The following is a 68,323-nucleotide window of genomic DNA, read 5'->3' as shown; positions in this document are numbered from 1 at the left end:
AGGTGGAGAATTTAATATTGCAAAAATGCTGCGGGAATGCAATAGTCCCTGCAGGAGCAGGCTGGGATGTTTCGGGAGTTGCTGCTCGGGCCGGTCATTGTGCAAAGAGATGCCCGTGTGGGGCGGCCCGGGGGGGTCCTTTGGGTGGTGGGGGCGATGGGGCAGCTGCCCCCCCCCCGGCATCCTGCAGCCCCCCATCTCCCAGGGGGGTCGGGGGCGATGGAGGGTGCAGGGCCCAGCAGGAGAGCAGCTCCCGACCCGGGACTGGGGTGATTGGTTGTTGTTTTGGGTTTTTTATTTATTTATTTATTTATTTTATTTAAAAAAAGCAAGCGGTGTGAAGCCGGTGGCCTTCCACTGAGCCCTGCAGGGAGGACATAGGAAGGAGGTGCTTTCACAGCTCTTGCCACACAGTTTTCCTTTGTAAGAAAAATGTAAAGTTGTTGTATAATTTATTCCTAATTTGGGTTTGCTGCAGTCATCTTTTCCAGCCAAGCAGAGAATTGTAAAAGTTTCCAATAGAAAGAGCCAAGGAGGTTTGATAATGCAAAATTGAAGCGAGTGATACCCACAGCCCGCTGCTGCTGGCCGGAGGGTCCCTGAGAGACCCACGGAGGGGCAGGGGCCGGGCAGGGGGGGCAGCCCCTTCCCGGGGTCCCCAGAAGGTCCCGGGGTGGGAGATCCTGACGGTGTGGAGCCGGTGCCGTGCAGGGACCGTGGTGGTGGCCCTGCAGCCCACCCTCCCCGGGGGCCGCTCGGCCCCCACGCTCCCCAGCTCTGGCCTTCTCCGGCCTTCCCAGTACCAGGAAAATGGGAAAATACAAGTAGCCAACCCACAAAACACGATCTCAATGAATGGCATCATTCTTGAATCCGTTTCCCGTCCATCTCACGCTCTGCAATGCCAGTGTCTGAGCTGGAATTCCTGACACAGATAAGTTTTCCAAGTTCAGCTGTTCAGGCTGAGGTTTTGCTTGGGAAGGGGTTTCAGCTCCAGGGTTTGCACCAGAGGTATCGTTCTTCAGGATGAATTAAGGGAGGCATAATCTGCATTTCAGGATCAGCTTTCATGTGTTGCACAGGAGGTTCCTCGTCAGCTTTCTAAAATACTGCCCCGAGCCCCAGCCAGCTGCCGGGCTGCAGAGCCCTCTCCCTGCTTTGAATCCTTTCCAAAGTTGTGCTGAGAATTTGCCAGAGATTAATTCTTTTTAATGCTGCTTGTCAGGGGGACAGTAATTGGGAGGGTTATTCTCTCCTGAAGCTGGTTCCCTGCAAGGCATCTCACCCCGTGGAGAGGGGAGAACCTGGGACCCCACAAAGCAGAGAGGGGATCTGAGAACCTGGGACCCCGTGAAGCAGAGAGGGGATCTGCTTTCTGCAGCCGTGGCTCAGGCTGTGGAAGGTAAAACCCTCCCTGGAGCTGGGAAAGCAGCAGTTTCATTCTGGCCCTTCCTCAGCAGGAACCAGCAGATGCCATCAGCATCGTGCCCATGGTGCTGGGCCACCTTACCCGGTGGACTTCCCAAGGCTCTGCAGTCAACAAAACACAGATCAAGTCAGACAGACACCACCGGGTACTCATTTTTACCTCCATCCCCTCTTTTAAATTGCCAAATGGGTCGGGTTTTCGTTAGTTTCAGCCCATAGAAAATAAGATTTCCCCAAGCACAGCAGCAGGTCCCTGTGGCCCATTTCTCACCTTCAGAGAGGGGTCTGCTCCGGACAAGTGGGACATGATGGTAGCTCTGAAGAAGTTGAATCGTTGCCCAAATGTGGCACACTTGGCTGTCATGACTAATAGGATATTATTCTGGAAGAGAAAAAAAAAAAAAAATAATGCGGAAGTCCATATTAATTAGGAGCTAAACACAGTTTGAGGCTATAAATCTGAACTCTCGTGACAGCAGATACATCCGAGAGACTTCAGAATTCATTGTAGTGGGGGAATTACTCACTGAGGAAGCCCACATCAGAGAGGCGAGCTGCAAATATGCAAATTTCTCCATTGAAATAAGAAAAGGGAAGGGGGAGCAGTTCCCGTTAGAGCACTAATTCATAAATACTACATGGAAACGGGGTACGTGGAGCTACTACGTGTTGCTGCCCATCGATCTCATCCCTGGGCTGAGGCTTTGGTGCTTCAAATTGAGTTTTTTTGCCCTGTTCTGGCTGCGAAGGGAGACACAGATTGTGAGACCCAGGTCCCACGTGACGCCGGCTGAACGCGTACCCTATGGACTTTGACCAAAGGCCCTGCACCCATTCAAAATACTACATTTTATGTAAAAAACGCTCTGTTTTTCTCCCCAGCTAGTAGCGGAGCAGATGTAAAGCGTAAATGGTAGGTTGGGTTTGCGTTGGGGTTTTTTTTGTTTTGTTTTTCTTTATTTTTTTTTTTAAACAAACCCCATCCCAGGTAGGTGGCAGGTTTTTGCAGGTACGAAGCGAAGCGGCGCGAGGCTGCCGGGGGTTGTGCAAGGAGCAGTTTGCCTCGTCAGCACCTCCTCAGCCTCTCCCGTGGCACCGGGCACCCGAGCAGAGCCGTGGCACGGCCAGCGAGGTGTGAGCCTGGCACGGCCTCGTGTGCCAGCCAACACGGCCAATTCCAGGTCAAGCTGTTGATTTATTTTATTTTTTTTGGAGACCACGTGGAGTTCCTATTCCGCGCCTGCCCGGCTATCCCGCTCCTCTGCTGGAGGTGCCTCCGTGCTCCCTGTGGGTTAAGATGGGTCAAACGTTTATAAAGAGGTTTAAAAGTCTTATGCAATGGCGTAATTAACCGGTATGGGAAAAGAAAGAAACCCGGCTAGTTGGGGTAGAAGGTATTAGGCTGGAAATGGTGCCAAATCACTGCTGTACACAGCTGGCAAGCGGGGACAGGGACACCCAACCCAGCCCCTCCAGCTACGGGGCCGAGTGGGGACGGAGCCCTCATCCTTCGCCCCCAAACCGGGGGTGAAAGAAGCAGATGGGATTTGCAGGGTGCCCTGTCCCCATGTCCCGACAGCCAGCGACACGCTGGAGAGGGCAGGAGCTCCCCGGCGCAGGGCCAGGGAGACACAACCATTTAACAAGCTCAAGCTATAGAAGCAATTATAGCAATTAAGGTGATAAGTTGCAGGGAAGAAGGAGCAAAGATCTGCCGTCTCCTCCCAGCTGAGGAAAGTTGAGGTTTCTCGCTGCCACACTAAGGGTTGCTCATTTGTTGCTTTAGTCACAAAAAAAAAAAAAAAAAAAAGTGGAGCTTCCTTTGGGGTGAATCCCCCCCCGTGGCACGCACACAAGCTAAGGTGAAGCAAATGATACTCAATTAAAACCACAGGAGTAATTTAGAGAGATGAGACACTTCATTCCTGCAAGAGCATTGGCATTAGTGGAGCACAATTACCTTCCAGGTCACATGGCAGGTTTGCACATTCTGTCTGCTCTGCTTGTGGATCCACAAGGTGACTAAAAAGTTGCCCTTTTTTCCCCAAACGCCACTTGCGGTTGCTTCACGCGTCTGTTTCTCTGGCTGCAAAGAGCCCTAACGGCACTGAGAGAAGCCTCTTGGAAACAGATTTTAAGAACACCACCTCTGAAAAAAGCTCAGATACCCATTTTAAGGCGGAAAAAGAAAAATAGCATGGGAGCTTGGATGGCACAGGAAGGGAACACACTCGCAGCCCTCCTCTGTGGATGCAGAGTGTCTGTCACCCCGATGATGGGCACAGTCATGATTCCCAGCCCTTTTCCAGGACATTCCCTGCCTTTGCCCCATGAACCTGCCCTTCGGATGCTCCTGTGCCCAAGGCAAAGCTCCGTGTCTCGGCTCCCCTGGGCTGCCCCGTGCTGGGACCGGGCAGGACACAGGAATTCAGTGTAAGGGAGAGGAGTGAAAAGCAGCGCCCACGGGTGTCCCTCACTGCGCCCACAGGTGTCCCTCACTGCGCCCACTCCCCTTTTTGGGGACGAGTTGGCAGCGTGTGGCCACCAGCAGCATCCTTAGAGAAAGTGTTGAGTCAGTCTCCGGTGGCCGGATAAGTTGCAGGACTGTTCTTTTAATTTTAGACATGGCCAGAGCTATAATTAAAAAAAGGAATGTTTCATTACCTGTGGAGTTACTCGGGTCCCTTCCGTGGGGCCTGGCTGGGAGCGGTTGGAGGGATGAGCCTTATCAGCTGGAGCGACGTGAGCAGGGAAGCAGAGCCAGGGCCCTGGAGCAGTGCCACGCTGGATCTTGTGCTCTGTGGTGGCAGAGTGGTGAAGGACACTCAGTGCAATTTCCATATCTACTCAGCGTGCAAAAAGATATATTTTTTTTAATTGCTTTTGTCTTCCAAATCCACAATACTCTGTATGTTGACAGGTGCAAATGGAAAAGCGCCTTCTGCTCAGTAATCCTGGCTCAGTAAAAGGCAATTTAGAGAGGAGAAGCCTGAGACTCTCACTTGTAGGATTTTCTTCTGCCTCAAAGCCAAAGTTAAAGCTATTCTTCTTCCTTTTAGCTAGAAATTCCAAGCACCCAGTTGATGTTTCAGAGGGTTCATCCCACCATGACAGTCTCTGAGGTGCTGAAGCGCTTCTGAGTCATCTTTACTTTGGAGGGGTTGCAGACAGATGCTGAGCATCCTTTGGGGAAGCTCCAAGAAGCCACTTGTGCATCTTGGTCTGCTGGGGCTGGACATGGCCCCGGATTTGCATCCCATAGCAAAGTAGGGGCCTGGGTTTGTATAAACATGGGGAGAGCAGTTTGGGGTAGGAATCACAGAATCATTCGGGTTGGAAAAGACCCTTGGGGTCGAGCCCAACCATCAACCCTACTCTACAAAGTTCTCCCCTACACCACATCCCCCAGCACCGCATCTAAATGACTCTTAAACCCATTGAGGGATGGTGACTCAACCACCTCCCTGGGCAGCCTGTTCCAGTGTCTGACCAGGAGCTGCCCAGTTTCTCCCCTGGTCCCTGGGTGCTGTGGGAGGGATGGTTGAGGCTCCTGAGGATGCTGCAAAGTGCAGAAGCCCAGGGAGCATCGTGCAAACAGCTGGAGGGAGCAGCCTCTGCAGCCCAGACAGAGTTTCATGTTTGTGAGAAAGATTGCACAGAAAGAAAGCATTTTTTTCCCCCCCTCCTCTTTGAGCAGGAGAACTTCACTGAGCACAGCTGATCCAGTTTCTTGCTGTTGCTGTTTTGTTACCCTACTTAGCCTGCAATTTTATAATCGAGGCTAGACTTTCCGAGCCTGCACCCGAGCAGATCAAAAATCATTAGAGGAGCTGAAGCCCAAGCAGCATCCACTTTGCCTGCACTCGGATGAAACCAGTGGAGAAAAAAAAAAGGCAGCACAAGTTGCAGATGAGATGCCAAAGATAAGGCAGCAACAGAAAATAGTACAGGAGTCAACACTTCACTGTGTCTGCAGCAAGAGGCCTTTAATGAAGGCTGAATCAGCACAGACTTGGAAGCTGCTTTTGAAGGAGAATCTTTTTCTAAACAAAAAATCTGTAATTGCACTCAATGAAACAGCGCTCATCAGCGCCAAATGGCCACAGAGCATCAGCTGCCTCTTCTGCCGTGGAAGTCCCAGGCAACACATTTTTGTGCTTATTTTTGTCCTGCAGCGGGGTCTGATCCCCAGGTTCCTCCTTCGTGTGTGTCCAGTGGGGTCTGACACTCGAGCAACAAGTTACATTTCAGAATTGCAGCTTCACTCCATGTTATCATTCCTCTTAAGAATGTTTATTGCTTCTCCAGTAGTTCAAGGTCAGATAGAAAAAATGACTCAAAAGTCTTTTGTTGTTCTGACAGCTCTAAAGTAATGGAAGTCCCCATCTGGCAGAGACAGACTTCCCAGAGAAGCAGCTCTAGAGAGGAGAGGGAGGGATGTTTAGAGGCGAAGGCAGCGGCGGTGGCCGGGTTCCTTCCCCTGGACTCGCTCCACGGTATCTGCTCCCATCAGCATCTCCTGCACAGGAGCCCCGCTGGACTTGCCTGCTCACACAAGTGCTTGCATGTAGCAGGGTGAAGCGTTTGCTGAAAAAAACAAAACAAAACCAAAAACCAGGGCAGGGGAGATGAGAAGGTCCTCCTGGCCCCGGCCGCAGAGGGTTTGTGCAGCGCCTGGTGCTGCCCTTGGCACCGGCTCCTCCGTCCCGGGGCACTGCTCCAGCCCTGGCAGCCCCGCAGAGGCACACTTTCCAGCTTTGATTTCAACACAGCTCTTTCTTCCTGGGGCTGCTTTAATTGCCTGCAATTAGGGTCTTCCAACGCTGCGAAAAGTATGAAGAAATAAAACCCAGCCGGGCTGTGTAAGGAGGGGAATTGATTTCTTCTTTCCGAGGGAGCTGGTGCTGCAGCCCCTGGGGGAGGCAGTGCCAGGGCTGTGGGCACAGCCTTTCTCTGTGCTGCTGCCCGGGGGATAAAGCACAGATTCCTGACATTTCTTGGTGCTTTATGCAAGGAGAGAAACACCTGTAGGAGCCGAGAAGAGCTGTCCCCCTTCTTCCACTTAGGAGGAAAAGGCAGGGACTTTACTTACCAGCATCAAAGCCTACTTTAGATGTAGCTTTGGGCAAAGGGGAGAACCCCAAATGGTTCTACATCATAAATCTCCATCTAAAGTAGATTTATTTAAGCCCTGAGCCTCAGCAGAAGCACAAGCCACACAGCCCAGGCTTTTGCCAGCCCTGAAGGTGCAATGGGTCACCCCAGCCCCTGCACAAGGTGACCGAGGGTCTGGCCGGCTGGGACTCTCTGCTGTCAGCGATCCCAGCGTGATTTCCCAACCCCAGGCAGGTTTTGGAGGCAGCAAGAGGGCAAGGGGAGAGTTTTCATCCTGAGCTTGGCCACGGCTGAAGTTTGGGACGTGGGGACTTAAAACCTGCCACCCCCGCCCCTTGCTCCCAACTGGGAGATGCTGGTGGTGAAGGCAGAAGCTCGCTCCCGAGCAGCCCGCAGCACTTAACCGTACTAATTAAATGTTTTCAAAAACCACAAGATTGACCTTCACTGCATGCCCACAGATTTTTCTCTCATTTAACAAGCACAGGGCTGACAGAGTAGCCTATTAAAGGAGAAGAAAGGCAATGCTCTGGAGACTGTTGTTTTTCAACCTGTTCCAAAGTGTTTTCTGCTTTTTAACTGTAAGAGATGGAAACCATAATCCCCTAATAACCTACCAGGAGGAACCAGGCTGGAGACAGGGAGTGCTTGGCTCAAATAAAGCCTAAAGTCTGATAAAATAGTGAACATACTTAAAACTGAAGTTTACCCAGAGATGTTTGCAGTAAGCCCCAACAGCCATTATATAGAGGTCCTTACACAAGCAGGGAGCCATCCTGTGTGGCAGAGCATTGTCCTTTGGGAGATACCCTCTAAAAAAAAAAAATAAAGGCAATTAACACAGACTGTGACTTCCTTACCTTTCCCAAGGACACCAGTAATTTGCTCATTGCTAATGAAACTTGCAAGGTCTCTACGGAGAACTTTGAATTTCTGCCAGGGAATCCGTTTTACAAATGAACTGGAAGGAGCAGCTTTGGTGCATGAGAGGACACAGGAAAGCAGCCCCCCCAATGGCAAAGCAGCCCCCCCATGATGGAAAGCAGCCCCCCAGACGGGGCAGCATCTGAACAGAGGGGACCAGAGCCCAAAATAGTCCCTGGCAGCTGGGGAGGGTGACCCAGGCGCTGTGTTCAGGGTGGTCAGTGGTGAGTTGTTGCTCTCTGGAGGCAGGAGAGGCTGAATTGGTGGCAGGCACCTTTTTGGCAGGGAGAGGGACCCCTGGGCTCACACCTCAGCAGGGTGACAGCCTGGGGACATGCCCTTGCTGGAAGCCACCGGAGCTGGGCAGCACAGCGAGCTGGCTTCCACGTTAGCACCACTTCAGTTTCATTCATGTCATCAGGCAGCTTCCTTCAGAGCTGAGCATGTGATCAGGTTTTCTTTTTTTTTTTCTTTTTATAATTTTTTTTTTTCTTCCCCTCAAAAACATTTGGTACTTCCCCCGCAAGAAATCAGGAGCTTTATGTCTGATAAGAGGCTGGAAGAGCTTCCTGCAGTAGGAGAGCATTCCTCCTCTGGCTCTTCCTGCCCCGACCCCAGAACAATGCCAGCGCTCCCAGCAGCAACAACCACTGACTGTACCTTCTCGCACGCTCATTTAGGGCCCATCCTGTGCAGGCATCTCCCCCGGCCAGCACCTCCTGCCATGGAAAGGGGAGAAAGGAGGGGAGGGCATTTTTTCTCCCAGGAGCTTGCTTTAAAAAGGCATCGCCACAGCTGAAAGGCAAGGAGCAATCTGGGAGATTGAATCAGAGCCGATGCTGAGCAGCTGTAGCCAAGCAGGGCCCTCCTTTGGACCAGTGGGCTCTGAGGAATTTTTTTCTTTCCCCTTAAAAGAGGCGCTAAATGATTATTTTTGATTTTTTTTTTTCATGCTTTGATCTTGAAACCCCTTGTGCACGTGCTGGAGCATAGGAGTCCTTGTGTGGGAGTCAGTTTTTTTTTTTCTTTTTATAATTTTTTTTTTTCTTCCCCTCAAAAACATTTGGTACTTCCCCCGCAAGAAATCAGGAGCTTTATGTCTGATAAGAGGCTGGAAGAGCTTCCTGCAGTAGGAGAGCATTCCTCCTCTGGCTCTTCCTGCCCCGACCCCAGAACAATGCCAGCGCTCCCAGCAGCAACAACCACTGACTGTACCTTCTCGCACGCTCATTTAGGGCCCATCCTGTGCAGGCATCTCCCCCAGCCAGCACCTCCTGCCATGGAAAGGGGAGAAAGGAGGGGAGGGCATTTTTTCTCCCAGGAGCTTGCTTTAAAAAGGCATCGCCACAGCTGAAAGGCAAGGAGCAATCTGGGAGATTGAATCAGAGCCGATGCTGAGCAGCTGTAGCCAAGCAGGGCCCTCCTTTGGACCAGTGGGCTCTGAGGAATTTTTTTCTTTCCCCTTAAAAGAGGCGCTAAATGATTATTTTTGATTTTTTTTTTTCATGCTTTGATCTTGAAACCCCTTGTGCACGTGCTGGAGCATAGGAGTCCTTGTGTGGGAGTCAGTGGGACTGGATGTGCTCGGGGCTGAGCACACACACGGCCAGGTACAAGGCTGGAGGTGGATGTTGTCCTGGTTGCTGAGTAGGATGGACGTTATGGATCCGTGTGGGTGATTTATGCTCCCCTGCTTCCTCTGGGTTTCCTTTTTTTTCCCATTTCTGCTTATCTGTTCTTGCGGCGTTTCTACGGCATCGTATTTGGGAGTGTGGATGTAGGGAGCTGAGGTGGATGTAGGGAGCTGGGGTGGATGTACAGAGCTGAGGTGACAGCCCTGCCCCTCGCACGGGGAGTTCTGTGGAGGCTTTGACAGAAGGGCTCATAAAGGAGGTTTTGTGTTTACAGCTCCTGATTTAGATGGCTGGGTGGAGAGGTGGAACCCGGCGGGGTTTCATCCACATGGACATATGTGGAGAGAAAAAAATCTGCCCAGTTGTGTCAGAGACACTTTACTGAGGGAAAAAAAAAAAGGACAAGACTTGCTGTCTTCTGCCACAGGACCATGCTGTCGTGCAGCTCTTCAGCGTGTTTTCCAAACGGAAATAAAATTGCGTGATAAAAAATGGGGAAAGATGTTTGGTCTTTACATACTGCTTGCTTTGCTTTGCTGTACGGTGTAGAAGCACGTGTGTGCTCTTAGCAGGTGTCTGGAGGGAGAGCTGGAAGTTCATTGCTCTCGGACCCCGGGCTAAGATCTGTTTGAACTTGGAAGAGGTTCCCTGGGAGCCCCGAGAGCCGCATCCCACAGCCCTTCACGTGCCGGGCTGGGAGCTCCCTGAGCCACCTCCTGTGCACAGAGGTGCACATTGCTGAGGTGGTCGCAGGACCCAGATGTCTGTGGTGGTGATTGGACCACTTGCTGGTGCTGCACTGGTGGTGGAGCAGCTCCAGTGCTCACCCGACTGCTGCCAGCGGGTTCTTGGGGTGGTACTGTGCTGCACTGGTGGTGGAGCAGCTCCAGTGCTCACCCAACTCTGCCACTGGCAGGTTCTTGGGGTGGTAGCTGTCGTTGTGGTTCTTCTCCGGGTGCCTCCTGTCCTGCTCTGGTGTTGGGGTGGTGCCTGAAGTCATGGTGATGGAGACCTGCGTGGGTGCTGGGGCTCTGAGGGGACATGGGTTTGACTTTCCTGGGGTTGCCCTTGGCTTCTCACGTATTTTTGAAGTAGGACCTACCCGCTTGCTGGGAGGCATTGCCAGCAGAGGGAGCATGAGGTGGTTCCTCCCATCTCCGCTGTCCAGAACTGTCAAATACCATCTTTCATAATTCAGGTACAAAAATAAGCAAATAAGCTCTTAAGTCAAAAAAAGGCTAGCAAAGGAGAGCTGTCTAATGGGGTAGCACAAAGGCAGATTGGTCAGTTTTGACCCTGTTGAAAACTTCATCACAATATTTGGCTGAACCTGTATGGAAGTTCCCCGTGACAAGATGTTCAGCAAGGACTCAGGTCCTCTGCTCCCCTGCCAGCGCCGTGGGGTTCTTCTCATGCAGGAAGACCTCTGGGTGAGATTGTTCAGCAAGGACTCAGGTCCTCTGCTCCCTGCCAGCGCCACAGGGTTCTTCTCATGCAGGAAGACCTCTGGGTGAGATTGGCACCAGATTGCTGACCAACTCCTGGGGTCGGCCCCGGCTGCGAGTGAAGGACGGAGCGTGAGCAGCATTGTGCTGGGAGGAGAACTAGGCGCTGATTTGAAATTCTTCTTGAGTGTTATTTGCACCATAGAAGAGGAAAGTTGTCCTAAAATTATCTTCAGTTCAACACTTTGAGTTGAAACAAACCGTTTCCAGCTGCTGAAGAGAACAGAGCAGCTTGGGGACCGAAGTCATTCAGTCTAGAGGTGTCTCGTGCACCTTTGGTACTATTTATTAAATCTCTGCAGCCTCGAGGTGCTGTTTGCCCCTGAGGAGAACAGTGGGTGCTAGACAGTGTGGAGTCACGTAGCCCTCCTGTTCGTCAGGGACCTTCTGCAGAGGGTGAGGACACTGGCACATTCCTCTATTTACGTGGATATTCCCATCTGGCTGTAAAAGTTATTGATACTCCAGAATTCGCAAAATGACCGAATCGATGGGCAGTTTTCTCTCTTTGGAACATAAACTGCCCGTTTTGTCCAAAGGTGGCTTCATTCCTGAGCAGAACATGATAAACCCAAGTTCTCTGTGCAGCGCGTCAGCAGAGGGAGATGGCTGAGAGCAGTGTGGGTTAAATGTCCAACATTTACAATATGCTGAGCAAATTAAATCTCTGCTTGGTAAAATGAGACTCCCGTGGCTGCCTGGAGCAGCCGGCGACAGCAACAAAGCCGTAGCTCGGGTTGCCCCGTGGTATCGACTGGATTTTATTCTGTCTGGGAGGGTGGTGACAGTGGGACGAGCATCCTGCAGCCACGCTGGGATCCTGCTCGGGGAGCAAAAGCATCTCTGCAGGGAAACGGGGCTGTGTTAACGTGTGGGGAGCAGCGGCTCAGAGCTGGAGATGGTGACCCCACAAAGGGCCAGTTTGCTGAGCTCCCCGGGGGAGACCTCCCTGGCCCATCACACCCTCCTGATGGAGCCAAGTCCTGCTTTTCCCGTGTCTGAGCCTCCTGGCTCCTTTCTGGTGGGACGAGCCTCAGCCCTTGCCCCATGTAGCTTTGCCAGTGGATGCTGTGGGGCAGCATCTCGGGTACATCTCGGGTGAGGAGACACCACCACTTGTGGAGGGACGGCCACCAGTGCCCGTGTGCCTGAGGGGGGATGTCCATTCTGGTGGGTACAGCTGGGAAACGGGCTGAGACCTGCCACTGGGTGCCCAGGGGACAGACACTTGCTGCAGCTATTGCAGACTGGCACAGCCTCAGTGTGTGTGTTCCTGCTCAGCCTGGCACTTACTCCAGCCTCGGTAGGAACGTGCACAGCGGGTGAGCACGTGCTTAAATGTAAGCACCACCAAGACATGAAAACCTTCGTAGTGGGAGCCACAAGCCTGAATTGAGCTTTTGAGTCTGGAGCACAGCAGAAATCAGCGAGCGGGTGGGAGTGTCACCTTCGTTTTCCAAAGCAATTTGCATTCCCCCGGGCTGGCAGCACGGCTGAGGCTTCCCCTGGCTCGGGAAGCGGGTACCAGTGCTGCCGGGGACCCCTCACCCCTCGGCAGCCACAGAGGGGTGAAGCCCTTCTGTTTTTTTCAGGAGAAATGAAGCTCTGCTGCAGGGTCCTTGCTCCGCCAGCGATGCTTCTTTAAAAATCACTGTACAGGGAGAAAGTCCCAGCTGCACTGAGTGCAGTTAGAAAACCTGAAAAGCACAATTGAGACTGGAGGGAGAGGAGCTGGGTGCTCCTCCAGTGTGTCCCGTGTTCCAGGGAGCAGAGGGCTTGGGAAGAGCAGAAGTGTGTGTAGCTGGTGGATTTAGGGCAAATCCTACTCCCACGGTGGCTGAGGCAGACGGGGCACCTGCTTTGATGCTGGATGAGGGAGACGCGCTGCCGGCCACGGGGTGTTCTGTGGGGAGATGCCCAGAGCCCCGGGGCTGCCTCTGGTCACTCACTGTGGCCTTTTGGGGTGAAACCTTGGTGGATAAGGGGACGTGAAAAAAAAACAAACGGAGGAATTAGAGCAACCTGGTCCAATGGGAGGTGGTTGGAGCTGGATGATCTTTAAGGTCCCTTCCAACTCTAACCATTTGGTGATTCTGCCGGGGGTGATGCCCAGCCCCTGCTCCGTGGGGCTGCATCGCGTGGCAGCACCCACCTGCCCAGCCCTTGGGAGGCATTTTTGGGTGCTGCTGCTGCCCCGGGGGGCAGAGCCCACCCTGCAGGGAGCACGAAGCTTGGCCAAAGGGCTGGGGAAAGCCTTGCACGCCCCGATGCAGGAACATTTGGGAAGCACTTCGCCCTCCTGCCTGCAGCTCGGTCGGGAGGTGTCCGTGCTCCTGCCCACGCGTCCCCCCGGGCAGGGAGGGCAGCCCCATCGCCTCGGCCCCGCCGGCAGGTGCTCCTGGGCAGGGAGAAAACAGAAGGGAAGGTAGCGGCGATGAAGGCAGCAGCGTCCTCCAAATCCTCCTGCACAAAAGCCCTTTTGTTCCCCGGGTGAATTCCAAGAGCTTTTCTCCGGTTTTGATTCCAGCAAACTCCCACTGCAAGCAGACAGCCGAGGGTTTGAAAACAAAGCAGCAACTAAACCAAAAGTCCCTCATAAAAAAAAAAAAAAAAATTCCCCACGAGGGCTGGTGGAGGCTCTTGACAAACAGCTTCCCCGGCCCTGCAATTCCTGTGGATTTCCTAATTGGAGATAAGCAGCAGAGACAGCAGGCTCTGGGATGGGGAGGCAGCGGACCTTGGCAGGGTGAAATACAGGCGTGATTTATGGGGTCCTGGTGACGGGGGGGAGGGACTGCCCCCGCCGCTCGCCTCCCCACGGCTCCACTGCTGGGATTTCTCATGGTAATGGGGACGAGGGGAGAGGCCACGAGGCCCCCGACGGCCTCTCTTGCTCCGTGGAGTCTCTGCCACCATCGCGTCTTTCCCAGAGCAACGGGAGGAGGCAGCTGCCCCAGCGGCGAGAGGGACGTGACCCCCCGCTCCAGCGACCGCCAGCAGCAGCAAACAAAGTCCTTTCTGGCATGGCTTTGAGACTTCAGGAAGATCTCCCTGACCTTTTGGCTCTTGCAGCCTCACGTCGGGGAAGCCATGAGCCATTTGCAGGGTTTGGGATGGCGTTTGGGATGGCGTGATGGGAGGAGAGGAGCGGGGGGGGGTTTTCTCTCTGCGTGAGGAGGACGGGCTCCGGAGCACCCGTGAAATTAAGTTGATGGATGGAAAAACAGTTAGACAAGGCGAGGTGAGAAGAAGGAAGAGGCTTTGGTCCCCATAGGATTTCCACCAGACTGTTGGAGATGGGACAGAGTGCAGGCAACTGTTGAATTTTGCATTTTGTGGATGAATGTGTGTGCGTCCACGCCCATCTCTGAAGGATCCAGCATGTGTGGAGCATCAAGACACAGGCGGCTCCAGCCTTGGCATGGACAGGACTTTCCTTGCAGTTAAAAGGTGTCACAGGGTTCTCACAAGCCTGGTGGGGGTTGGTGCTGCTCTCCCATCCTTGGCTTCACCCATCTCAGTGGGTTTGGGCTATTTCTCTCAGGTGCCAAGGGGATGGTGGTGGAGCCTGTGCTGCTTTTTGGGCAACGTGGCAGCATCCTTTGGCAGCTGCCAACATCCTCATCCATTGGCAGCATCCTTCAGCAGCTGCCAACGTCCTCATCCGTTGCTCTGGTGGGTGTGAGTCAGAGCCCAAAGCAATGGAGATGTTTTTTTCTTAGTTGGTGATTGCAGCACACCTGGGCACGAGGCAGAGAGGGGACACACACACAAACAAGGCTTGTGCAACTTGGGGAGTTGGACTCGATCATCCTTATGGATCCCTTCCAACTTGAGATATTTGATGATTCTACGATTAATTTGCCCGTGGCCATGGATGGGGCTGTCAGAGCTGAAACTGGAGTGCGCACATCCCGGTGCCCACCCTTCCACCTTCCTCCTTTCTCCATCCAGTGGGTCACAAGGCAGCACCGGTCCCTGGCAGAGCCCAGAGCTGGGCTGAATGGGCAGAAAACAACAGATTCCCACTTTGCTGCCTGCCTGGGTGATCCCAGCAGCGAGAGGGAAGGTGCTGATCCCTGGAGAGATGTGCGGGGTCACCTCGGGGCGGCCCCAGCCCCAGCCCGGGTGGAATTTCCTGACGGCAGATGCTCCCGGCTCCGCTGCATCCAGGGCTTTTCCTGCTCCGTGGTGTTGCCACCCTTTGCAGGGAGGTGCTGGTGGTTGGGAGGAGCCGTGCCCTTTCCCCCGGGCCATCGCAGCTGGAGCAGCTGGATGCACACGCCAGATGGGTTCAGCCAAAGTGTTGTAACAGGGTTTTTAGTGCTGAAGCCTCTCCTGCCCTGTGCTGGAAGCCGTCGGCAGCAAAGTGCTCCTATCTACCATCTCCCACTGCCATTAGCACCTGAAGGATGATGGATTTAGGGCTGTTTTTGCATTGCATCTGCTTTCTGAAGAAGCGTTGGCTAATCCAGAGGCTGCCTCAGCAGGGCAGGGTGTCAGTGGAAGGCTCCGTCTTGCCGTGTCACGTCTGCAGATGCCAGCGTGGTCCTGGCACCAGCTCCACAGGAACGTGATGGGTGGCCCCACGCTTTGCCTGCACTTCCTCGCTGAGGGTGGGAGCGATGCTGTGTCTGGGCTGGGAGGGACATTATCTGGAAAAGCTGTTCATTGTCACCTCCCCGTCTCCTCTGAACATCAGAAGGGAGCATGTGGCTGGTCTTTGTTGGTCTGTGAGCACGAAAATTGTCATGGAAGGCTCTGTTTCTTCTCCTGTTGGGGTTCCTGCAGGCAAACCCTGGAGCTGGTTGCAGGGGACACATCGGGGCAGAGCCCAGTTGGGAGGTAAAGTCCAGATCCAGGCAATGGAAGGTCCAAGCCAGTATTGGAGCCCATGGAACAGCTCAGTGAGGTGACAGCAACTTCTGTGGGACACAAAAGATCATCCTGAATCCTCATGAACCCTCATTTGCTCTTCCCTGTGTTGTATTAAACCTCCATCAGATGGCCAGTCTTCCTCCCAGAACTGATGTTGGTGTCCCGCAAAAGAAGGTTGCTCCAGCTCACAGTTATCCCAGTGCTCCCTGGGGGCTCCTGTGGACTAGAGCTGCATGGGAGGCAGTTTGCTTTGGTGGAGGATTACAGGAGGGTACAGAATTGGCCAAAAAGCTGTATCAGCTCCCTGTCCCCTTCCCAGAGTCCCTGCAGCCCCATGTTGGGTGCACGTCTTCGTGCAGGATCTCGTGTCTAATCTCTGTCAAAGTGTCTCTTCCGCTTCACTCTCAGAAGGTCTTAACTCTTCTAAAATGTAGAGATGCACTCTTATCAGAGTGACAAACAAACTCTCATAACCAAAATGTGCAGATAGATAAGAAGAAATTGCATCCCTCTGGTTTCTCTATTGACACAACCAGCCCAGCTGCCTGCAGCCCTTCTGCAGGGCGCCTTCGGAGGGGAATGGACAGAGTCAGAGAGATTAGGCTGAATCAGGAAATTACCTTCAAAATTGAATTACTGAAATACAGAGCTTATTGAAAGGCAGGCGAATAGGTTCTGATATTTGCACAGTTTGGTGACATTTCTGTATGTCTCTGCACTGTGGGGTGCAGAGATTAGGCTGCTGGAGCCCTCTCTGCAGAGCTTTCTGCTTCGCCTTCCTCCAGCCGTTTGTTCTTGTGCCACTCAAGAGCTTCACCACCAAACCCTCTCCTGCTGGAGGCTGGTCTTGAGGGGTTCTGCCTTGCAGTGGGGCTGAAGATGTTTGTCTCCCTGGTGTCTGTGCCTCAGTGGAGCTGCCCTACCTCTGCTGCTGACAGTAGGACACGGCAGAGACAGGCCCCGGGACACAGGTCACCCTGGTGTGATCCCAGCAGATGTTGCTCAACTTCTGTCCCATGGGTTCACCTCGGTCACTCCTTGCAAAAGCCCCGCTGGTTTGGTTTGGGGCTTCTTCAAATTTTGGGGTTTATTGCAGGTTGGAGGGTTGAGTCAGAGGAGTGAGGTGAGCCTGGCCACAGAGACCTTGGGGCAGGATGGGCAATGACATCTCCAGCCCTGTGTGTGGGTGCTGGCGGGATCGGCCAGGACACGGTCACCGGGTGAACCGTGCCCAGGCTGTGGTGTGCCACGTCTGATCCTGTACTTTGACTGCCTTTGTGGCAAAATTCAGGGGTTTTCACGCAGCCAAAGCCTGTGGAGGAGGCAGTGGTGATGCAGGAGGTGCTGTGGTCATGGTTGTGGAGATGCCACAACAACCCTTGGGAAGGCATGGGGAACAAACATGGTTAGGTGCAGCTGATATGGGAAAAGCAGATCATTTGGCTTTCAATACCTCTGCAGAAATCAGACAAAAATCCTTAGGAAAGACAGGAATAGTAAATGAGCCAATTTTATCTCTTAAAAAAAGTGGGAGAAAGAGGCATTTCCCGCCTGTGAAATTTTACCAGCAAATTACATGCTAAAGAGTGTTATTTGAAAGAAAGTGTTGCTACACAGCTATTGAACACAGCTTTAATAATAAATTGTGGTGAAGACAGAACTGGTTAATATCCTTTGAAGGAAATAGGAGCTTTTTGTGGCAAGAAACCATTTACTTTGGATTATATCATAAAAAGTCTTTGCAGTGAAAAGTCTGGAGACTGGGGCGTGGGATTTTCCTTCAGAAGTAAAAGTTTATTTTCTGTTACAGCGTATGTGGGCAGTGAATTCCTGTCTTCCCTTTTTCTTTATTATTCTCTGTTGTGCTTCTTACCCCCGTGCTGCAAAACTTTGAAGTTTCCTTTTTCAATATTGATATTTAACGCTGCCCTCATCGCGAGGGGCGAAGCGACATTCATCTCTCTGGAGGCTCTGTCAGTGCTGGTGGGAAGAGGTTAACAAGCCCCTTGGATGGTGTATTTTTCTCCCCTCCCTCAGGAATCGGGTTTAAGACCTTCACAGGGAAGTATTTAATGTGTTTTCATTAAGTTGGGTTTTCTTTTTCCTATTAAGAGTTTTGCTTTCAGGCCTCACTTTGTGCTCAGCATCGACTTTCTTGGGCTGTGCCCACGCAGAGGGCACCCCGGGCTGGTAGCTGGGCACAGCAGGTTGCTGTGATGTTGCATCTACATCTTGTGCTGATGCTGTCCTGAGCCGTGTGCTTGCCAAGAAATCAGTGTTTTTTCAAAGCTGGCAGCTTCTCCAGCACCAGTCAGTTCAATATCTGCTGTGGGGTAATCGCTTTGCTAAAAGAACATAGCTTTAAGCTTGTGCTCAACGTTACAGATGCCCGGGCTGTTTTGCCCAGTCTGGGTTCTGGAGGTGGCTCTCAGCATCGCTCCAAACCGCTCTGCTTTTTCCCCTCAATTATTCTTAAAACCTGGCTTTTCAGTCAAGTGCTTGTGGAAGTGTCCGTGTGGAAAATTGCAGGGAGAGCTCTCAAATGAGCTTTAGCTTGAAGGCTCAAAGACCAGAAAACACCAATGGTTGTTTACACAGGAAAATGATGACTTTTTGGGTGCTGGGGAGCAGATGTATGGTCCCATCTGGTGACCAACCAGGACTTTTGCAGAAGGAGCCACGTTTAGGCTTCACGCTTTGTATGGTGGCTCACTGGGGCTTTCCTTATCGCAAATCCCAAGGGATTGCAGTGAATCCCCGTGGCAGATGCTCAGGCCCTGGCTGGTTTGTGCCTCGGGATCGAACCTCGTGCTGTTATTTTGGTGCCTGAGACACCCGGGGCTTCTGCAGAGCTTGGACCTGGATGCCTGGTGTCTGCCACGGGTTGCTTTTGTGCTTCCGTCTGCCTCCGAGCTGGGGACTTCTTTATTTCCTCCCCTGTTTTTATCAGATTTGCAATCTCCAAAAGCTCCGTTTCTCGCTCAGATGGGGCTGAAATTGGCCGGTGGATTTAAACTTCCCACAAGGGACACGGACTGTCAGATCCACACACGCGGTGATTTTCTTCAGGAAACAAAGCTAAAAATAATAATGATTCATAAAAACACTGTGAAAAATACTGGTTTTCTGGTGGATGGAACAGGTAACGTCCAATTTTGTGTGTTTTTAAGCTGCCTCCACAATTTGAGCTCCTGGACAGATGACTTTCTCTCCAAACTGCAATTTCTTGCAGCGTCGTCTTTCAAAGCCCGTGTCTGCTGTGGTGAACTGGGGGGGGTTTATTTTGAGAGAGAGACTTGCTCGGCAGTTATTATTGAAGAGAACTGACTTGGGACTTCCGATTATTTTTTTTCCTTGAAAAAAAAAGCTCTCTAAGCATCACTGTTTGCCTTTGGGGAGAAACTCAAGTGACCTGGACCTGTGCATTTCGGAGCAGCTGCAGAGCCTCAGCTGAGCCCCCCGCCATGGGTCTGGGGAGCAAGGGGGGGACCCCAATTCCTGCCACCCTGCTGGTGGGGGCTCTGCAGGGCAGTGCTGACCCCTGCTCTGTGCTCCTGGGTTCAAGGCAGCACCTCGTCCAGGATTGCTGTTGCCTCCTGCGAGCTGCTGGCCCCAGAAGGCTGGGAGAGACAAGCATTGTGCATGTTGTAACAAAAGGAGCTCCAAAACTTGCCCCCTTGACCCAAAACTTCGAGAGGCATGAAATTGCCTGATGGCAGCCCAAGAGTTTAAATGACCCCGTGGTTGGAGGTGACCACGTTCCCTCTGTGCACCGGGAGCTCATCCCAATGGAGCTGCAGGTGCCGGTCCCGGCCGTGGTGATTTCCAGCCACAATCCCTTCTCCATGACCGTCACGAAATCCAGGTTTTTCTCCTCGCTGCTGTCACTCCTTCCTCCTTTCTTGAAAAGAAAACCCCGAAGAAGAACGTGTCTGTGTCTTGGCAACTCCAACAGGCGAACAGATTGCGCTTCGAAAAAATGGCAAAGTTTCAAAATATTGTATTCTCTGAAGAAGAGACAAGGAAAATAAACTCCCCAAAGTGCAGATTTGATTTCACCAGAAGGCGGAAGGCTTTTAATATTTATTTGGGTTTGGCATTTTTGCTACCTAGTTCTTCTGCTGACACCACTCGTGAACCACGATAAGATTAAATGCTGTACAACCTGTTCTGGTTCACCTTCAAATGAGGTTAATTTCCAGTAGGTTCATTTTTGCCTTCCCGGAGCTGCCCGAGCGCAGGGTCCTGGGCTTCAGGTGCAGCACGTGGGGTTGTGCAGGCAAATCCAGGAGGGGAAAAAAAGAAAAAAGGGAAAGGGCAGAGCAAATTTGTGCTTGTTTCCCTTTTGGTTTTGGTTGTTGGGCGAGTGTGGATGGATGGTGGGTGTGTAGAGCTGTGCCAGGGGGGCTGGGGAGTGTTAATGGGAAGAGTTCAGTTCTGGAGCTGAAGAGGCAGTTCCTGACTGATCACTGGGATGGCAAACTCAGAGATTGCCAGAGAAACAGGGCTTTTGTTTGCCTGTATTTTTGAGATTCCTTTTTTGTCTAAAACATGACAACATCAAGAGCACTGTTACCCATCCTTTTTTGTCTAAAACATGACAATATCAAGAGCACTGTTACCCATTTAGCATCCTGTTGGATCCCATGTGCACTTGGCACAGCTTGGGCAAGAAATGGTTTCTAGAGCATCTTGCAAGCAGGGCTTGCTTCTCAGTTGTGCCTTCTAGAGGCTTTTGTAGTATGACCAAGAAAATTAGAAGGAGAAGGGTCAAAGAACAGCTCTGCTATCTGTAGAAATTCCTCCGCCTGTTTTTACAATGATTTTTACTTCCTTACAGACTAGCTGTTACCTCTTGGGAAAACTGAGAGCCATTCTTCATGCTTCTGAGTGACCTTGCTGCTTTTATTTTGCCTTTTCTGTGTTAGACTGGAAGCTCCTTGAGGCAGAGAATTGGCTTTTTTTTTTTTCTTTTTCTTTTTCCCTTTTGTGGATTTGCAGCTCTGTAGATTTCCAGTAACAATAGGCAGTGTGCACAGTGGTTTCCCATCAGTGCTTTTCCCACGAGGTGTCACAGCCTGTCCCATCCTGGAATGACTCTTGCCAGAAGGAGCAAGCAGGATCCTGTCTTTTGGAGCAGGCAAGGGAAAAAAAAAAATAAAAAGATTGGCAATCTGAATTTAGTAATTGCTTCAAAAAGGTAATTTTCAGTTCTGGGTGCCTGCACTTTGATGTAGCACCCCTCTGGCACTGACACCCGTTGACATGAGTGTGTGTCAGGAGGGAAAACAAACTCCAACATGTAGAGGTAAAGTTTGAAAGAAAGCGTTGGGAATCGAGAGTAAAAGTCATGCTTAAAAGAAAGACAGTAATTGATATAAATTGTTAGGTTAAAAATGTTTCACGCCTAAATTAGATGCTTGTGCCGTTTTGGGGGAGCAGGGATTTTATTACAGGGCCAAACAGCCAGATGTTTACCTTGGGGTTTTGGTGACATGACTTATGTTTTCAGGTTATTTTATCCATGAATTCAAAAGCCCGTGCTGAAATGTGGCTGTATGTGTTTAGTCATAAAAAGGTTCTTGTATTTCTCTAGTCTGCCTGGCTCTTGTGTCTGCCGGCTTGGACCCCCTTTACAGGAGAGCCTGCATTTGAACTGCTTCAGAGCTTGAGCTCCATCCAGCTCAGAAAAGCTTGGCTGGTCAGTGTGAACAGAAACAAACGGCTTTGAAGCCTGCAAACTTCATTCTGCTGTATTTTTTTTTTTGCTGGGTTTGCACAACTTTAACGATCAAGAGGTGAAACATCCATTTAAACAGAATCAGAATCTGGTTTCGGTCTTTCGGATCCAATTGTAAAAAGACTTTTCTTCCTGCCAGGGTTCGCAGCTCTGTGCCTGGAACGGTTTAAAAATCTAAGAAACATTTTAAGGGATTGTACGTGGGTAGGGCTGATGAAGGAGAAATACCTTTCTCTTTGCATTTTCACATGGCCTGCCTTTGCCAGAGCTCTTGCCTGTTTTCTGTACCACGTTGGCAGCCAGAGCTTGCAGGTCTAAATGAAGCGTTACTGAACAAAGGCACTTTCTGTTTTGAACTCTGTGCCCTGAGTCTACACCACCAGCCTGGCCCGGCATTTATGTTAAATAAGGTCAACAAATATAGGCAAGCTGTGTTTTGCAAATTAGAACAAAACAAAACAACAACAACAACAACAACAAAAAAGCCTTTCTTTAATTCTGCCCTCTTTCTTGTTTCTCAGGCAAGAAGAGAAACCCTGGGCTGAAAATTCCTAAAGAAGCATTTGAGCAACCACAGACAAGCTCCACGTAAGTCTGCAAACACTAAGGGAGAATGAAAAGAAAACCACCAACCCCAGCTGCCTCCCAGCCTTTGCCACGGCCGGGTCACGGCCAGCACCCGGGGCTCCTGTGTGTGGGTCTGGGGTAAGGGCAGGAACACGAGGGACAGGGACAAAACCCCCAGGTTAATGCCAGCACCATTACAGGAGGTTAATAACACCCCTTGTGTTTCTCTTGTAGCCCCAGGGACGAGCAGGGGGGCTCAGCCCATCACCCTCTGCCCATCACCGCCCCTGGTCCATGTCTCACGTCTTCACGATGTGCCCAGGAAAAGGGAAAAGCAGATTGGGGACCCGATTTTACCCCATGTGGCACTTCTGCCACCCCGTTTGAGGAGCGTGTGTTTGGTCAAAGCATAAAAATGCATCCCCTTCCCTGCAGACTCGGCCTCGCAAAGGGAAACCCTGGGTTTTTAAGGCAGTTTGTGTAACTCCAGCCTGCTTGGCTTTCTTTGCTTCCTTGAGGACTGACTTTTATTAGGCTGTTAACCCGTGCTGTGTGACTTGGGTAATCATTTACAGCGCTGTGAGGCCTTTATGCACATTTAATCCCTTTTTCATACGGGCTGGCCAGGATTTGGTGCTCGCCACCTGGCTTGCCTTCTGCAATGGGTCTCTCTGGGTTCCTGCACAGGGACATTGGGTGTGAGAAATGCCAACTCCTGCAGCGTCCTTCCTCACCCCTTTTTGGGGTGACTTTGTGGATCTTGGCTATATCTATTGATCCTACAAGGCCACGAGGCTGGTCAGGGCTGCTGGCCTGGGGTTGTGAGAGGATGGTCTGGGGGACCAAGGGGTTGTATTTAGTCATTTAGGGAAAATTGGTATTTATGGAGAACATTTCACATCTTTTCTCTTTTCTCTCCTGCAGGCCACCCAGAGATCTTGACTCCAAAGCCTGCATCTCTATTGGCGAGGAGGTAAGTCATGGTGAGAAGACCTCTTGGGCCAGGCGACCATCCTGGGCTGGTTGCTGTGGTGCTGGCAGCTTGTCCAGGAGGGCTGCTCCTGGTATTGATTAACTTCAGCCCCCCAAAAGAAGGGCAGACTAATAAAAAACAGCTAGTAAAAAAAAATGCAGCCCATTTTGCTTGAAATGGAAGACAGTTGCTGGATGAGTAAGAGCTAAGAAGAGCCAGCCTGGGAGCTTGTGTGAGCCTCGACAGCCACCTCCACCTCCAGCCAGAGAGAGCTGAGTAGCATCTGGTGTTTGTGCTTCTCCAACACGGGCTGTGTGGGATGATGGCCCCATGGCCAGCTGCAGTGTCACCTACTGCCTGTCACCGCTCTGATGAACGTGCCCCACACGCTCACTCTTTGCATCCCATCACACCTGGGTCCCCTTTGTGTTTTCCACCTTGGAAACTCCTTCCTTGCCTCAATATGAGTGCAGCTGATCCCCCGGAAATAAGGATTATAAAACAAGGGGATTGCTAGCAGCAGGTTTTACTCTCCTTTGCAGCTCCTTTGCTGATTTAAAGCCTTCATCCGAAACATTTCCCTTTGCTCATATTGAAGGCCATCTCATCTGGAGTCTAACTCAGGGTAGATCCTCCTGTCCTGGAAGCAAATCCTTCTGACAGCATGGAAACCAGTCCACCTGATGTTCTCAAAAACATAGCAGGGGAAAAACAAAACCGAGGACAGCTATTTTGATAGGAGAAAATGGCCCAGCAGCATTCATAAAAGCACTTTAAAGCTGGGTATTAAATTTATTAGGTGCAAAAGATAGGTCTTGGTGTCAGCAAATTAATTTATGAAGTGAAACGCTAATCCAATAGTGTTTTATAATGTCTATCTTTGGATGGTTTTCTTGCATTTTGTATTTTGTATTTTCCCTGGCATGGAGCGGGGGCTGGAAGGTGGAAAGAGTCTGGGATGCCTTTGGAGTGAAATGGTGCAGCACCGCGGCAGGAAAAACGCCTGCTGCTGGAGCAAGCGCCCGCTCCAGGAAAATAATTTCTCCCCTGCCATCCCAGGGGTGAAGAAAAGCTCAAACGCTCCCAAAAAGGCCCCATGCACAGAGGCAGAGAACTCATAGAATCACAGAATCATATGGGGTTGGAAGGGACCTCTGGAGATCATCAAGTCCAACCTCCCCCACCGAAGTGGGTCTACCTAGAGCAGGTTGCACAGGATCTTGTCGAGGCAGTTTTTGAATGCCTCCAGAGAAGGGGACTCTACCCCCTCTCTGGGCAGCCTGTTCTGATTTTCCCCCTTGCAATCTCACTTTTGTCTCCTGTCTGTTTGCCATTATTCGGTGCAAAGAGAAATGCACTTGTAGAACCCAGAGCTCGGTGTTTTTTGAGGCTGGAGATGGGTGGCTGTCTCAGAGGGACTTGCATTTCCATGGAGCTGTTACCCGTCTGTCCAGCCGCGTTCCTGTAGGACGTGCTCCCTCTTCCACCAACCAGCCTTTCTACACTCCCCCCATCCCTGGGGAAAGCCACTTTCCCTCCTCTCCTTTTTAACTTCCCCGCTACATTTAAGAGCGGCCTTGAGAGAGTCCAAGTGCTTTTCTGGAGAGGGTCCTGTTGAACAGTCGGAGCAGTGTCAGTCGGATGCTTAAATCCCTGCCGTGGAGCACAAAAATGTTAGTCAGGGCTCCTTTTGCAGGCGACGGAGCTGGGAGGGAGCGCCGGGGCGCACAGTAGGGCAGTGTACAGGCCCTGCGTGCCATGGCATCCCCAGCCAGCACTTTTCAGGCTGCAGGTTTTTCTTTTTTTTTTTTCTTTTTTTCTGCTGCGCCGGCAAAAAGCGGTGTGGGATTATGCGCCGTGAATCAGTTCATTATAACCCGCTTCTTTCTGGAGGATGATTGACTGATGTGGTTGTGCCTTCAGCAAACAGAATGGCTGGTTTTAGTAGAGAAGGGCGTATTTTAAACATCCAAAAATAATAATAAGCAAAAAATAGAGCCTGCTGCACAATATCACGGCAGAGGGGAGAAGGGCAGGTTAGAATGCAGGGTTCCAAACAAAGTCATCCTTTGTGTGAGGCCAGGAGAAAAGAGATCTCGAATGCTAGACAAAATAAATCCTCCGTGGTATGAAAACGGGGCACACTCAGCTGGTAGTTGGCCCATCCACAGGTCTGGAGAAATGAGCTTTTACAGGCCTTAAAAAACCCTGGAGATATTTCCGTGATTGTTTGTGGGAGGAGAGGGATGGAAGGGGAAAAAAAAAAAAAAGACTGAAGGTGATTCCTACGGGAGAAGCTGCCGAGGCATTTTCCATCCCAGCCCTGAGAGGATGGAGAAGCTGAAAGTGGCAGTGGCTAAAGGTGGATGGAGGGACAGGCGGGTGTGGGTGGTCCTGGGGACAGCATCCCACCGAAGGAGTGGTCCTTCCTGCGCCCGCGCTCAGGATGCTCATCAGGATGCTCATCAGGATGCTCCCTGCTCCTGCCGTGATGAGGCACGTTGTTTTCAGAACTCTGCTAATTACCACACAGGAGTTAATCCTCCTGACAGCCCCCGAGGACTGTGATATTTTTTCTAGATTATTTTTTTCCAGCTTTTTCTACCCCAGCAGGGAGGGGGATGCACGGAGGTGAATTGATTTGCCAAGCAGGGCTGGGTTTTAGGGGAGCTTTGCTCCTCGCAGAGCACGTACGCGCAGCCTTCGCCCTGATGGTTCTTCTCCCCCCGCAGAACTTTGAGGTGAAAGCCGATGACCTGGAGCCCATCTCCGAGCTGGGACGAGGTGCGTACGGGGTGGTGGAGAAGATGCGGCACATGCCTAGCGGGCAGATCATGGCAGTGAAGGTAGAGTGAGCCTCCCGAGGTGTTTCTGTCTGTGTCATTCTCATCTCGCTTGCTCTGACGCGTGCCTTTCCTGGGACCCGCTCCTTTCCTCACGGAATCCTCTTTCTATACACAGGCCAAAGAGTGCCGAGGCAGATTTTTGGGCCATTTAACCATGGAAAGGGGTTTGTTTTAAAAGTACGATGCTCGGTGTGTTTCCAGCATCGTGGTGCACACAAACATGTTGTTCATCTATGTCTGCAATATTCCTGTTTTCGCTAGGATTTTACAAGCTATTTGCCATCATTTTTTAAATACATGTATTTTTTTCTAATGTACATAGACCCTTGGACTCAGGGCCCTGCGCACTAATTGTAATTGCAGAGAAGAGTGTACTGTAAATTTAATTGCCTAAGAGAATTTTCTTCGGCTGGGACTTTTTTAGTCTTTTTGGAACAGGATATTTTTGTTGGGATTTTCACTTTGTCTGCTACACTGGGGTCTTGATTCATGGCAGGCTTGTAGGTGCTATTATGAAAAGTTTTCATAACAACACTTTAGACTTGTAAGCTTGCAGCTTGGGGAAGTAGTCATGGGAAAAGTTGTATTTTGGGAAGGACCAATTTTTGCTTGGCTGAATTTTAGCTCAAGTTTCCTTTCAGAGTAAGAAAAAAATAAAAAAAAAAAAGATGCCGAGCTGGAAGCTCTGAGCAAACTGAAGGACAATTCTTAGCTCCTCAGCTGTGGATAGACTTTGCTGGGGATGCTCGGAGGTTTCTCATGGCTTCTGTGCGCTGCATTTGCTCTTCGTGTTTGCTCTGACGTTCAGCAAACTGCAGAAGACCTCTCTGATGGAAGATCTGCAGGGGGTTCTAACAGGAACATTCAGGCTATTACTTGCATCTGCCATGCTGAACAGTTTAATTCTGTCACATTACTGACCTCGAGTGGCTTTGGCAAAGGAGCCTGTGGCAAGTCCTCTGCAGCAGCAGCAGCAGCAGCGTGGTACGGAGGTGCTGACAGCCAATGCTAAAATGCTTTGTCTTCCAGCGGATCCGAGCCACAGTGAACAGTCAGGAGCAGAAGAGGTTATTGATGGATCTGGATATCTCCATGAGGACGGTAGATTGCCCCTTCACTGTCACCTTTTATGGGGCACTTTTCCGAGAGGTATGGCATCCTGGAGATCAGGTGCAGTGTCCCCCTGGGAGACTGGGTCCTCTCCCAGGCTTTGAATTCTCATGCCTAGACTCCTTCCAAGAGCCAAGGGTTTAATCTCCATCGTACCATGGAGACTTGGTACGATATGGATTTGCTCAATCCCAGCCTAAGGATCCATCACGTACGGTTCCCTCTTGGTGAGCAAGGAGAGATGTGGTCCTACGTGAGGAGGGACCAAGGGCAGCCAAGCCCCAGTGCCAGGAATGTCCGAGGCCCCTGGGCTGAGATGTTGGGGCTTGGTGGTGGGTCTGAGTGATGGGGACAACCAACTCACAGCCTGATCCCTTAGTGTTAATATTGTCCTGACTTGCAATGAGAAAGCCACATGGAGGAAAAATGTGGAAAGCTCTGAAGAACAAGATTTATTGAAGAGTTTTAAGCGTTGCTCTGCAGAGCTGAACTTTTCCTGGCTGAGCATTTGCAGTGACCTGAGCACGTAGGGAACCTCATCCCCGATAACTTTCAGGACTCCTAAATCACTGGGACTCTGCTTTGGGAAAAGACAGCAGAAAATACACCCTAAATGGTAGTGGACAGCACTTCATTCCAGCTGGGGAGGAGGGAAAGAGAAGGCCCAGTACAGCTTTGTTGGATGACTTTTAAAAGACAGGGAAAAGGCAAACAGGCCAGCAAAAGGCAAGTGCCAAAGACCTTTGCGCGTGAAAGGAAAGGATGCTTCGTTCCAGTGGGCAGATATTTGCTTTCTTTGTCCTCCAGGGAGATGTCTGGATTTGTATGGAGCTGATGGATACCTCACTGGACAAGTTCTACAAACACGTCATTGACAAAGGCCTGACGATTCCTGAGGATATCTTAGGAAAAATAGCTGTCTCTGTGAGTATTAGCAGGGTGAGGAGGGACAGGAAAGGGTGTTTCTCTTCTAAACCAAGGCCTGCATGGCCCAGTGACCCTGCTGTATTGGCACCAGGAAGAGCATGGTCCATGGGCCAGCCCATGTGAGCATTCTTAGCTGGCTTCCAGTGTCTGGTCTGACAGGATGTTATTTATAAGGCATAAGTGTCTGTACACGTAGTTGGGAGGTTGCACAGCGTTAGATGTGGGGAGGGCCCTGCAGCTCCTTTGCTTTCTCATGAGTGTCCTGGTGCCCCTGAGAGATCCCTGGGTGCCCGCTGTCACCTCCGAAAGCTGTGAGGGTGCAGGACTTGTGGGAGATGTAGTTCCTGGTCTCCTGGTGGAGAGGAGGCCCAAGGAGGTCTCCAAGAAGATCTGGTGAGGATGGGGCTGGTGGAGATAGCATTTCCAGATAGCATACCAGGTAGCATTTCTTCCTCACCACGGTGTTGCCAGCTGTAATTCACTCTAGATTTATCGTTTCAGATTGTAAAAGCACTGGAACATCTACACAGTAAGCTCTCCGTGATCCACAGAGGTGAGTGCCAGGCACACAGCCACAACCGTGCCGGTGTCTGTCTGCCCTGTGACACACACTCTCAGTGCAGGGCTCCCAAAATACCTGAGATAAAACGGGTCTTTAGCAGCAAAAAGTATTCCCCAGCATCTCATGACTAGCAAAGCCCAGTCAGAGGAAATGTCTGCTGGTCCCAGCGTTTCCCCAAGGGGCAGAAGGCAGCTCCAGCCTGATGGTGCTGGCAAAGAAACCCCGGTTTTCCTCCTGGGTTGCATTTCCCTAGTGCACAGTCTGAATCCATGGTCTGCTTCCACACCTCTGCAAAATTCAAACAGACTTTTCCTGCTGACCCTGGTGGGCTTTGGATCAGGCTTTGGGGAGGCTTCTCCCCAGGCTTGGTGGCTCCACATTGATGTGGAGTGAGAGGCGTCTCCGTGCCAGCGTGATGCCTCATGCAGTGATCTAACCATCCCCTTCTGCGAGCTACCCGGAGCTCTGGTGGGGCAGAGTAGTGTTATACCTAAAATAGCCTTGAGTGAAGTAATAAAATACCCTCCTTAAACTCTTCTGACATGTTCCCCTCTGGAGCATCTCAAAGATGCCATGAACACGCTTAGGAAGAAACAAATTTGCAGTGTTGCTGCTTGACACCCTTATTTTTCAAGGACTGTTTTCAGTTTTGTGGTGAGGAGGAAAAAGCCCTCTCTGGAGTGTGTGAGAGCTGGGGAAAGGAGCATCTGAAGCGAGCGGGGCTCAGCTCTAGCAGGCAGTCACATCTTGTACATTCTGCTTGTGGCTGGGGGTTGAGTTTCTGCCTTCTGTATCATTGACAGTAGGTGGAAAATGCTGCTCGGCTTCTGGATTTCTGTTTACTTGTTTGATTTCCACTGAAAATTGTCTCATTTCAGCGTAGTAACAGATGGGTGAGGATCTCAGATACCTGAAGCTTTTGATTGCAAAGTGCTGATTAGAGACCAGATGTTAAGGCACTGTAAACCACCCAACCCTAATAAGCAGGACTCAAAAGCAGCTTCTGGCCTCCTTTGGATGGTGTTTCAGCTCTCCTATTTAATAGTTTATCACGTGTAGACAGAGGACCTTCTTGCAGAAGAGACCTCTTATTTCTGGCTGGCAACAGGGAAGGGGATGCTGCATTTTGAGGATCAGTGCTGGGACAAGGGAGAAGGGGGTAGCCTGCGCTACCTATACTGGGTTGAGGTTCCACCTGCGGTCACCTCCACGCTCTCATGGCTACCACTTACTGGCTCCTTTCTGTGCCTTGATTTCCCTTTCTGATGGTGATTATAACTGCCTTCATGAGCATGATGCAAGTGTGAGTGCTCCAAGGATTAGAAGGCCGTGATGGGAAGCAGATAAATCTGGCAGTAATAAATAGATGAGACACTGGCCTGATTTCCATAAGGTGTGGAGCACCCACACGCCTGCTGCTGTTTGTGTTGCCTTCAAGCTTGCTGTCCTTAAAATTAGAGGGCAATTCTGAAATCTTGATCCTTGTCTCAGTTTACGGCTCCCTCCTTCCCCTGCAACCCCTGCTCCTCTTCACCCTTGTCCACCCCTCATCCTTTCCCCACGGGTTTTCCCTTGTGCTGGCATGAGACCAGCTCCAGCTGGGGACTTCCCAGAGCTCCAGCCCCTTTGCAGACATCCTCTGGAGGTGTCTCCAGCCCTGCTGAGCTGTTCCCTTGGGAGAGCTCTGATGTTCGTGGCCATCCCCTGCTCGATAGGATGCGATGGCTACATGCAGGGTTACCTCCCTCACCCCCCCACAAAAAGTCTGGAAGTGAAGGGACACTTGTGGGACGTATGACAGGCCCATGAGAGGTCACCTGAGCTTGTGTAGCTGCAGCCAGGCGGGTTTCTGGCGTGCACAGGGCACAGGGATCTGCATGGGCAGCTCTGGTGCCCTCTGCTGATACAAACCTCTTTGGCTTCTTTCTTTTTTTTGGCTTCTTTTTTTTTTTTTGGCTTGGCACAGCCACCTACTCCTGACAGTGACTGTGGTATGTGTTCCTTCTTGCAGATGTAAAGCCCTCTAACGTGTTGATCAATACGCAGGGGCAGGTGAAAATGTGCGATTTTGGAATTAGCGGTTACCTCGTTGACTCGGTTGCTAAAACCATGGATGCAGGATGCAAACCCTACATGGCTGTAAGTTGAGCCGGGGAGAAGCTGTGTGTGAAAGCTGCTGGTGGGACAGCCAGAGGAACATGAGCCTGGGCATCGGGTCATCCCGGAGAGGGACGGATCAGCCTCTGGCATGTGTCCTGGGGACTCGTTTTGGAAGACGGATCCAAAGTTCCTTGTAAAGGGGCAGAGAAGGGAGATGGATCTCATGGGTCAGATCAGATCTCCTGGGCACAGCTTCTTGCTGCCTTATCACCTCCCTGTGACCTTGGGGGAGGCTCTGCAATTGCTCCGTCTTGCATTTTTGCTGTTTGCCCTGTGGGGACAATAGTACTTTCCATCTGGGAGGAAAACAGTCCTCAGGTGTCCCCCAGGGTCCTTCAGACTCCTGTTCAGGTTTTGCTCTCTGTGGAGCACTTGCACAGGGTGAAAATGGTCCTGGAGATTTGGGGCTTGTCACCCTCTATGTGCCAGATGTGCTGGGTCGGCTCCACCACTGCAGTCCCTACCATCTGCTTCTGGTGACCTTCACTGCTTGCCTTTACTGGCAAGGGTGTGGGACCAGATCTGGCCCCATGACAACCAAGGGAGCAAGCTGGTGGCATGGGCTAAGTGGTCCTGGCCTGCCACCATGAAAGACCCCACTGAGGTCGGTGAGCCCTGGGTGCGGACATCGTGCTGGGGTCATCCCTGTTCCTCAGCCACATTTTGTCTCTGTTCACAGCCGGAAAGAATTAACCCGGAGCTGAACCAGAAGGGGTACAGCGTCAAATCCGACATCTGGAGCCTGGGGATCACAATGGTAGGGTGACCTGGGGGCTCGCAGTGATGCTGGGAGGCTTGAGGGTTGCTCGTGGATTCATTTTCCTCCCCATAGCCCCCCTGACACGGGTGGCACTGGTTCCCTTAGAAGGTGGCAGGGTGGGAATGGGAATAGAGGTGCGGGAGTAGCGAGGAGCGTGCCACAGGGCTGAAGGGAAGGAGGATGGAGATGCTTTGTCAGGTCCTTGCTGTCCTTGGAGGCGGTGGCGGGGTCCCCACCCGGGTGGGGACCACCCCGCTGCGGTGGCCGTGGGCTGCCGGGAGATGGCAGCATGGGCTAAGGCGAGGGCGTCCGGCGCCGCACAGCTGTCGCCTTGGAGCAGGTTGGATTTCAAGCACACAAAAAAAATAAATAAAACGCACAGCTGTCGCCTTGGAGCAGGTTGGATTTCAAGCACACAAAAAAATAAATAAATAAATGCTCCCAGCAATCAGCAATTAGCAAAGTCCCCCTCAGAAGAGGAGGGATGGGTGATGCCTCCCACGCAGCGTTCAGGGGGAACCCATCTGCTCCCGGAGTTGTTTTATAGTGCAGTTACCCTTTGCAACGTGTTTTTTAACTTGTAACTTTCCCAAGCACGGACACGAGGGTACGGAGCATTGAATATGGAGATGGCCGTGTCTCCTCAGGCCTGTCCCTTTTGCTGGGGGAGGTTAAACAAGACATTGGGGCCAGGAAATGCCACTTATTTGTGCGGGCTTCAAAAAACAGATCCCTGGGTGGGCAGAGAGGAATCTGAAATGTGTGGGGCGGGAGGGTGAGCCGTGGGGTGTCTGCCCCCCATGCCTGAGGCGTGGGCTCTGTCTCCCCAGATCGAGCTGGCCATCCTGCGCTTTCCCTACGACTCCTGGGGGACGCCCTTCCAGCAGCTCAAGCAGGTGGTGGAGGAGCCGTCGCCACAGCTCCCGGCAGAGAAGTTCTCAGCAGAGTTCGTCGATTTTACCTCGCAATGGTAAAATATCCCCATGGCCCTGCTCCCCCTGGTCCCCTCACCCCGCCATGCTGCGGGCAGGCTGAGGAGGGCAGGTGCCGGCCGCCTCCAGCGTCCCCATCCCCACGGGTGCAGGGGTACAACCCAAATTCTCTGGAGTACAACCCAAATTTTTGAACACAACAGTACCTTTTTGGGTTTTCATGGCCTCACTGAGCCGTGAGGGCCGGGCTGGGGCCTGGCGCTGTGCAGACAAGGCGCACCCTTTGTCAGAGCAGCGGTGATGGTGGTCATGAGGAGTCTTCCCTGCCCGCGGTGGCGAGGAACAGGCTTGTTCACTTTGCAGGGGACACTCAGGAGGAAAGGATTTAGGAGGCTTTCTCCATCCCCACATCAGCAGCACAGGGTGTCTGTGGCCGGGCCGGCATGGCGGGCAGGTGCGGGCAGGAGGGTCCTCCAACATCCCCTCATGGCTGCCTCCTCCTGCCTCCCGCTCCCTGAGGGGCACAGCTCTGAGGGCAGGGGGCTGCAGCGTTCACCCCGCCATGGCCCCCCTGGGCGGCCGTCCCACTTACCAGGGCTCTCCGGCTGCTGGGACTCGGAGCTGGAAGCAGCGGGAGAGTTTGGCTGTGGCGTAGGAAAAGGGTTGGAGCAGATGCGCGCTGTCTGGAGGCTGCGAGAGCTGCATGAAAGCCCAGGCTCTCCCCGCGCCCGAGGAGACTCGCAGCTGCCCTCGGCGTATGGTTCAAAGAGAGCTGGCGGCCGCCCCGCGGCTCCTGACTGCTGCTCCCTCCAGCTTCCCTGGAAACCGCCTGGGAGGCTTTTTTTTTTTTTTTTTTTTTTTAGCAGTTGACAACTGCCCAGCAAAAGCAGCCTATGTTTGCAGTCACTATTTTAGGCTACATCACATGTCAATTACATAAACTTGTTTTACTGCTCTTGAACTGGTTCGAACAACCTGGGAAAGAGATTAGGGCAGTCCCTCCCAGCCGGCCATCCGCATGCGACGGCAGGACCCGTCCCCCATTGTGGGGTTTTTTTTTTTTTTTTTTTTTTATTTTCCAGGCGCTTCAGTGCCATCCGCCGCTTGCCAACTTGGCAGGTGGCTGGTGGGTTTGCCTGGTGGCCAAGAAAGGACGGCAGATCGACAAATACAGAAATGTGAGACTGTTCCCGAGCTGCCAGCGTCGGGGCCTGGAGCCCGGCCGGCTCTGTTGTGACCCAGGAAGGGGATTATCAGCCACTCCTGCCCGGGGACTTTAAGTACCGACATTCACATTATTCGGAGTCTTGTTCAAACATGTTTTCGAGGTCTGTGTGATTCAGCTGCACGCCTCTCCACCGACCCGCGCTGGGGAATACCTGCCCGTGCCCACACTGCTCTGTGTCTGTCAGAGGTGGGAGCTGCCTTGGAAAAACCCTCTCACGAAATGCCCACCGTTTTTGCAAGGCCCACGCTGAGAATTTGGGCCGGCTGCCTTTCTCCCATGCTGCTGGCTCACTCCTTCTTGTTGCAAAGTTGCCTGCTGGTGCCAGGCAGGCTGTTGTTCCCCACTGAACATTTTGCTTTTGCGAGCATGGTGCCTTGCAGCTGTAGCTGTGGGCTGATTTGGGAGTAAGATATCCACAGCCATTCGTGGTGGTTGCAGTGAGAAGAATGACCCCACTGAGCAGCACTCATGTTTTTAAAACTCATGCTTTTTGGAGCATGTGGCGGTTCCTCTCTTTGCAAATCCTATCCACCAGGCTCACTGAAGGTTCTTCAATGCCGGTGGAGTGGCCTGGACTTGGGAAAGGGAGCTTTGGCTGCAGATTGCTCTAGTTTTATGTTGTTGGAGTCTGAGAATTTCTTCTGACACCGAACCAGGGCACATCAGCTCAGTGTATTGAGATTGGCCTGGCTTAGGGTTGTCTCAGATTCAGGAGGTCGCAGAGTGAGTGAATCACACCATCTGCTGCCTGGGGCAGCCAAATCTGATTACCTGTAGCCACTGCAGGCAAGTTCCTGGGATGTCTGAGTCAGGATTAGATCCAAATACGGCTCTTCATTCCTGAATATTTACATTGATTTTGGTAACTTGTCACCAGATTTCCTGGTATTAGTAACCTGGGAACAAGGTTTTTGTTTGTAGAGAGTCTAAATTAGGAGGATTATACCCAAATCCTGCTTCTGGACACACCTAACCTTCAGATTCACCTTAGCATCTCGGCTTGGGCCGCTTTTGAGCTCAGAGGATGTGACACGTCCCGTACCTTCAGTTCGGCAATATTGGCACGTATCGTTACTAGGTTCCTCTCTGTTCATTCACAACATGACACTAAACATGAGCCCGCTACACACAGCAAGCAGGAAATATCTATTCAGTGTGTGTCCTCCGCTTCCTCTGGGCTCCGGCAAATCCCAGCAGAGGAGCGACTTATCATCACCGAGGTTCTCACTTTTGTTTTGCTCAGTGTGACACCTTTTCCCCACCACCGACGTGTACGTGTGTGAAGATCTTTTCAAGTTGCTCCAAGTGTCTTTCCCCTAAATACACTGTCAGGAAGTGAGTAGAGATTACGTCCTGTCTTTTAAAAGCTATTTTCTGCTGGAGGGAAACCAAAATAACTTCCAGCTACAACCCTCCAGAGCCATCTGTTGTAGGAGGGGAGAAAAAAAGGATGTCCCATGTAACCGTCCCTGCTGATAACAGCACGGTGATAAACAAATAGTTGTACACGTGCTTCAGAACCACTTGGTCACCGCTCCCAATCAGAGGTTGGAGGCTGATTCCACTCCCTTGGTCACTGGCCTACTGGGTAGTGCCCCAAAAAACAGTTGTGCCTGGCCCCCAGCAACAGGCAGGGTGTTGACTGGTATATATGGTGTCTCCGGATCTCTTGTTTGACCTTGACTGGGCTCACTGGGCTCGTGTACCCAGCACTGTGTACCGTTGGTGGCCCATCTGCAGCCTGTGTTGGTTGTAGGTGTCCTCAAGGCCCGAGCTATTCATTTAACATACAGATGAGTTGTTGAATTTACTCTACAGGGACTTGGAACCTTGCTTTTGTCATGGTATAATTTTATAGCCTTGCTTAGTTGCATAAATAATGTAACTTTTAATATTTTTTCTTCTTTTTTTTTTCCATTAAAGCTTGAAGAAGAATTCCAAAGAACGGCCAACGTACCCGGAGCTTATGGTGAGTGTGCCTGCATTAAGCAGTGTACTGGTTCAGAGCTGAGATGGATTACAGTGAGGTGCTGAGGACAGGGTTTCCAGTAGTGCCCGGTGATGTGGCATACTTAGCATCTCTGTTTTCATAACACATGTGAGAATCATGGCTCTTCAGGGTTTTGGAGGGGTGACTGCAAATCAGAGATGCTCTTTGAAATGTCCTTCAGGTGCTATTCCAGTCAGATCAAGGAGAAAATCATGGAAAAGCAGTTAACAAATTTGCTAAGGGAGAAGAGTGAGGCTGTGAAGAGTCAGTTAGTGAGGATAAAATCCCCTTCTTGGGTTTGTGTGATGGCTTCAGACACCTATGTGAAGTGCATGCTCCACAGGTGCTCCACTTGGGCTGCAGGAGCTGAGGGGTCTGCAAGGCTTTACTGTCGTGGTGCCTTGGAGAGAAGACTCTTTGGACAGAGTAATTTCTGGATGTTAGGGGCAGAGACGAGTCTGTGAGTAATAATTCCGGTTATTGAATTTCATCTGCTGCTTAGAGACTGTTTGCTGTGAGCACGTCTAGGACAGAGGAATAACTAAGGAAGAAGGTGCTGATGAAGGCTGACGAGGAGGGAAGCGCAGGGCAGCGCGGGGCTTTGAGGGCAGATGCACTTAACGGGTGATGAACTCCCAGCAGGGCAGACACTGGTGTTACTCAGCCAGAGCTCTGGGCTGGAGCTGGCAAGAACAGGGTGAGATTTTTCTGCTAGGGCTCCACAGCTTCGTGGCCTCTCTCTCTTCTGACTTTCTGATGTTGGTCCTGGTGCTCCTAATGGTCAGCAAAAAGCAGGCGAGCTTAGGAAGTCAGCGTCTAGTCCCTTTGTCACTCTCACCTGATCACAGCTTGCTAAAGGCAGGAAGGTGCCTAACTTTGTCATTTCTGAAGCTCCTGACCCAAATGCTTGCCTGCCCCTACATTCCCACCCCTGTCAGTGCCACTGGCAAGATCTTCTGGGTTAAGAGTGGGAACTGCTGGAGAATTTCCTCAGGTGTTGGTGTCTCCTGCCCCATAACTTGTAGGAGATAATGCACCATGTCATCCAGGGGGTCACCTTCATTGCTACCTCACCCTGCCTGCTCTGAAGTGTTAGGACCTCTGTGGTGTGAAGGTGCCAGGGTTTTCAGGTGCTTTCTGACTGCAAGACGTGCTGGAAATCCAGGTATCTTTTGAACCTGAGTTGTTAGCAATGAATAATTCCTGTGGCAGTTTTTGCTGGGCCCTGTAATGCAATTAGACTATATATAGATCTGATTTACACACAGTTTGCCCAAATACTGGTTTCAAACAAAGGGAGGCCTGAGGTTTATGGCTTCCCCCCCTCCCCCCTTTTTTTTTATTATTGAGTAAATACATATATATTTTAAGCAAATTTCTAAAGTTTGCCAAATGGCCTTTTATCAAAAAGGTTCACCAGAGCAGCTCCGTCTGTTGCAGCATTAATACCCATTGGCAAGCGAGTGCATTTCTATTGAATTAGGTTCTTGGATCACCTCTCCGGAGTATCTCAATGCTGTGGTATTTTATGGCTGACATGAATGTTGTGAGGTCCTGTGGTTGAGGGTTGCTGTTTTGTTGGGGTTTTTTTTTTCCCTCCTCTCTCTCTCATGGCATTAAGTTGCGGTACTGGATTGGACTTGTCATTTCGACCAAGACTGCTCCCTTGCTTTCCTGTGGAATTGAGGTTTCTCATGGAAAATATGACTCTGGGCTATCTTGAGCATCAGGAAAACTGATACGGATGCTTAATTTCGTTTTAAAACCCACTTCCCCAGGTGAAGTGGAGCATGAAACTACTGCAGGACTGGTGGTCTGCACATTGCATGGAGCACATCCCGCCTGGCACGGGGTGCTTTGTGCTATAACCAGGCTCAGTCGTTGCAAAAGGGCTGGGTGTGGTGACAGACAGGGCTGGAGGCCACCCTTGCCACCCGTGTCACGCTTGCGGGTGCTTCCAGGCGGCGGGAGCTCTGCTTTGGGTGTGATTGAGCTGGGATGTGAAGGCAGCAGCATCACGCTGGGATAATAACACAGCAGGCCATTTGGGCCACCTCACCGAGAGTTATTCAGGACGCTTCGATTCCCGTGACTGTCTGACCCAGGGAGACCTTAAGTTATGGCTGGATCCTTGCCTTAGCCCATTTCAGCTCTGTTTCCCACATAATTGTGCTTCCTCTTCCTTGCGAGCGTGTCTTTGGGTCGCTTCCCGGCTGCTCGGAGCTGCCTCTTTATATTCACTGGATAACTTTCTGCTCAAGCCCACCTTGGAAAGTCTTTTTTTTTTGCTCTTCTTCTCCCTCCACTTGGCCACTGCCATAGAAGATCACTGAAACAAACAATGCTCAGGGACTGAGGTGAGGGGCAGCTTTGAAAAACCCTGGAAACCCCAAATTCTCTTTAAAAATCTGGCTTCAAATGAGAGGGTTGGGAATCAAACCAAGCTCCTCCTGCGTATGGGAGGCACAGGAGCGTGTAGCACAGAGTGGAGGTGACCTGTGAGCCCCGCAGGACCCCAGCTGCCTTTTGGTCCTCTCTGACACACTCCATGCAAATAAATACAATGAGCTGCCAGGACTGTGGGTGTCAAACAGTGTTTGGTGATTTCAGGTGGAAGTTGGCTGATCTCAGCTGATGTTTTCATCCCCCGGTAGCAAACTGAGTCACTGGTTCTAGCAGAGAGGGGCTTTACTCTTGCTGTCAGGGGGCATTTGGTTGTGGTTTTTTTTTTTCTCCTTACACATATTTTTCCGTTTGTGCTGAAATGTAGGCAAGATTTTCTGGCAGGATGTCTTCCCATGTTGGTCACGATTAAGTAGTTAAACATACAGCTGCGGATGGCTTTCCAGCCGGGATGGCTTTCCTCTTTGCAGTGGTTTGGGGTAAAGTAGCCATCTCCTGCTGGGACTGTGAGCAATTGCAGGGAAGAAATGAGACTCAAAAGTCACCAGAGGGTAAATACACAGATAGAGCAGGAAGCTGAGGGAAAACGCACCGCAGTCAGCCTTCCTGCAAGGTTTTCCTTGCTGCCGTAGGAGCGCTGGGGTGGGTAACCACGGGCTCAGGAGGAGCACGTCTCCTCCCAGGGCAGCGTGTGCCGAAGGGCACGACGTCCTAGAGATGGAGGTGATGTGTTTTAATACTTCCCCTTGCTTTGAGAGCAGCCCAGCTTGGCCCTCCCAGCCAGGGCAGGCGTTAGAGGCAATCCACGAGGGCAGCACAAATCTGTAGCCTCCAAGAAGTGACCCCTCGGGCTCAGCTGCAAAACGTGGGGAGCCCAATGTTATAATACATCGAGTACTGTGTCCAGTTTTGGGCCCCCGACCATAAAAAAGACATTGAGGTGCTGGAGCGGGTCCAGAGAAGGGCGACAAAGATGGTGAGGGGTCTGGAGAATAAGTCTTGTGAGGAGAGGCTGAGGGAGCTGGGGGTGTTCAGCCTGGAGAAGAGGAGGCTGAGGGGAGACCTTATTGCTCTCCACAACTCCCTGAAAGGAGGGTGTAGAGAGATGGGGGTTGGTCTCTTTTCTCAAGTCACAGGCGACAGGACAAGAGGAAATGGCCTCAAGTTGCGCCAGGGGAGGTTCAGGCTGGATATTAGGAAAAATTTTTTCACTGAAAGGGTTCTCAGGCATTGGAATGGGCTGCCCAGGGAGGTGGTTGAGGCCCCATCCCTGGAGGTGTTCAAAAGACGGGTTGATGTAGTGCTGGGAGGTATGGTTTAGTGATGATGTTCCTTGTTTGTTGTGTGGGTGTCTATTTTTGTCAGTTAGGTTGATGGTTGGACAAGATGATCTTTAAGGTCCCTTCCAACCTAGAAGATTCTGTGATTCTGTGATACTAGCGACAAAATCTTTCTCACTGTCTAGAAGATTGTCTGAAAAGGTTTTCAGTTTGGTCCCCAGCGTCATGAATAATAAATTTTTCTACTTGTTCTCTCTTTTCTTTCCCAGCAACATCCTTTCTTCACCCTGCACGAATCCAAAGAGACAGACGTCGCCTCTTTTGTCAAACTCATCCTGGGAGACTGAGAACTGGACTTGTAAATGAATTGCCCTTCTGTGGACTGGTGGGTGCCGGGGAGGGGCGCGTGGCAGGACTTGTCATGAAAGCACCAACAGAAAGTCGCCGTGTTTTGTTTTGTTTTGTTTTTATTCTGAGAAACCCCCACCTCGCCGAAGTTTTTCAAAGGGTTCTTTGGTATCCATAGTGACATAGAACGAGCTGGTTAGTGAAATGAATTTTAATAAGGTTGGTAACCTTAAAACAAAAACAAAACAAAAAAAAATTTTAAAAGAGTGATTTACATATTTAATGACAGTCGAAGTCCCTCTTCCTAACTTTATCCTCATCCCCCTTCCCTTCCCCCTGAACCACAATTTGCTTTGTCATGGTAATAGGTGCTATGGTAGTCATGAAGTTGTATGTAGATTTATATTTTGTCCCTTCCATTATTTTAATATTTATGTTAAGTGCTTGATGGAATAGATTTCTGTTTTATATGAGGATGAATGCGTGGTGACGATGGTGTTGCTAAATGAGGCCACAGCAAGCAATAGTCGTCAGGGCTTTGCTGGGGAAAAGGTGTCAAAGGAAAAGAGAAAGAAGAGAAGAAGTGTCTGTGTTGTGGAAAATATTTAATGTGCATCATAAAAAGAATTTATAAACAAGGATCTCAGCTCAGCTACTCCAGCTGCTTTCGCAGCCTGTGAGGAAGCATCACTGTAAGGGAGGGAGGTCACCTCTTCTCCGGACACCGCACTTCGAGTCTGGCCTGTGGCCTGCGGGCACTGCCAGCTCCTGCCTGGGGACAGCCCCTGCCCTGTGTCCCACCGACTTACTCTGCTGGATCGGGCGGGTAATGAGTTCTGGAGCGGGAACAGATTGCTGGTTTAGTGTCTGGGACAAAAGCCCCCAAGGGAACTAGATTGTCAGAGAAGTTGCACAAAGCTCACGAGGAGGCTGCGGGGGTCGGTCCCCGCCAGCCCAGCAGCACCACAGCGTCTGGGGCTCCCTTGGGCTGGGGATGAACTGCTTTGGGCCTAAAAGGGAGTTCCTCTTTCCTCTCCTCCAGATGAGAAAGGATAACAGTCTGCATAGCACGACATGGGGGAAAAAAGGGGCTATCTCAGTGTGAGTTTCCAGGGCAGTGATCCCTGTGTGTGTGCCCACAGAGGGGAGTGCTGCAGAGAGCTCCCCTGAGCCCCTGCCGGGATGCGGTTTGGGCCGTGTCCAGCTCTGGTCGGGATGCCAAAGGCAGCCAGGAGCACTGGGCTGCGGCGTGGGCTGCAGGTGTCCCCCACAGGACCTGCAGCAGGGAAACCACAGCCCACCCAAACCTGGAACTCGTTGCTGTTGGCCAGTTCCTCAGAGAAAAGCTGCTAGCCAAGGGCAGGGGTGCGGGAGCTGTCAGGGCGGGAGGGGAGGACGGCAGATCACGCTGCTTTTAGGTAACATGGTTACTGTCTAAAGAAAAGGGAGACCGTGCCCTGCAAGGTGTTGCTGTGAGTCTGGAGCAAGGCCACAGGCTCCAGGTTGATGCTGGTTTGACTGAGCCAAACCTGTGTAGCTGCCTCGCTTGGCTGTGGGGTCCTCTGCCTTTGCTCCTTCCCCCGGCCCTGCAAAGGAGAATGCCTGTGTGTGTGGCTGTGCCAGAGCATGCACACATGCCCCGTGCCCCTCCACATGCTTCTCTTCCCCATCCATCGCATCGCTTTGACTCTTGGAGTCAAATCCCAGCGAGAAGCAGGCCTTGCTCTGCAATATTTAAGTTGTGCAGTGTGTCATTCAGCCTGGGATCCATCCTTTTCTCTCCCGGTTGAGTGGCTGCAGTCTTTGTTGGTGCCTGTTGGGCTTCTGGACTGGCCTGAGTGTCTGTTTGGAAAGCGACCCCTTGGAAGGGCTGGTGGGGAGGACAGTATTTGGAACAGGGGATCCCCAGTGGTGGTACCTCCTGTGCTAGGGACATGCGGACCACTTCAAAGAGGTGCATGTAGAAACCAGCAGTGCCTGAGCTGCCACCGTCACCGTCCCCGCCGTGGCTGGCAGTGCCCGCAGAGGTGGCTGTGGAGCCCCAAATTATGTAGCTCTGCCTTGGGGCCAGGACCGAAGGAGATTAGAGAAGCATTGCTCATGGGGATTTGTTGGACCCTGTGTCTCTCAGCTGCAGAGTGGGGTGGCTTGAGGAAGGCTTTGCAGGGCTTTCCTGGCTGCGAAGAGCTCATGGGTCGTGCAGACTTTGGGGCAGAGTATCCCCTTCCTCAGCCCATGTTCCACAAGCCTCTGCCCAGCCCTCGGTAACAATAACTCCATGTTCTGCTTGTGTCGAGGGGAGCCTTTCAGGTTACATTTTGTTGCGGATGAAACACAAGGATGTTTTACTTCGCAGTGTAATTTTAAGAGGCCTCACATGGCTCATAATCTGCCCTCTCATATTCCATGGTGTATGTGTGCGTTTTCTCTCTCTCACTTTCTCAGAGTCGCAGAGCTGTTTTGATTGATTGTCCTCAGCTGCAGCTAAAAGTCCAGCCAGCCAGTTTATAGACTTGGTTCCAGCATCAATTCTCGCTTTGAAAAACATGACATTTAAAACCACCCTTTGGTTTTCCTACATATGGATCTGATGCTTTTGTTAAAGATTGGTTTTGCTGCTTTTCTCCTGGAATATAAGTCTCATTTGGACACCGCATCTCCTTGACCTCAGAGCACCTTTATTTCAGTGCCATTGTAATTGACAGGTTGAATTTATGAGATACTGTCAAAGTTCAGTATTAATAGCAGATATTAATGTCACCAGCGTTTTCCAATAGAAAATTAATGTCAGTGTTGTCTGCAGCTAGTAGCCCTCTAAAATGATTCCTACATGCCTCGACACTACATGCTGAGTGCTTTCTTTTATGCTTTTTGCTCTTGGAGTGCTTGGGCCATCTAATCCCTTTGTTTTAATGACATTACAATAGGGCATGCAACAAATCACTGCACTTCCCTCCTGTTTCTCCGTGATTTGTTCCTTTAAAAGTCATCTGCGTCAGCCCAGAGTGAGTGCGGATCCATATGGGCACTGTGAGTGGGAACGGTGATCCGAGTGGGCAGCACTGCAGAGGGTGGGTATGGCAGGAGAGAAGTGTGGAGGCTGTCTGTCTGTCTGTCTGTCTGTCTCTGCGTCCCTCGTGGCACGTGTGGACAGAAAGCTTGGCCTGCCCCAGGATTTTCTTAGAGAGAAGCCTGAGCTGGTGGCCTCCACGCAGGGAGGAGAGCCAGGGACTCCTGTGTGCTTAAAAGCTCGGAAACATGCTGGGCTGCAAGATGAAAATCAGACTCTTTTTCTCTTCCATTTGACTGTAGCCTCTGTGAAGATGAAAAGCCTTTGGTCAGTGCTCAGAACTTTGCTTGGCTGTAACAAGAGCACAGCGTTGCCCAGGACAGGCCTGGTTTCTGGGACATTAAGCCTTTCCCAACAACCGTGTCCCCTGGGCACAGCCAAGGTGTTGAGGCTTAAAGCTGCTTTTCAAAAAAAGCTCTTTTGTTTTCAGACGATGCAGGACTCTGGGCAGCATCTTAGATTGTTCTCAACTGAGATTTTTGAACTGCAAAAGTAGCAGGTCTTGTGCCATAGACTCTGAAACAAACCAAAACCACAGCAGGCAGTGGAGAAGAGGGAGAAGCTGCTCGGAGCTCAGCACTGAGCTGTGACCTGGACCAGCTGCGTGAGTTGATTCCAGCACGGTCAGGCATTTGGGAGGCAGGGAGGGCCTCTGCACTCTGCCATGGTGATTTTGGGCTGCATGGAGGGTACTCAGCCCATCCCTGTGCAGGCAGTGGGGGACCACCAGGGCATGATGTTCATCCGCTTTTTTTCCTTCAGTGTACAGCTCTTGGTGTTCCTGCAGCCTCCTGGATGCTTGTGGCCTTGCCATCGTAGAGCTCTTGAAGTGGCAGGAAAGCTATTTTCTGGGTCCCCAAGAGCCCACCGATCCCTTAAACCCAAAAGAGGAGCTGGGGGGCATTTGCTGGTTACTGTTTTTAAACACCACGTTCGTGCTGCTGCAGTGGGTGAGATGCCCATCTTTTCTGGAGTTTTTCCAGGTGTACAATCCTTTACACAGATATCTATGTACTGTATTTCTGCATTTTTCCTGACTTTTGTCAGGTTTACTGGTGAGGAAGGAAGCATTTCTGACTTGTTAAAGAGGTGGGAACACCGTTTCTGGAGGCAGCTGGGCTCCCGTGTGCGACGGAGGAGGCCGTTGGTGGGTCAGTACTCAGAGAAAGCTCTAAAAAGAGAAGAGTTTTGCTCCCAGTTGTTGAGCAGGTAGAGAGGGAGGTGGCTGTGGGTCTCCTGGGTCGGTGCTGGCTCCACCTTGTCTTGGTGGGAAGGGGCTGCCAGGCCCTTTGGGCAGTGGAGCAGTGCCTGGGCCAGGGGTAGGGGTGCTGGCGTGTACAGCCTTAGCTGGGATCTCTCTGTGTTTGCTGTGAGCTGAGTGTGTACCTGCACATCTCCCTGCTTCCCTAGGCATTTGGGAAGAGGAAATCCTGCCCGGCCAATGCAGCATTGCTTTAGTGGCTGGTCTGATGTAGTTCAGACAAGGTTCCCACCAGCTCCCTTGTTTAATAGACCTCTTTTTTATTAAAAACAAACCCCAAACTCCTCTCTCAGAAAAGCCAGCCAAGATGCTCTTTTTTTCTTCCCCTCTCTCTTCCATCTTGTTCCTCTTAGAGGAACTCTGGGAGCCTGTCTCGGTGCTTTCACTCTTTCACATGCCAAAGATTGCTACATCCCTCTTAGTTACGCTCCTGCCAAACCAGATCTTACAGTCTTGCCTCAAAAATCATCCACTTCCCTGCTCCTTGGGGTTCCTTTTGTTGCTGTTGCTTTTTCATTGAATTTCCTCATGTTTATTGACATGTCTATTGTTGAGCTTCCTGGACACATGCAGCTCTCTTTTTCGGATACAGAGGAAGACAAATAGTTGCCTTCCCTGCTCTGCCCCTGCTGTTGGGGAAATACTGCTAGTGCTACGGTTCCTACAGATGGGGACGGGTCTTATTTAGAGCTGGGGTCACGGAGGGTGTAAACTGGCATTGCTCCATTGGCTTGGCTGGAATAAGGCCAGTTTTGTCCAGCTGAGAATCTGTCCTTAATGTCTAAACAGTTACTACACACTAATAAAGATTAATGATTGTAAATCCCCACGGATTATACATAAAATGGCAAGTTTTACTCATTAATCTTTATTGCCATATTATAGCTGTTTATGTTAGAGGAGTCGTCTCTCTCTGTTCTGAACATGCACTTAGGAGGTGGGGGTCGAGCGTGGGGGAGCTGAAGGGTGGACAAAAGAGACCAGATGTCCACGTGTTTTACAGCCTGTGTCCTTCCCCCAAGTTGGTTGTTTCCTTGAAAGCCGTTAACCAGCAGCAAAGGATGTATCGCAGAGCTTTGTCTGCTTCACTGGCCTCTGGCTGAGCTATAAAATCCAGATTGTTTCTGGTGAGAGGGGATCAGATCTCCTAATTAATATTTCAACTCAGCCTTTACTGGAGCAGATGGATAATATGAAATTTGACGTGTGCTCTGGCAGGCCAGGGCGCTGCACTGCAGCGAGACTCCGCTCCGGACCGGGGCTGGAAGAGATGCTTTCTCTGCAGCAGGAGCTGTGCTACAGGTTGAAAGGATGCTGCTCCTTCACGTAACCCCACACCATAGAAGCAGCTGATTTTGTTAACGAAGAAGGCCAGAAAAAAGATGAATTCAATCTCAGCTTTTATGTGTTTGCAGATAGAGACACAGCCAGGAGGTGGTGGTGCCAGTGGTCTGGGCACAAAGGTTTGTGTGCTCTATAAAGGAAGAGGACTTTAAAGGGAGTGCCGTAAACTGCAAGGGTGGTTTTAATGGCACAGGGACAAAATGAGTCCTCCCTAAGGCAGCTGATGTCAGTCCACCCTGCCATGAAGGTCTGGAGCCCATGAGGAAGGCTGGAGCAAAAAGAGAGGGCAAAAGAGACAGCCACAGACTTGATGGAGTAGGTGAGAGCCCCTGTCTCCTCTTTCTCCTGCCATGTACTCCTTCAGGCCCAGATTTGTAGGCAGCGGGTTCACTCACCAGTCCCAGATTGCCACTGTGTCCCCACTTCCAGCAAGAGCAACAGGATCTAAAGCCCACAGGGAAGAACTGGAAGCGAGCTGGTGCGTGTTTCCTGCTACGTGGGCTTGTGTGTTGCTGCTTCTCCTGCTGAGCTCGTCAGTGAGACACAGAGATCAGACTTAGATGATGGGGAAAGCATGGGAAAGGCCTCTGTAGCTGAGGAAGAAGAGGGTAGACATATTCCGGTGGTCTCTAACTAGCCTAATGGTGGAAATATCTAATTTTCAGGCCCCAGGGATAAATGAATTCTTCAGGGCCCCATGCAGCCAGCCAGCGCCGTTCCACCGGGAACTATTTGGGCTGCGTGGCGTTTATTACACGGCATCTTTAGTGCACTCCTGGGTTGCTGGAAAGCTCTTCGCCTCCATCGACACCTCAGTCACCTTTCCGTTTTGTATTTTACAGTCTGGGATTTTACCAGCAGCCTTTCTTCTAGGCAGTTGGTCAGGGCGAAGGTGAGGGAAGGGGGTGTCCAGCCAGGGCTCCGCCGAGCGCTTTGGGAGAGGAAGGAGCTGCCCCTCTGTTATCCCGTGCCTGCTTCCCGGGAAGCTGCAGCCAGAGGTTTGCTGCCCTGCGGGAATCCAGCCGAAGCGAGAGCTTCTCCTTGGCATTCAAAATCCCGTCCTGGAAGTGGAGCGGTGCTGGAATTGCAGCCGGCATCGCTCCGAGGTGGCTCGCTCTCGCCGGCAGCCGGGCTGCAGGACGGGCCCCGTTTCCTTCCTCGAAAGGCTCTTGGGTTTCTCTAAACGATGGGGCAAGAGTCCAGCGGCTGCGAGGTACCGCGAGGATAAGCCGGGAAAAGCTTGGAAGCGTCGTAACCGCTCTGGAAATAGAGATGGAAATCTCAAAAGATCAGACGTTCTTTCGGCAATTTCCAAAGCTGTGTGGTTTTAGCCAGACCTGAAAACCCTTCCTAGAAGTTTATTTCAGGGTATTTTGATACGTTACTTTCGCTTTTGGGCCCAGCTAAATCCAGGAAACTCAGAATAGTGTAATTTTTAAATAAAGAGTAAACACACCCCAGCTATTACTGAACCAATCAGGAGAGTTTCTGCTTGGTTTCTCTTACAGGAAGAATTCAGGCCAGCTCAGGGTTTGTCCTAATTCCGTCTGGTTTTACCCCAGATTGTTATTCTTTTTGAGAAAATAGGAGATGAGACCATGGACTTTCCAAAACACCATGACCCGTCACGCGAGGGTATGAACCGAATTGGGCCAGGAGGCAGATGGAGAGAAGTGCTCCAGTAAGAGGCGGCCAATGTCTGATGGCTGGAAGGAGCCGTCTGGCAGCGAGCGTGCCCGTGGCCTCCAAAAGCAGAGGTAGATACAGTTTCCCCAGGCGTTGTGTGATGGAGCTATCAGCGTCTGCCACGGCTTGGTTTTTTTCCTCTAGTAAAGAACATTCAGCCATCTCGGAGTGGCCAGGAGCAGGATCTGAAAGCCTTTGGTGTTTCTCAGCCCCATTGTATGGGTTTTTTCAGGATACTGCAAAAAGTCAGGGAGGGCCAGGTGTCCTTGATTTACAGAGCCGGAGTGAAGAGATGTAGATTAAGTGCCTCGAAGAGCCAACAAAGGTGTATTTAAAGATAAATTACAGTCTCTGTCATAGCTGCTAAGTCAGGATCAAATTTTCACATACACAGGTGCAGCCACAGAGCTCTCACTCCACACGTAGCCCAGATTTAGTTGAGTCTTGCGTAAATATCTAATGGCATGGACCATACTCTTTGGTGGGCTGCTGGGCAGGCTGGGGCTCTACAGGCAGGAAAACGCCTGGGTCAAAAGAAAATATTGCCAAAATGAGGATTTGGCTGCAGACATTTCCTATATAACCTAAGAGTGAAGTGGATTTCCAGAGCTCCGTCGTTGTGAGTGGGGCGGCGTGTGGCGCTGCGCCGGGGGGGCGGCTGGAAATAGGCACAACATACACAAGAGTTGGGATTTTGCCTTCATTTTTTAATAGCAATACATTGGGGGAAAGCTGCTAGCTGGAGTTTCTCGCAAACTGGAAATGTGTTGGAGTAAATCTTGTCAAAAAAACCCTGTCTAAAAATGCCCGAAATCTTCAATTTGAGGAATTACAGTTTTATTGGCAAAGATCCATGTTTAGCATGAAAAAGTACGAAATTATTAGAGTTTCTGTCTTACGATGTGAAATCTGCTTTTTCTTGAGACGATGGTAAATTTGCAACAGGGCTATTTCTACGTCCTTTCAGCTGGAACAAATGGAAAGGCTGGGAGCACAGTGGGAAAGCAGCCACTTCCCAGTGATCTGCTGGTACTGGAGGGGCACGGGGAAGCACCCGCGTGTTTTCAACATGTCAGAAGAGAGAAGACTTTCCAACCTGCTGTAATGCAAGTCCTTATTTTTAGGATTTAGTCCTTTATTTTTAGGATTTTTCTTTTTTTTTTTTTTTTTTTTTTTTTTTACAGTAACATCATTTGTTTTATAACTGTGAAAGTCTCTGCTTTTCCTTACATGTGGAAGGCTGATTATTCCTTCTCGTGTTCTTAGTATTTATTATTTATCCATTTCTGGTACTACCCAAGTTGTGCTGAAGGCATCTCCCAGCCTGCCCTCGAGCCATGCGGAATCCCTGAGTATCTCCCGACAGCTGGGATGGTGAATGGCAGTAGATGGCTAATTATGATTTTATTATTTTAAATTATATTTATAGCAATTTAGATTTTCTTTTAGTGACCTGGTTTGCTCTAGAATTAGGCATGGGGATAAGGAATTTTTATTTTTAAATATGGCATTTTTCAAATTTTCTTTAAATGTCTTGAAGGCTTCTGAATAAAGCTACTCACTCTTTCATTTTTAATAGGAGAAGTAGCAGTTGGGTTGTAATTGTTCCTTCAAGAGGGGATTGACAAGCATGAGGGATCAGTTTAACTGGTAAAAACTCTAGGTCACAGCATCGTTAACCAAAAGTGCCCTGGAATTCCGAGAAATTTCCACCTGAAAAAATAAAATCTGGTTTGTAATGAACTTGGTTTGTCCAAGTCTCATGCCAGGCTTTTCTCTAGTGAATTTACATGGAGATTTCCTTCGGCTGGCGAGAGCCAGGGTTGCCAGGATTGCTTCAGAGTGGGGCTGGGGGCCACCAGGCACCTTCTGGCCCAAGGTCTCCTCTGGGTGTGGAGGACACGAGTCCTGCAGAAATGATGGAGGAGCAAATGGATGGCTGCTTCTTGCTCTGTAAGAGATGTTGAGGTGGAATCCCACAAGCGGGACCGGTGTTAGAAAAGCAGGACTGGGGGCTCAAAACCAGTTTTTTTGTTCTTTTTATTCCCTTTCTCCACTGCACAAAGGTGCCTTGCTGCTGCCCCGCCGCCTCCTGCGCCTCCCCAGCCCCGCTGATAAAGAATGCTGTGGTGCATCTGTTTTCAAACAGCTTGCTTTGGTTTTCTGGTTTGTTTTTTCTTCCCCCTATGTATAAGAAACGTTGGGTAGCAGAATATGGAATTCATTAGAAGTTCATAAAGCTGGGACCTCAGAAGGATGTGGGTATAAATGCTTTTCAGGCATCTGAGGTGAACTTTAAATGGAGCTTTGGCCCTCATTTGCTTTCTGCTTTTCAAATACCATTTATGAGAAAGTGGAGCTGTCAAAGCCATGCATGAACTTTGCCTTCTTGCAAATAACTTGTCTCAAAGTAAATTGTCAAAATGCACAAGAAACTTGTCTCAAAGAAAATCCAGTAGCTCTACAAAGCTGGAAACGTGTGTGCATTAGAGTGTGTGTGTGTGTGTGCACGTGTTGTGCACGGGTGGGTGGAGCGCGTGAGTCTACCATTTTGGAGAGTAAAAAACCAGAAAGTCGAGTGTTTTTAAAAAAAGGCAACGTAAAATATTTATTTCTTGGCAAAAGTACATCAGACCACATCTCCCATCCTTCTTTTAATTGCTTGGTGTTTGGTTTTGTTGTCTAAAGTCTTTGCTGGCCCGTTTCCTCCGTGGTGCTGGTTGCTCCTTCGCAGCCCATAACCTCAGACAACCCCTCTGGCAGCGAGGGGAGCCCACGGGGGTCTGCACCCGAGGGCAGGAAGGGGAAGGTAGCATGAGATGAAAAGGCAGGACAACCCAATAGGAGCAATTCTCAACTTTTAGCCTCGTTGGGGAAACTCCATCCTCATGAGGTTCAGAACTTCCCACGTCCTAACGCAAGATCCCACATCATCACTCTAGGGAGGGTGGGTTGTTCCAGAGGTAGGAGGCTTTGAGAAGGACTTGGCTGGTTCTTGTGGACACGTGCTGGTGGTATATCTAAAAGAAATGAAGTGCCGTTGTCTTTGTGAGGTTCTTGTCAGTGCTGGTCAAGGTCCCCTCGGTCTTCCCCCGGGCTGTGTGGCAGGGCAGAGCCAGAGCAAGGAGGCAGTGCCACCCCATGCCGTGGTGAACCCTCACTCCGAGCTCCTGTTCCAGGCGAAATGTCACAACGGAGTCACTCAGATATTGCAAAGTTCTGCAATAAAATAAAAGGGGGCCCCTCCTGCCCTCCAGAGCACTCCTGGTTGCCCACCCACGCGGCTCCGTGTCCACTCCCTCTGAATCACTGCTCTGAACCTGTGTTCTCCTCACTCATCTCAAAGCCGTTCCTCCTCCTCTGAAGATGATAAATAGGAGACTGACAGTAGGACCGTGTGCCTAGTGTTAGACAGGCTTTTATTTAATGTTGTTGTTGTCTTAACCAGATGCTTTTAGGATCCGTGTTGTACTGGATTAAAGATATTGGTGGAACAACTGAACTGGTATTCTTTAACTGCCCCAGGTCCTTTTCCTCCGCTTTCTTCATTAAAAACAAAAAAAATAGATTGGGAGAATATATTTAACTTGAAAAAAACCACCCCAAACCGTGCTGATGGAATAGGTTAATCTTCTTCACTACGCTTTGATTTTATTTCTCAGGATATCCAAAGGTTTATCACTGCTGCTGAGAGAAGGGGACAGTACACCTTTTTGAAACTTCAACCACTGTAACCGTTTTCCAGATGTGTGTGTGTGTGTGTGTGCGTGTGTGTGTTTGTTAAACGCCGCACTGTGTGTGCGTGTGTTCTGCTGAATATTGTGTGCATCTAGGAAATGCTTCAAACAACTGCCTGGAAGTCAAAACCAACCACCTCTTTCCAGTCATATGTTTGCCGTGACTTTTCATAACCACACTTGAACTAGTGGTCTTGGATTAAATATTCAAAGAGCAGGGCATCTTTATAGCAATGGTATGTCAGTCAAATTAAGAAAAATGTACACAAAAATAAATAAATGAAATTTAAAAGTAACCTGCTGTCAGTCTACCTGTGTTTACCCAGTGGAGGTGCCGCCAGTTGCTGGGGACAGGCTTTGTGCTGCTTTTGCTGTCCACGTGGAAGGTTTCTAAGGATCATGTGTGGGCAACAGCTTATCGTACGTTGCTGAAAACTCAGGAAAGCTCAAGCTGCTCTACAGAAATTGCTGTCAGTTTTTCTGCCCTTGGTTTTTCTTTCTGTGCTTGGGCTGGCCTGGGCAGACACATCCCCATCCCCTCCACCCCACATCGAAGCTGGGAGCCCCCTCTCCCTCCGGGGCTCTGGCAGGGCTGGTGGGAGCAGAGCAGCCCCCTGTCATGCCTCCCCCTGCAACAAAAAAGCAGCTTTCCAGTAGGAATGGGGGGTTTGAGGGGCTGTGAACGGACACAGCCACCAAGCCCAGCCCCTGGGGGTGCAGGTCTTGGGGCTGGGCTGGCACCAACCCGTGCTGGTGGGGTTGGTAGCCCGGTGGCTCGCTCGGCACCTTGGGCTGCTGTGGCTGAAGTAAGTGGAGGGGTTTTTTTGTGGCTGCCGGCCCCTGCGCTCGCTGGAAAACAGCCACGGGGCTTTGCTCCCTCTTTCACCAGGTCCTGGATCCAGTCTGTGATTCCACTGCCAGCCCCATCGCTATTATCTGCAATTAAGCCTTGCATTTCTCTAAAGGTTAACGATTGGGCTGTGCGTTTGTCATGATGCAAAGCCAATTTTCACCCTTAATTTATTAGGCCGGGCCAAATAGCATTTTTCTTGAGTAAAGCATGCTGGTCTGGGTCATGCTGAAACACGAATCTCTTATTTCTCTCTTTCTCCTGTAAATAAAATTATGCTTCGATTTATATTAGAACGGCCGAAAACAACGGATCAGCTCCCTCTGCTGATCCTGCAGCTCCAGTTGAGGTGAAGAGCACTAAGTTGCAGAGCTGGTGTGCTCAGGATGAGCTGAACAGAAATAGCCCAGTTAATAAAATAACTTGTGAGGGCACAGGGGAGGAATCGATGCTCATGGTGTAGAGGAGGGCGCAGTGGCCGGGGCTGGAGGCTGGCAGGCTGCAGGGGGAAGGTTCCCCAGCATCGGTGATGGGAATGCCTGGGATTCGGAGATGGCCATAAAAACGTCTGAGGAGAAGAGCTGGAGGAGGCACATCACCATTTCTGGGAATCCTACGCAAAACAGCTGCCCAAGTTCTATCCGCACTGAGGGATGTGTATGTTTGTGTGTTTGTGTTCTGTCTAAAAGGAAGAAATTAAGAGCCATACTTTTATTTTATCAAATCAAATTAGCCTTGTATGTTCAGAATATTTATGCATCAGTGCTTTTTTCTTTTTATTAGGGCTTTATCTCGCTGTAATCAATTCCAAATACAAAACTATTTTTATCGCTGAAATGCAGCAGTAATTTATAAGATGTAGACAGAACGCACACGAGATGCCAAAAGCAATTTTATGGAGCCTCTTTTGTTGTCATCTACAATGCGTCAGTTCTTGCCTTCAGCCTCTCATCAATTTTAAAAGCCCCAAGATGAAAAAAATAATAAATAGGAGTAAGTGTACTGAAGCAGCTGCCAACCCCTAAAATAGTGTGGAGATACGTGTGCACCTTTGGGAGAGAGTTTGATTGAACACGGCACAGGAACGTAAGCCCTGCTGAGCTCTGGAATACAGTTATTTTAGTTGGCGAAGTGGCAGATCTTGTTCCCTCTGTCTCCCTTCCCTGCTACACACTATTTCATGTATGTGCGGAAAATGGAATGGCAAAATAATGTCCTGCATTATCACAACAAACGTCACACTGAAATGAGGAAAAGAAGAAGAGTGGAAGGTGAGGTCCTCGCAGCCAAACAGGAACTCCAGCGCTGCAGAAGACAGCATTTCAGCACATCCAGGCTAAAGCATGACTTTTATGTGGTCCTTCTTTGGGTAACTTTCCCCAAACTGAGCTATTCATGCTGGATGTGACTTGTAGGCTCATCGTGGGATTGGCAGTGGGCTGTCAGAAGTTGCAGACACCCATCTTAATCCACTCTGACCACCACTAAAGGTAAAACTTTCTCTCAGAGAAATGCAAATTAAGCTGGAATGAGGTCCCAAGTACCTTCTGGCAGCAGCATCTCATGGAATTGAGGTAAAGATGAAGAAGAGCCATTTCCCACAAAGTGAAGCATTTGTGAGGCAGGACCTGCTGCCTTGTGGTGTTGCACCTGTGCGAGACAAGGGGTTTGGCCTTGGGATGTCTGTACTAATAATGGTGATAAATTTGCTACTGGAGCCTTCCTGGAACCCTCGGGGCTGGAGAGAGGTGGCTGCTGAAATGCCTTTGCCTGGTGGCTGTGCACTCGTGAATACACGGAGTTGTGTGGATTATTTTCTCTTCACACAGCACAAGAGCGAGATCAGAGACTATAAAAATGAAGAGAGGAGTGTTTCACAACTCGTTTCTGAAGACAGCCTTGAATATCTAGAATCCAACTTTGATTTGTGACTTTTACTTTGGCCTGACAAATGGCCTTCCCCTAACACTTCTCCATGTTGACAGATGTCTGCGATGATGGACCGAGGAGTTGAAGAACCTGCAGGACATTTTCCAGGTGACAGCACCTGCTCAAACACAGCCCTTGCTCTGCACGTTGGCTCCACTGCTGCTTGATGTCCGTGTGCTGGGACAAGGCACATGAAATTTTAGCAATTAGGTTTTATAAAATGGGATGTGGAAATATGAGTATCTGAGGTGACACACACTCTTCCTTGGCGTGAGCTGCTCCTCCACCTTCTCTGTGTCACGACAAACGTGATCACAGCCCAAGCACAGCAGCACAGTGCTCCCCTCCTCGGGCTTCTCCTTCCTCCTCTCCTCTGGGATCCCCTCTGGGTGTGCAGGAATGTTTGCTTCCAGAATGCAAATATGCCAAATGAAGCACTCCGAAATCCCCATCCCTGTTTTCATGCCAGTCCTTTGCTCCCTCCATCCAGCTCCCCGTGTCCCACCGGAGCATCTCCAACAGCAGCATCCAGGTGTACGTCCATGGGTAGAGTTTTTCAAAGTGCGCCTTTGATCTTGCCGGTGCAGACATCATTTCTGCTCCCTCCAATTTCCCTGGTGTTTCCTGCTACACAGCCACAGTTTTACCTCTCCAGCACCCTTCTGGTTGCATTCCTGGCTCTCCGGTGCTGGAAGTGCAGGGGTTGATGCTGAAAGCAAGATATTGCAGAGTTATCTTAAGAATATCTTGCATCTAGAGGTGATGTAGTTTACTGATGATAAAGATACCCATGTTTAATTCTGTTTCATTTGCTTGCCAAATCCTACTAATGTTATGAGAGGAATAGCCAAACTGGGAGTATTTTCAGTCTTTAAAAAGCATCCCATTTTAATACCCAATGATTGGTTTTAACATATTCACATTAATAGGTCTCTTTCAATATGCTCCTATTAACTGGAGGTATTGAAAATAAATGGAAGGACATTACAGAGTGTTAACAAATTATTAATGGCAAACTTTACTGAGGCACCTTTCTTGTTTGCCGACCACTTTCACATTAGAGTGCTTTTGGGAAATAATAGTAATAAAAAAATCCCTCTTGAAGGAATCATTACTAAAGCATTTTGCATGCAGATTACTTCAGGCTTCAGCCTTGCGACTCTCGGCGAGGTTAGGAGAGGAAGGCCAAGATTTGTTGATTGAGATCAGATGGTTGGTGGCGAGAAGGAATCTAGATGACTTAACTGGAGGGATTAAACTCAAGTCTTTTGGCTTCCATTTGGCTGTTTTATAAACTCCACCGCTGGGCCAGCAAGTTGGGCCGCGTTCCCCTCGTGGTGTGTGTGTGTGATGTTAGCGAGGCGGTTTGAAGCATCAGCCAGTCCATCAGTGTGAGCCGCCAGATGTTCTGGGTGAGAAAGGGAGAGACAGTGTAACTGAAAGCTAAAATTAGTCCCCAAAGCGCCCGTCCGCACACCTCCGGCTCGGCGGCTGACCTACTGCCCGCCTGCTGCTGGCCCAGGAAAGTGGGGCTGAGAAATCTCCAGCCTGGCCACCACCTGGGTTTTTTTGGTGGTTGATGGTGTGCGTTGGGCTCCTCAAGAGCTCCGTCCCCGTTTCCCTGCCCTGCCCAGGGAGATGCAGGTCCGTGTGGTACCCAGACCAGCAGGGATGTGCCCCGGCAGCACCACGGCCACACGGCACTGCCCGGTGACGCACCGTGGGACACGTGAGGAGCCACGGTTTGTTACTGGCAATTCCTGTTTGAAGCCTCACCCATGAGACGTACCCCCACGGGAGGAGATGGAGCTCACTTTCTTCTTTCTTTCAAAGCCCTAACCTTTAATTTTACAACGCTGATTGAAACCAAGACTGGAAATAAAAAGTCAGAGCTACTCTCTGTTTTCCTTCCCCTCCCTTCCATTATCTTCTTTCTTTTCCATCCATCCTCATTTCACATGCCTCTCAGATTGCGTCCCCCTGGTTTTCCAGTTATTTATTGACCCAGACCTAATTCCTTATTTCCAGAAATGTGTCATGAATCCTGCCTTTGAGTCATTCGCTCTTTGCTTTCCAGGCTCACCTCCTTGACCACGTTTTCCTGTAAGAGATAAGGATATAGGGTTTGCGGAGTAATCGCAGCAGGATGCCTGGGTTTCATTCACGGAGCTGTTGCCACTGGCTCATTATGGAAAATTAGGAGAGTTATTTCACCTTTCAGTGCCTCACCTCAGTGTCACCATCTGTAAAACAAGGCTAATAATTGTTATCTCTTCCTTGCAGGAGAACTGGGGAGCTTCGCTAATGACCATCTGCTAAATGTTCTCAGAGCCTCACATGAACATTTCTACTGAAGTGCAAATTATTATTAGAAACCAGGGATTGTTACTGGATTGATATCAAATCATTGTTGACAGCTTCTCTGCAGGGAAAACTTAGGCTCAGCCAACAAGAACAAGCTGCATGTTTTGAAGTTGTGCAGTTGATTATATTGGCTTTCATCTTCTGGTAAGAGGATCCTCTGCCATCTGAACTCTCTGATCTCTGGGAACACAATTCATCCAATCAATCTGGAGGAAAATAAACCTCCTCAGACAAAAAAATAAAGTATCCACCTGAGATCACATGAAGATGGAAGATGTCAATTAACTCCCAGCCCCCAAGTCCTTAACTCTTGTAAACCCGGTGTTTTCCTGGCCCACCAGGCAGTGCTGAAGAGGAGGATATAATGCATCTATTGCACCGTCCTGGTGCTGCAAAGAGCCTCACGAGCCCGCCTGGGCTATTTTATAATTGAAAACATGCAACTATTTTACAATGGAGTTGGTGCCACTGAAGGTTTCTATGGACTGTCTGAGGGATACGTGTTGATCTCGTGCAGCACACAGAGACTTGAGGTGCCAGGACTGATTTTGGCCGTGGTTCCCCCTCAACATGAGCCAGCCTGGGGTGAAGGACTTCTCCATACCCCTCCTGAACCTGACCTGGTGTATTTTCTCCCTGGGTCAGCCCCAAGATGCCCACCCAGCTGATGGATTTGGTTGCAAACTGAATCTTGAGCCCATGTTGAGCACCACAGAGATAAACAGGAACCGCCACGGGGTCATCATTGGTGTGTGCTCCACGTGCCCGAGACCTGAATGAGCTCCACTGATGACTTTACAGGGAGCCACTGCCTTCAGCCAGCGTGGTCTCCCATCCTCTTAGTGACTGGGCTCATCTGTTGTGCTTTCCCTGAGCTAGAAATGGAGAGGGAGGATGGCTGGAGGCTACAACCCATTACGGGGTGTTCAATAGCAGTGCTCTCAGCAGGGACAAACAGCCAGAGGTGGGGATAATGACAAGGACCAAGTTGTGAGGACCAGAGAGCTCCAGTCTCCGTGACACTAAAACTGATAATATATAACTGGTGGGACTTAACAACGGCCCCGAGTCTTCTCCCTCCGATCCCATCACCTGCCATTATGGTCACTGTCTTCGTTTGCCGGGTTTAAGTAAAATAAATGTGTTTTAGTGATGTTGCTGCTATCCAACAGCATGAGCAGTGCTCTGCTCAGGAAACCCTTTCAGAAGCAGCGCTGTGAGGGCTTGAGGGAAGGAAAGGGGTGAGTCTGAGCTTTTGGGAGCTCCAAGGGGAATATAAAGGTCCCTGGTGCAACCATTTGCACCACGCTGGGGACTCTGGAGGAAAGTCTTGGTTCTCTCGAGCAGCACAGAGCATATTAAACAGGGAAAAAAATAGCCGAGTAATTTTTTAATTAAAAAAGGATAATAACACCTTGTGTTAAAATTTTAAAAAGCAACCCTCTGCATTTAAAAATATACCTGTAAAAGAATACGTGCCTTTTGGCTATTTCCTATAATAATGTAACTTTGGTCACATGGCTCTCATTAAGACACCAGAAAATGTTGTAAACTGGCATTTATAAGCTCAACATAGGAAATTTCTGTATTTTTATTTTGAATTTATAATCCCGGTCCAAGATTTGCTGAAAGATATGAAACTTTATTCGAGGTTTTGGAAATGGAATAATTTCTGAGCAAAGCAGTCCTTTGGTAAAAACTCCCATCTGTTCAAATTTTGACATTTTCTCCAGGCAAATATGATTTTTTTTTTGCCTACAAAATATGCAAATATGCAAATATTAAAGAAAAAAAAATATTTCTGGCTAAGAGCACAGTCACTAATACTTAAAAAATGCATTGTTATGAAATGTTACCAGTTTGAGATAGAAGCAGTTAAAACACACGGCAGCACAAACACCCGCCCTGCCCGGCGTGGATTCACCGCTGAAGGCGAGGGAGTTTTGCTCTGAAAATGGACAAGAACCTTAAAAACAGGGACGATACCAACCACATCTTTTACCACCACCCCTGGTAGTTAATAATTCATACTGCCCAAGCATATAATCAGGTGGAAACTTTCCTCTGAGCTCACATCCCCGGACAAAGCTCTAAAATTTGAAATGAAGTGGACTAATTGACTTAAGCAATGATGAGACAAGGGGTGATGCCCGTCATTCCCGAAAAACCCCGGGGTTTGGAAGGGTACAAGCAGGTTCCAGCCCATCCTGGAGTCTGGTTTCAGCAGCTCCATCCCAAGTGTGGCTCTTTTACGAGCAGGCTGCAGGTGGCAATGCATTTATGTCCATGTCCTGCAGCTTGAGAGAGCTCCCCGAAACGCCGTGCCGGCCGCGGAGCGGAGGATGCTGCTCTCCAAGAAGAGAGGGAGGGAAATATGAAAAGCATAATTGCAGGGACTGGGTTACAGTGAGATCAGATAGGTTTGCTTTCGGTGGGAACAGCTCACTTCTGAAGGCAGCAGATCACAGCCGCCGTGATTTTTCTGATTTATTAAGTTATGATTTATAGCATCCCCAAGTGCAGCACAGTGCCCTGGCAGTGTCCATCTAGCACTCCCGCTGCTCTGGGTGCTATAGCAGGGGTTTGCTCATAACTAAAGGTCTTTGTAAGGGTATTTTTGCACTGGGGTTTTGCTACTCAGCCCCCATGGATTGTATTTAACCCCGGGAGATGGAGGGTCACCGGGGGAGGCAGCCCAGCAGAACACAGGAGGGGAGAAACACCATCCCTCTCCGCAGGGAGAAACGCTTCCGAAAATGGAGCAGCTTTGCCAGGAGGGCAGGGAAAACTGTGGGAAGGACAAGGAACTGGCTTGTTGAAGCCTTATGGGGTCTATCTCAAGATGCAAACCGGCAGGTTGTGTAAGGCTGGGGCTTGGGTGGTTCCTCAGCATCAGTCCCGCTGCCGGAGCAGTGAGTGGTGCTTTCTGCCTTCTCCTAATGGCTCTGAATCTGTAACCTCCATTAAGTGCCTCCTCTGGAAAATGGCCCTTATTTGCTATGCCGTTGGAGCAGGAGTATTATTAAATGGTCACAGAGAGTAATTGCTTAAAATAATATTGTGGAGTACTCACTGTGCTCTCGCTCATTTACTCCAGTGACAGGTTGATCAGCCCTGAATGGTGCCACGAACGGGGCACACGCGGGAGCCAACCCAAAAAGGCACTTTCTGACAGGGAAGAACACCCTGCTCTACTGGAAAAGCAACAGCATTTTGATGAAACCACCCGTGAGGGAGCAGCCAGCCCGATGACACACCTTCACCTGACCCCAGTCTCTTTGCCAGAGCTCTGCCCGGGGGTGTCACTGTGTGTGTGGATCCTCACGGGTCCATCCACTGCGCGTGGCCAACACCAGCAGCACCCTCGTGGCCACCGGTGCCTGGCCAAGGAGATGCTACAGCCACCCCCTCTTTCCCCACCTCGTCTTGCTCCTTCCTTCCAGCTTCCATCATCCTTGAGCGATGTTCTCCCTCCCATCCCCTCCTCCTCCTCCCCTCTCCTCATCCCCTGCGAAGCCATAGAGCCAGCTCCTGTGTTTGTGGGTGCGTTGATGGAGGGCACGGGGACATGTTCAGCACAACCCTCTCCAGCTAAAGGCAGAGCTGCCCCGAGCTGTTCTGGGCACAGGAACCTGCTCATTAGCACAGGGATTTTAATCAGGGGGTGGGACCCTGGGTGGTGGGACAGGCAGGACACACCAACAGCCTCCAACCTTCACTGGGGGGAGCTTCCAAAGCGAAGAACAGGTCGATGGGCTGACCAGGGAACCAGACAGCCGGTAATTTTCTTGCCAGTTATTTCTGTTGTTGGTGGTGGCAGCGGGAGGGTGGAGGGGGACAGGTCGGGGGGTGAACCCGGACCCACTCCCCCCACGGATGCTGCCTCTCTGCCCCCCTCCCCATCCCAGCCTGCGCTAGACCCCCGAGCGGGGCAAAAGGGCAAATTCAGCAATACCTTTGGCTTATCAGTGACAGAACAAATTGATACCAGACTTTTAAGAGGGTGGGGAAACGTCTCTCCATAAAAAGAATCTAAATTTACCATCGTGTTAACAATTCTGTAAGACTTTTTGGCAACTCCTAATGGAAATTTCAGGAGCAGATGGAAATATTTGGAAACGTATAGAACACATGAGCCTGCAACATCCATTTTTATTTTCTCATTGGGAGTGTGGAGTGGTTTCATGTTGCCTTTAATTTTTTTTTTTTTTTTCTCTCTTCTGGATACTAAGAAAAGCAAGAGGGGAAGCAGGCGATGGATATAGGCAGGAGGGGCTTTTTTTTTGGTACTGCTCGCTCGATTCCCCTGTGTGGTCTGTGATGGGATTCCAGAGAAAACGGCACCAATGACAGCAAGGTGACTCGGTCCTGGGTTATTTGGGAGCTCGGCAGGAATGGGAGGGCACCTGCCAGCCTGGGCTGTGAGCTCTGATGAGCCAATTAACCTTTTCCAAGGTAAATTGAGGTGGATAACCCGTATCTACCTCCCAAGCAGCAAGTGAGGTTTAACTAATGAGTGTAAAAAGGCCTCAGGGATTCTTTGACGGAAGATAATGTCAAAGTATGCAGAATGGCTTTTACTACTCCCGATGGGCAATGCCCAAGGTCACAGCCTCCCAGGGAGAGGAAAATCCATGGAGAACACTGAAAAGGCGGATGAAATGTTTCCAGTCCCCATTGCCCACAGAGCAAGAAAAGCTTTTGCTTTTCAGATCCCATAACCCATCCTAGAGCAGGAAGCTCAGTGCAATAGGACAGGAATCAGTAACAGTAATAGACACTCTTATATACAAAAGCTGGGAAAAAAATAACAGCTCTCAGTTACCAAGTTTCTGGAGCGCTGCTGATCAGTAACCAGCAGGAATGAAGGAATACGCCGTGTTTTTCCATCTCCCCTATGGCTTAACAGAGCGAGGGCCAATGCACTGGCTTCACTGCTGGTCTGCTCTGGTGGATCAACCCGTCTTTATGTGGGGAAGTCATTTGGAAACTGAGGCATTTTCCAAGGTGTTTACATTGTCCCGCTTCCACCGGATCTCGGCGGCTCTTGGAATATCCGTACCCAAAGCCTTTAATTAGAAGAGAGACTTCTGGGGCTGGTGGTCGCAGGATTTATTGTGCTTGGAAGAGGACTGCTCTTCTATTCTAGCAGCAGCAGCCCAGCCCAGCAGCAGGAGCAGTTCTGAGTTGTCACACCCACGGCTCGATGTGCTTCAGGACAGCGCCGGCTTTGGGAGAGCAGGGCACGTTTCCCTTGAAGGCCACAGAAAAGAACCCGGGTGATGACAGAGCAACTTCTCTCCCAACCACTTGAGCAGCAAAGCAGAGAAAAATGACTCGCAAATCCCTCCCTGTCTCTGCAGGTTGACGGCAGCACGTACAGCTCCTTCCATTTCTCCAAACCGAATCCGAACACGGGCTGGTTTAGAAATCACTGCTCCTTCTGATGGGGCCGTTGTCACCCCCGGAGAGCAAACACTCTGCAGTGACAGGGAGCAGCTCCGTGGCACCGGGCAGGTGGTTCAAGAGCCAGCTGTGGTGGGGACAGCCATCCCCACGGTCCTTTGCCCCCCACCTCCCCCTCTAAAGCAGACAGACCATCCCAGGGCAGCAGGCAGCCCTCTCCCTCTCTGCTGTTGCTGCACAAAGTCTTTTTTCCATCGTGGGATTAATGCAAGGGAATTGGGTTAAGTTTTCTTGTATGTTGGCCGCCGTACAGGACCACATCTGCCCAGACCTGCAGAAGTCGTTTTCAGGTCCTAAATCCTCTCAGTTGTGTCACTTCCTAGAGATTTCCATGGCAAGGGCCCCTGGCTGGAGAGCTCGGGGGGCTGGTGCCCGTGCCCAGCCCTGTGGAGCTGCCACATCCCCCTTCCCTTTGGTCCTGGCACCTTTGCTGAGCCCCAGCATCTTCAGGGTGTAACATCTCCCTGGAAATGCTCCTCTCAGTACCCTGTAAAACACAAAGAGAGCATTTAGAGTGATTAACTGCGGGCTCTTCCTTCCTAATTGCAATGTGATCCCATGTGCGACATGGAAGCTGTTATGATAATTCCTTTTTTATTGACTAGTAGTGAAATATTGTATTATAATCCCTGATAAATATGCATAACACCCTTGCAACTGCTTGGAGGCAGGTTTAACCACAGGCTCACACAACTGCACCAGATGCTGTGTACTCCCATTCACCCCAAAGCAGAAGAAAAAACAAACAAACAAATTCCAAGCTCTTTTCTATTCAAAGCAATCATCACACATAAACCCCCAGCAACTGAAATGAAAAAGCTTCTGTGAGTTGAGAATAATATGTCCATGAAATGATTTGATTATAAATGTTTTAAAAGAATCTCTGTTTTGCTTGTAAACCACTTTTTATCTCTAAAACACTTGAAATGAAAGCACCTGAAGATAAATCTTCAACCAACCCAAATTTATTTTATTCTCAAGTGCAAGGCGCTCAAGTAGAACATTAATAATAAAAAGCAGGTGGGTTTTTAAAAGTTAATCATTTTTAGTCAGCTGAGGAAGGAGCGTTATTCATAATGCAGACAAACGGCTTTGCCTGTACCTGTGATTCATGTGCTGACAGGGACCCCCCTCTCCCAGCTCTCCTTCCTCCGAGCTGCTTCACCTTCTTCTCCCTCCTTTCTCGTACAGTGTGTTACCAGCCAAGAGCATTCACATTCAGCACAGCAAACACGAAGTGAGGCTGTGTGTGGCTGGGGAATGGCTGGGGCACCTTCCCTCTCCTCAGTCACCGTCATCGAGAAGATGCTGGTGTAGAAAGAGGTGTCTGCACTAAAGAGGGAGCCCCATGGGCTGAGCTGGAAGGGCCACAGGGAAGGGAATGATGCCAAAACGGGCACTAGAGGGAAATTTCAGGCCCCTGTGAGCTGGACCAGCTCCTCATCACTGATGCTTTCCTGCCATCTTTTATTAAATTCCATTCCTAGAGCTGCTGCCTGTTGCATCAAGTCCCTCCAATGCAATTCTAGCTCTTCAGCCTTTTCCTGTCTCCATGTTGGTCTCCCATCAGCATAAACACTGCAGAGCTACGCTCCCTCTTTTGTGCCCTGTTGAAGATATTTCAGTACAAAAGCCAAAATGGCAATTTTTAAGTCTCTCCGTTGTTGGGATTTTTCTCCTTGCTAAGAGATGCTGCTGCTTCCCACAGCGTGGGGCCAGCTCAGGACCAGCCCCAAGGCAGAGGCAACATGTCAGCTCCGAAAAAAAGCAAATGGAAAGACAAAACACAATTTCCCCCTTTCAGGGAAGTGTGGAAAACCTGACCTGCTCAGGGAGGGGGATGGCTGCAGCCCGTTAAACGCCCTCCAGGTAGTACGGTAAGATGAGCCTCCCCAAGCTGGGGGAATGACTCTGGGTGCTGAGTGTTTGACAAAAAACTGGCTAGAGTTATACCAAATTGTTTCCTCATCATCAGTCAAAATTATCCTTTCCTTCCTCCTCCTCCTCCTCCTCTCCCTCCTGAAATACAAGAAGATAAAAAGAAGAAGGGAGGGGGGCAAGAGGAAGAAATCGGGACAGCTTAAGAAGGGGAGATGTTTCTTCTCGGAGAAGCTGTGATGACTTTGCCATCTCCCCAAGACCACGATGACTGTTAGTGCCCAGAATAGTTCAAACTGGTGTGAGGGAACCCTTTAGGACAACCCCAGCAGCCAGGACCTAACCAGGCAGGCGAGCGCTTACGGCAGCGATGGCACAGGGCTTCAGCCAGCAAAACAAACCCGACCCAGTCAGCATTTTGGCTGTGACTTATTAAAAATGACAGAAGTTAAAACACTGTCTGGCAAGGTCGGTAACTGAGACCAACTGGCTCAACTGGGAATGATCCTCCTGCGGGCTGGGAAAGCAGAGGTGCTCTGGGTTGTGCAGCACAGCATCCCTGGCAGAGGGAGGGTACCCTGAGCCCTGGGGAAGGGGGATTGCAGCAGGAGAGGCTCCTTTCCATCACTCAGTCCAGGAAAATGTGCCGAGCTGATTAAAAAAGTCCCCAAACATACACCAGGCAGTAAAATCTTTGCCCCGCTGCTGAGCCTATTGCACTGAGGGACTGGCACCCCGGCTTTCCTCACCCTGATTTAATTCCAGGACTCCCTGGAGCTGCTTTTTCCCACCAGGGCTGGCCCTGCTGTGCAGAGGTGGCCCAAACGGAGTGTTCCTACCAAATCTTGGAGCTGCCCAGAGAATGGCATGAAAATGCCCAGCGTGTTATCCGTCCCTATGGGAGGGAGGTGACGCTGCCAGCGGGCTGGGAGCAGAAATGACTGTCCTGCCTGAAAGCAAACCAGTTTCCCCAGCTGCTGGGCAGAGGTGGTTTTCGGAGGATTTTCCCGAGATGGTCCGGGGTCTCGGGGCACGGCTGTGTCCCCGACAGACAGACAGACAGACAGACAGACATGTGCGGGTTGCTCAGGGCGGTGGAAGGGCAGCGGGTCTCTCCAGCAGCAGAGCTCACCCCGTGACTCACCATTTCCTCAGCTGTAACACATTAGCACTTTGACTTCAAGGCAGCTCTGCCGCTTCACCCCCGGGCACTGACCTGGCCCCAGCAGCCCTGGAGTTTTATATTTTTTTTTGTGTTGTTGTTGTTGTTTGCGGAAAATCTGTGAGCAGATAAAAATTTCCCTAAATTTCTCGGCTTGTTGGATAAACCCCCTTTATCGATTGATTTATTTGTGTTTACTTTGGTGATGGACAGACCCCGTTCCAGTTGCAGGCAGGGGTGGCTGCCTGTGACCCGTCCCAGGAAAGCTGGGGATTTTTCTCTTCTCTCACAAACACCAACTGGTGGAAAATGAAAAACTCAGCTTCTCCTTCTCTCTGTGTCGCGATGGACCCTGGAGTGGGATCATGGTGGCTATTGCTAATTCATGTAAAGATCTGCAGGAATAACCGTGGAAAATATTTGGCATTGCTCAGCCCCAGATATAACGTGATTAAATATGTCTCACAATTATGCTTAGTCTAAAATTATAGGCCCTTAAATACCTTGCATACCCCTCGCAGCTGGTAATATCTAAATATAGGGGGTTTGTCCACCGTGAGCAGCGTTGTTTGAGGGGACACAGTGGGGACACTCAGGTCAACCTGTGGCAGCAACCGATGGCATTTGCTTTTCTCAACTCCTTTGCAAATTTCTCCAGCCTGTTGCATCCCCCGTGGTTGGTCCACGGCTCTGGTGGGCTCGTGATCTCCCTGGGCTTGGGCAGCACCTTCCCGCCTGTCCCACCACCCGGCTCTCGGGGAAGGAAAGAGCTCTTTCAACTTCTTATTTCCCGGTTGGGCTTTATTTTTCTTTCCACCACCTCTTGACCCTGGACGTGGAAATAAGGGCTGGTGTCCACAGAGCTGAGAAAGTTCTCAGCATCTTCTTTCCTTCCTGCAGACATCAAAAGGGGATTGTGGGCTCCATCACGTTTTACATCACGGCCGGTTTTGATCCTTTAATCATAGGAGACATAAATCTTCTTCCCCTTTCTTTCCCTGTTTGGGTGTTGATTCTTTCCTGTGTTCTGAAGTTTCCCAGGAGAAAATGCAAGCGGGTTTGTAAGCTGATTTTTACCTTGGTGATTCTTATCATTCCTGTTGGACAATGTTCTGACAGCGTTTGGAAAGGAGCTGTTTCCAAAGGGAAAGGTCCTTTCTGCAGGGTGCAGAAGGGAGAGCAGGAGCCTGAGTTTGCCAGCGAACAAACCTGGTTCAGTAAACCCTTGGCTGCTCTGCCATGCTGGGGAGATGCCTCCAGAAGTTCCCTGGTGCTGAGAACGTTGGTGCCAACTTTTCAGCATGGTCAGGCAGGGAGAGAAGCAGAACCAGGCTCCCAACATCATCCCCTCCATGGCCTGGATTGGGGCAGCCCCACTGGAGCTGGGGGTGATATTCCTAATTGATACTTATAATTTTACTCCAAGGGAGAGAAGCCGTGAGCCCAGGTATCCCATTGCCACAGCTGCCTGGTTTGGCTGTGGGATGGTTTGGCTGTGGATGCTTCCACCATCCACTGGGTGATGGAGCAAAAATGATGCCCTGGTGTCTTCTTAGGTGGGAGGCATTTGGGCCAAGGGCTGTTTTACTCCATGTTTAAAGTGCCTGAAATCTTTAGCCTCTGCATGGGCTGTGGGTTCCCTTCCCAAAGGGGTCCACCTGTAGAATCATGGAATCATTTTGATTGGAAAAGACTTTTAAGATCATCAAGTCCAAGTATTAACCCCGCACTGCCGAGTTACAACTCAACCCTGTCCCTCAGCACCACATCTACACATCTTTTAAATACCTCCAGGGATGGTGACTCCACTACCCTGCCTTACCAATGTCCCTCCTTCAGAGCTTCCTTCACATCTCCATCTCACAATGGAAGCTGAAGGACCTGCAGATCTGCAAATGTCAGAGCATTTCTCAGCACCGTGCTGTTGTTGAGCGAGCAAGCGTTGCCTTCATCACTGCCCACAACTTCACCTCCCACATGCTCATCCCCAGTGTCCCCACAGCAGCCTCAGTGGACAAGTCACCTTAGGACAATATTGATGTATTTGTGTTGCCAGTTCAGTCCTCTGGAGAGGCAGCAATGGGAAAGTAGATCAGTTACACAGAGAATTTTCTTTTTTCCCATGTGCACGACTATGAACTTGCTCTGCAGACAGGACAGGGGCATGGACCATGGACTGCTAACTGCCAGGAGCTGGTCACCATCATCCTCCTCCTCCTCTGAGCACTGCCGTGCTGCCCAGGGCTGGCAGGCTGGCCGTGGAGGAGCGTGCCAGGCATCACCCACCACTGGCCGTTCCCTGGGCTGTTTTTAATGGATGGCAATCACTTGAATGCAGAAATTGCAGTGATTTACTGCCAGGAGCATGAAAAAGAAAAAAAAAACAACAAACCAAAACTGGGAATGGAGGCGGGGGGAGGGAAGGTCATTCCAGTTTCTTCCTGCTTACAGCCCTCGCAGCTTTCGGATACAGGATATCGCTGAATGGCAGCCTCCACGCTGCATTTATTTTTAAGCCACTGATAGCTTTCGAAGTGACCTCGCTGGACATGAGCAACATCAGCCAAGAAGCTGTTTTTTTCCGGCCCCTTCGACGTCAGATTGCTTCCTTTGACACCTCTGAGAGCCAAAAAATGGGAAGCATTCTCTTCCCAAGGTGACTTTATTTTTTTTTCCCCTGTGATACTACCGCTGGGTCTCTCTCAGGCTCAGGGGCCGGGGCGGCATGAATGGCACTGCCCTGGGGACACGGCCCCGAGGTGACAGCTGGAGGTCACCGCTTTAGGGCAAAGGTGCCCAAATTATCCACTCCCTGGGAAAAAAACACTGCCTTGGCCGGAGCCAGAGTTAGGGCAACTTCGCCTCACCCTAAAGGACTCTGGCAGGCACTTGTAACATTCTTTTTTACTTTTTTTTTTTTTCCCTTTTCAGGGAAAAAAGCAGCTGGGGCTTTCCAGGATATCCCAGCTCACATCGCCACAACTTGTTTACTGTAATCTTAGATTTAGCACAAGTTTTTCAAGCTCATTCACAACAGAGTGCAAATAACCAAGAGCCGCTCCGGCAGGAGAGGTGCTGAGACACAGGAAAATGCTTCACCCCCACTTTGAAAGCACAGGGAGCCTTAAGCATGAAATGAAAATAATGATAAAGGCTTCTGGAGTCTGTTTTGGGCTTTGCAATGGAGCTGGGAGAGGGATTAAGCGAGTTGTTTGCTTGGTGCCTCAGTTTACCCTCTTAAAAATCAAGGCTTTGCACTGATTAACAACTGCTGTGCCCTTCACCATCAGTTTGATGTGGACTTTTCTATCTGTTCCTCAATTGCAAACTGCAAGAGAGGTTTTTTAATTAAAAAATGGAATGGTTTCAGCTGGAGGTGCAAGTGCAGGTCCCAGCTGCATCTTATTTTCTCAGAATGGGGAATACACCTGACTATCCCCTGGAAATCAATAAGAAGGGCCTGGCTGGAGGAGACCCTCATGGGGGTGGCTGAACCTGGGCAGTGCTGCCCTGCACAGCTCTCTGGGGCTGTTGTGGGGCTGGAAAAAAGGGGAAAGGATAAGGCTGGGACGTGGTGGGCTCCCATCCCTGGCTCTGCTTCGTTCCTGCCCTGCCTCCAGCACTTCAAAGCAGCCAGGCGCAAAAATCTGGCCGAGAGGTATCCTTCAAAGCTCCTTCTTCCTGCGTCACTCATCAAGGAGAGGGCACCGGGCTCAGATATGGATTTCTGAGCTCAAAAAATGTCAGGAGGAAGTGATGGGCTTGGAGGAAATTCTTGCGACGGTCTAGGAGGAAACGGGAGATGTGAAAATACACGATGTATTTTCCTCCCACAAGCTGCGCGCTCTGTTTTTATTATCATAAACCTGGGCCCAGAGGATGTCAGCTTGTTTATTTATTTGTTTAAATGAGGTTTCTCTCCTTGTTCAAACATTCCCATGTTGGCAGCTGCTGTGCTCCCGGCCCATCTCCCGGTTCCCGTCTCCCCTCCCCTGACCAGGAGACGTGTCAGCCCGGGCAGCGTCCTCGGCTGCCTGTGAGGTGGGAGATGCTGAAGACAGGGTGGGAGGTGGATCATCCCCCTCCTCAGGGTCCCCCTGGCCACCACAAGCTTCAGCAAGAGCCCCTTGGGCTGGTGGCACCACCATGTCCCTGTGTATCGCCCCGCTGTGTCACCTGTGCAGCCTCCCCGGGCTCACAGCTTTTCTCCCTTGGAATAAAATGAGAAATATCAATTTTTTTGGCCTCTCCGCCCCCCCCCCCACC

General features: G+C 50.4%; 1 protein-coding gene across 3 annotated transcripts; it reads left to right on the top strand.

Annotated features, from left to right (window-relative positions):
* The first annotated feature begins 21,743 nt into the window (after positions 1 to 21,743).
* Positions 21,744 to 57,201, top strand: MAP2K6 (mitogen-activated protein kinase kinase 6). 3 transcript variants are annotated; one of them, XM_014952254.1, is made up of 12 exons: positions 21,750 to 21,812; positions 22,716 to 22,764; positions 25,497 to 25,610; positions 26,640 to 26,759; positions 27,528 to 27,644; positions 28,149 to 28,200; positions 30,221 to 30,348; positions 31,049 to 31,126; positions 31,960 to 32,099; positions 35,213 to 35,258; positions 39,232 to 39,347; positions 55,471 to 57,201. In XM_014952254.1, the coding sequence occupies exons 3-11, from the start codon at positions 25,572 to 25,574 to the stop codon at positions 39,307 to 39,309; spliced, it is 798 nt and encodes a 265-aa protein (XP_014807740.1). In that variant the 5' UTR covers positions 21,750 to 21,812; positions 22,716 to 22,764; positions 25,497 to 25,571; the 3' UTR covers positions 39,310 to 39,347; positions 55,471 to 57,201. The 3 variants fall into 3 exon arrangements, with proteins under 3 accessions (XP_014807741.1, XP_014807740.1, XP_014807739.1); XM_014952255.1 differs by lacking the exon at positions 55,471 to 57,201 and having other exon boundaries at positions 21,744 to 21,812; positions 25,497 to 25,548; positions 39,232 to 50,704; XM_014952253.1 differs by lacking the exon at positions 55,471 to 57,201 and having other exon boundaries at positions 39,232 to 50,704.
* The last annotated feature ends 11,122 nt before the right edge of the window (positions 57,202 to 68,323 follow it).

The sequence above is a fragment of the Calidris pugnax genome, unplaced genomic scaffold, assembly GCF_001431845.1.
Source record: "Calidris pugnax isolate Ruff unplaced genomic scaffold, ASM143184v1 scaffold206, whole genome shotgun sequence".
NCBI lineage: Eukaryota > Metazoa > Chordata > Aves > Charadriiformes > Scolopacidae > Calidris > Calidris pugnax.
This window is presented reverse-complemented; position numbering and strand designations above follow the sequence as displayed.

Bases quoted from the DNA above. Each gene is read 5' to 3' on its own strand.
- MAP2K6 (XM_014952254.1), top strand. From the start codon at position 25,572: ATGCGGCACATGCCTAGCGGGCAGATCATGGCAGTGAAG. The intron at 27,645-28,148 runs GTGAGTATTAGC...TTATCGTTTCAG, and splicing joins TAGGAAAAATAGCTGTCTCT to ATTGTAAAAGCACTGGAACA. The intron at 31,127-31,959 runs GTAGGGTGACCT...CTGTCTCCCCAG, and splicing joins GGAGCCTGGGGATCACAATG to ATCGAGCTGGCCATCCTGCG.